Source organism: Rutidosis leptorrhynchoides, chromosome 11, assembly GCF_046630445.1.
Source record: "Rutidosis leptorrhynchoides isolate AG116_Rl617_1_P2 chromosome 11, CSIRO_AGI_Rlap_v1, whole genome shotgun sequence".
NCBI classification, from domain to species: Eukaryota; Viridiplantae; Streptophyta; class Magnoliopsida; order Asterales; family Asteraceae; genus Rutidosis; species Rutidosis leptorrhynchoides.
This window is the reverse complement of record NC_092343.1, coordinates 29,079,511-29,146,285: the sequence shown is the minus strand read 5'-3', so window position 1 is coordinate 29,146,285 and position 66,775 is coordinate 29,079,511. Positions and strand designations below refer to the sequence as shown.

The 66,775-nt window shown below is 32.5% G+C and overlaps 2 protein-coding genes across 2 annotated transcripts; one reads left to right on the top strand and one right to left on the bottom strand.

The window, feature by feature from the left end:
• Positions 1–19,316: 19,316 nt before the first annotated feature.
• On the bottom strand, positions 19,317–20,866 carry LOC139877321 (protein SOSEKI 5-like). The gene is made up of 3 exons (XM_071864732.1): positions 20,551–20,866; positions 20,402–20,471; positions 19,317–20,244 (listed from the first exon to the last, which is right to left on the bottom strand). The coding sequence occupies exons 1-3, from the start codon at positions 20,735–20,737 to the stop codon at positions 19,449–19,451; spliced, it is 1,053 nt and encodes a 350-aa protein (XP_071720833.1). The 5' UTR covers positions 20,738–20,866; the 3' UTR covers positions 19,317–19,448.
• Positions 20,867–34,110: 13,244 nt separating this feature from the next.
• On the top strand, positions 34,111–34,896 carry LOC139874420 (uncharacterized). Its single transcript, XM_071861854.1, has one exon. The coding sequence runs from the start codon at positions 34,111–34,113 to the stop codon at positions 34,894–34,896; it is 786 nt and encodes a 261-aa protein (XP_071717955.1).
• The last annotated feature ends 31,879 nt before the right edge of the window (positions 34,897–66,775 follow it).

The window sequence follows — 66,775 nt, the reverse complement described above, 5'->3', positions numbered from 1 at the left end:
TAACCTACAACTAGTTGTCCAACGTTAGATGTACAGAAAAAATTTGATATATATTATCTTGAATCAATCCACGACCCAGTGTATACACGTCTCAGGCTAGATCACAACTCAAAGTATATATATTTTTAGAATCAACCTCAACCCTGTTTAGCTAACTCCCACATTACTGCATATAGAGTGTCTATGGTTGTTCCGAATAATATATACACATGGGTCGATATGATATGTCAAAACATTTGCATACGTGTCTATGGTATCCCAAGATTACATAATATATTAGAATACATGTATAATACAATATAAGTTAGCTAGGATATGATTAATATAGATTTGTTACCAATTTTCACGTTGCTACAACAAGAAAAATTATCCAATCTTGTTTTAACCATAACTTCTTCATTTTAAATCCGTTTTGAGTGAATCAAATTGCTATGGTTTTATATTGAACTCTATTTTATGAATCTAAATAGAAAAAGTATAGGTTTATAGTCAGAAATAAAAGTTACAAGTCATTTTTGTAAAGGTAGTCATTTCAGTCGAAAGAACGACGTCTAGATGACCATTTTAGAAAACATACTTCCACTTTGAGTTTAACCATGATTTTTGGATATAGTTTCATGTTCATAAGAAAAATCATTTTCCCATAAGAACAACTTTTAAATCAAAGTTTATCATAGTTTTTAATTAACTAACCCAAAACAGCCCGCGGTGTTACTACGACGGCGTAAATCCAGTTTTACGGTGTTTTTCGTGTTTTCAGGTTTTAAATCATTAAGTTAGCATATAATATAGATATAGAACATGTGTTTAGTTGATTTTAAAAGTCAAGTTAGAAGGATTAACTTTTGTTTGCGAACAAGTTTAGAATTAACTAAACTATGTTCTAGTGATTACAAGTTTAAACCTTCGAATAAGATTGCTTTTTATGTATGAATCGAATGCTGTTATGAACATCATTACTACCTCAAGTTTTCTGGATAAAGCTACTGGAAATGAGAAAAATGGATCTAGCTTCAAAGGATCCTTGGATGGCTTGAAAGTTCTTGAAGCAGAATCATGACACGAAAACAGTTCAAGTAAGATTTTCACTCGAAATAAGATTGTTATAGTTATAGAAATTGAATCAAAGTTTGAATATGAGTATTACCTTGTATTAGAAAGATATATTACTGTAAATAAGAAAGATTTCTTGAGGTTGGATGATCACTCTACAAGATTGGAAGTAAGCTAGCAAACTTGGAAGTATTCTTGATTTTATGAAACTAGAACTTGTAGAATTTATGAAGAACACTTAGAACTTGAAGATAGAACTTGAGAGAGATCAATTAGATGAAGAAAATTTAAGAATGAAAGTGTTTGTAGGTGTTTTTGGTCGTTGGTGTATGGATTAGATATAAAGGATATGTAATTTTATTTTCATGTAAATAAGTCATGAATGATTACTCATATTTTTGTAATTTTATGAGATATTTCATGCTAGTTACCAAATGATGGTTCCCACATGTATTAGGTGACTCACATGGGCTGCTAAGAGCTGATAATTGGAGTGTATATACCAATAGTACATACATCTAAAAGCTGTGTATTGTACGAGTACGAATACGGGTGCATACGAGTAGAATTGTTGATGAAACTGAACGAGGATGTAATTGTAAGCATTTTTGTTAAGTAGAAGTATTTTGATAAGTGTCTTGAAGTCTTTCAAAAGTGTGTGAATACATATTAAAACACTACATGTATATACATTTTAACTGAGTCGTTAAGTCATTGTTAGTCGTTACATGTAAGTGTTGTTTTGAAACCTTTAGGTTAACGATCTTGTTAAATGTTGTTAATCCAATGTTTATAATATCAAATGAGATTTTAAATTAATATATTATCATGATATTATGATGTACGAATATCTCTTAATATGATTTATATATACATTAAATGTCGTTACAACGATAATCGTTACATATATGTCCCGTTTAAAAATCATTAAGTTAGTAGTCTTGTTTTTACATATGTAGTTCATTATTAATATACTTAATGATATGTTTACTTATCATAATATCATGTTAACTATATATAACCATATATATATGTCATCATATAGTTTTTACAAGTTTTAACGTTCGTGAATCACCGGTCAATTTGGGTGGTCAATTGTCTATATGAAACCTATTTCAATTAATCAAGTCTTAACAAGTTTGATTGCTTAATATGTTGGAAACACTTAATCATGTAAATAACAATTTCATTTAATATATATATAAACATAGAAAAGTTCGGGTCACTACATTTCAAAGACTGCATTCATTTTTAAAACAACCATAACATTTATTTTATCTATAAAGGTTTAAAAAGCATTACGTAGATTATCAAATAATGATAATCTAAAATATACCATTTACACACGACCATTACATAATGGTTTACAATAAGAATATATTACATGAAAAATAAGTTTCTTGAATGCAGTTTTTACATAATATCATACAAGCATGGACTCCAAATCTTGTCCTTATTTTAGTACGCAACAGCGGAAGCTCTTAATAATCACCTGAGAATAAACATGCTTAAAACGTCAACAAAAATGTTGGTGAGTTATAGATTTAACCTATATATTATCAAATCATAATAATAGACCACAAGATTTAATATTTCAATATACATCCCATACATAGAGATAAAATTCATTCATATGGTGAACACCTGGTAACCGACATTAATAAGATGCATATATAAGAATATCCCCATCATTCCGGGACACCCTTCGGATATGATATAAATTTCGAAGTACTAAAGCATCCGGTACTTTGGATGGGGTTTGTTAGGCCCAATAGATCTATCTTTAGGATTCGCGTCAATTAGGGTGTCTGTTCCCTAATTCTTAGATTACCAGACTTAATAAAAATGGGCATATTCGATTTCGATAATTCAACCATAGAATGTAGTTTCACGTACTTGTGTCTATTTTGTAAATCATTTATAAAACCTGCATGTATTCTCATCCCAAAAATATTAGATTTTAAAAGTTGGACTATAACTCACTTTCACAAATTTTTACTTCGTCGGGAAGTAAGACTTGGCCACTGGTCGATTCACGAACCTATAACAAATATGTACATATATATCAAAGTATATTCAAAATATATTTACAACACTTTTAATACATTTTGATGTTTTAAGTTTATTAAGTCAGTTATCCTCGTTAGTAACCTACAACTAGTTGTACAACGTTAGATGTACATAAAAAAATTGATATATATTATCTTGAATCAATCCACGACCCAGTGTATACACGTCTCAGGCTAGATCACAACTCAAAGTATATATATTTTTGGAATCAACCTCAACCCTGTATAGCTAATGTAGTGACCCGAACTTTTCCATGTTTATATATATTAATTGAGATTGATATTTACATGATTAAATGTTTCCAACATGTTAAGCAATCAAACTTGTTAAGACTTGATTAATTGAAATATGTTTCATATAGACAATTGACCACCCAAGTTGACCGGTGATTCACGAACGTTAAAACTTGTAAAAACTATATGATGACATATATATGGATATATATATAGTTAACATGATACTATGATAAGTAAACATATCATTAAGTATATTAACAATGAACTACATATGTAAAAACTAGACTACTAACTTAATGATTTTTAAACGAGACATATATGTAACGATTATCGTTGTAAAGACATTTAATGTATATATATATATATCATATTAAGAGATATTCATACATGATAATATCATGATAATATAATAATTTAAAATCTCATTTGATATTATAAATATTGGGTTAACAACATTTAACAAGATCGTTAACCTAAAGGTTTCAAAACAACACTTACATGTAATGACTAACGATGACTTAACGACTCAGTTAAAATGTATATACATGTAGTGTTTTAATATGTATTTATACACTTTTGAAAGACTTCAATACACTTATCAAAATACTTCTACTTAACAAAAATGCTTACAATTACATCCTCGTTCAGTTTCATCAACAATTCTACTCGTATGCACCCGTATTCGTACTCGTACAATACACAGCTTTTAGATGTATGTACTATTGGTATATACACTCCAATGATCAGCTCTTAGCAGCCCATGTGAGTCACCTAACACATGTGGAAACCATCATTTGGCAACTAGCATGAAATATCTCATAAAATTACAAAAATATGAGTAATCATTCATGACTTATTTACATGAAAACAAAATTACATATCCTTTATATCTAATCCATACACCAACGACCAAAAACACCTACAAACACTTTCATTCTTCAATTTTCTTCATCTAATTGATCTCTCTCAAGTTCTATCTTCAAGTTCTAAGTATTCTTCATATATTCTACAAGTTCTAGTTACATAAAATCAAGAATACTTTCAAGTTTGCTAGCTCACTTCCAATCTTGTAAGGTGATCATCCAACCTCAAGAAATATTTGTTTCTTACAGTAGGTTATCATTCTAATACAAGGTAATAATCATATTCAAACTTTGGTTCAATTTCTATAACTATAACAATCTTATTTCAAGTGATGATCTTACTTGAACTTGTTTTCGTGTCATGATTCTGCTTCAAGAACTTCGAGCCATCCAAGGATCCGTTGAAGCTAGATCCATTTTTCTATTTTCCAGTAGGTTTATCCAAGGAACTTAAGGTATTAATGATGTTCATAACATCATTCGATTCATACATATAAAGCTATCTTATTCGAAGGTTTAAACTTGTAATCACTAGAACATAGTTTAGTTAATTCTAAACTTGTTCGCAAATAAAAGTTAATCCTTCTAACTTGACTTTTAAAATCAACTAAACACATGTTCTATATCTATATGATATGCTAACTTAATGATTTAAAACCTGGAGACACGAAAAACACCGTAAAACCGGATTTACGCCGTCGTAGTAACACCGCGGGCTGTTTTGGGTTAGTTAATTAAAAACTATGATAAACTTTGATTTAAAAGTTGTTATTCTGAGAAAATGATTTTTATTATGAACATGAAACTATATCCAAAAATTATGGTTAAACTCAAAGTGGAAGTGTGTTTTCTAAAATGGTCATCTAGACGTCGTTCTTTCGACTGAAATGACTACCTTTAAAAAAACGACTTGTAACATATTTTTCCGACTATAAACCTATACTTTTTCTGTTTATATTCATAAAATAGAGTTCAATATGAAACCATAGCAATTTGATTCACTCAAAACGGATTTAAAATGAAGAAGTTATGGGTAAAACAAGATTGGATAATTTTTCGCATTTTAGCTACGTGAAAATTGGTAACAAATCTATTCCATCCATAACTTAATCAACTTGTATTGTATATTATGTAATCTTGAGATACCATAGACACGTATACAATGTTTCGACCTATCATGTCGACACATCTGTATATATTTCGGAACAACCATAGACACTCTATATGTGAATGTTGGAGTTAGCTATACAGGGTTGAGGTTGATTCCAAAATATATATAGTTTGAGTTGTGATCAATACTGAGATACATATACACTGGGTCGTGGATTGATTCAAGATAATATTTATCGATTTATTTCTGTACATCTAACTGTGGACAACTAGTTGTAGGTTACTAACGAGGACAGCTGACTTAATAAACTTAAAACATCAAAATATATTAAAAGTGTTGTAAATATATTTTGAACATACTTTGATATATATGTATATATTGTTATAGGTTCGTGAATCAACCAGTGGCCAAGTCTTACTTCCCGACGAAGTAAAAATCTGTGAAAGTGAGTTATAGTCCCACTTTTAAAATCTAATATTTTTGGGATGAGAATACATGCAGGTTTTATAAATGATTTACAAAATAGACACAAGTACGTGAAACTACATTCTATGGTTGAATTATCGAAATCGAATATGCCCCTTTTTATTAAGTCTGGTAATCTAAGAATTAGGGAACAGACACCCTAATTGACGCGAATCCTAAAGATAGATCTATTGGGCCTAACAAACCCCATCCAAAGTACTGGATGCTTTAGTACTTCGAAATTTATATCATATCCGAAGGGTGTCCCGGAATGATGGGGATATTCTTATATATGCATCTTGTTAATGTCGGTTACCAGGTGTTCACCATATGAATGATTTTTATCTCTATGTATGGGATGTGTATTGAAATATGAAATCTTGTGGTCTATTATTATGATTTGATATATTTAGGTTAAACCTATAACTCACCAACATTTTTGTTGACGTTTTAAGCATGTTTATTCTCAGGTGATTATTAAGAGCTTCCGCTGTCGCATACTTAAATAAGGACGAGATTTGGAGTCCATGCTTGTATGATATTGTGTAAAAACTGCATTCAAGAAACTTATTTTGTTGTAACATATTTGTATTGTAAACCATTATGTAATGGTCGTGTGTAAACGGGATATTTTAGATTATCATTATTTGATAATCTACGTAAACCTTTTTAAACCTTTATTGATGAAATAAAGGTTATGGTTTGTTTTAAAATGAATGCAGTCTTTGAAAAACGTCTCATATAGAGGTCAAAACCTCGCAACGAAATCAATTAATATGGAACGTTATTAATCAATAAGAACGGGACATTTCAGTTGGTATCCGAGCGTTGGTCTTAGAGAACCAGAATTTTGCATTAGTGTGTCTTATCGAGTTTGTTAGGATGCATTAGTGAGTCTGGACTTCGACCGTGTTTACTTGAAAAATGATTGCTTAACAAATTTTGTTGGAAACTATATATTTTTAACATGTGAATATTATGTGGTATATTAATCTCTTAACGCGTTTGATATTATGTGATAGATGTCTACCTCTAGAACAAGTCTCATTGACTTACCTAATAATAATGAAGAGTCAAATGTAAATTGGAATGATTCGTGGACTGATTCACAAGTTCCCGAAGAGGAACCGGAAGAAGAGTCGGAACCGGAAGAAGAATCGGAACCGGAAGAAGAGTCGGAACCGGAAGAAGAATCGGAATCGGAAGAAGAATCGGAACCGGATGAAGAAGTAGAACCGGTGGGGGAAATAATAAAACGGTTAAGTAAAAGAAAATCCTCAACCAACCGACCAAGGTTAATTATGGTCAATGGTGTTTCCGCCAAGGAAGCAAAATATTGGGAGGATTACAAATTCTCCGATGAATCGGATTCCGACGAGAATTCCGATGATGTTATAGAAATTACCCCAACTGAATTTAAAAAGGCAAAAGAAAATAATAAGGGAAAGGGCATAAAAATAGAGAAATCTAATTCCAACCCCGATGAACTTTATATGTATCGTCAACCCCCGAAGTCCTTAAGTTGTAACAATGACCCGGGAACCTCTAAACCACCAGGTTTTTCTAAACCGTTGTGGAAAACGACAGTTAGTATTAGGGGAACATCATATATCCCTAGAAACTTGGCAAAACAAACCAAAACCGAAGAAGAAGAAACGAGCGAGTCGGAATAAGATAGTTGTATTCGTGTGGTGTAATATATGTAATATAGTGTGCTTATGCTTTATGATATATGTAAAAATTGCTTGTATTAATAAGTATTTTTTTTATGAATCTAACTCTTGTCTATTTTACAGTTTAAAAACACAAAATGGATAGACAACCCAATATTTTAAGAGACCTACCTGGAGACATGATTGATGAAATCTTGTCTAGAGTTGGTCAGAATTCCTCGGCACAACTATTTAAGGCGAGATCAGTTTGTAAGACATTCGAAGAACGTTCCAAGAATGTCTTGGTTTATAAGAGACTTTCGTTTGAAAGATGGGGGATATCACATTGGGAAACCCATAAGTTACGATGTGTTTACTTTGACGCATATATTGCGGGGAACCCAAATGCTATTTTACGCAACGGGTTAAGAAATTATTTTGACTCAATATATCCGAATATTGGACTTCGTGATTTAGAAAAAGCGGCTAACATGCAACATAAAGAAGCATGTTATGCTTACGGATTAGTAATGTTCGCTTCTCACCAAAGTGAGAACAAGAACATCGGGCTACAACTATTAAGTAAAACGTTTCCACAAGTGACGGAGTCAGTAATTGGGGTAAGAAATGAGGTTTTTAGATTGTTACGGGACTGTTGGACATTACGTAACCCTCGTCCTTTTGACGACGTTACAACACGCTGTCTTATCAACGGCCATAACGGTTATGTTCCACAAGACCAAGGATGGGAAGTAATCCTAGTAAAACCAGAATGCATGACTTGTTTCTGGACGTATGAATTACGTGTCTTTATTGCCTTTGCTGAACGACTTGTGTACTAGCTAGAATTATCTTCACAACTATCTTGTATCAAAGTTATTGTGTGCTATATTTCATGCTTTATGTAAAATAAGCGGTATTGTAAGTTTGTAAAATATTGTATAAAAGTTTGAACGCGAAATATTATTATAATCAGTTTTTCATATAGAATTGTAGTAGTTGAATTGTATATTAGCTACTAAGTATGAACTTAACGGGTAGGTACTACCCGAATTTAAACTTATAAAACGCTAATATGAAGAAAAAGCTTTTATAAATGAGTTCATATTATGCTACGAAATACTATTAACTACTCTTAATATTCTGTATGATTAACTTGTTCCATTTGACTATTTTGAAGGAAATGGCACCGACTACTCGACACACTGTGAATATGAATGAAGAGGAATTCCGTACTTTTCTAGCTTCAAACATAGCCGCAGTACAGGCTGCGCTACATACCAACAATAACCTTGGATCTAGCAGTACAGGAAATCGTGTAGGATGCACCTACAAAGAATTCACTGCCTGTAAACCTTTGGAATTTGATGGAACCGAAGGACCGATCGGATTGAAACGGTGGACCGATCGGATTGAAACGGTGGACCGAGAAGGTCGAATCGGTGTTTTCCATAAGTAAGTGTACTGAAGAGGACAAAGTGAAGTACGCTACGCATACCTTCACAGGTTCTGCGTTAACATGGTGGAATACCTATCTAGAGCAAGTGGGACAAGACGATGCGTACGCACTACCGTGGTCAGCATTCAAGCACTTGATGAACGAGAAATACCGTCCCAGAACCGAGGTCAATAAGCTCAAGACAGAACTTAGAGGGTTACGAACCCAAGGATTTGATATTACCACGTACGAAAGACGATTCACAGAATTGTGCCTATTGTGTCCGGGAGCATTCGAAGATGAGGAAGAGAAGATCGGCACGTTTGTGAAAGGATTACCGGAAAGAATCCAAGAAGATATAAGTTCACACGAGCCCGCCTCCATACAACAGGCATGTAGAATGGCTCACAAACTAGTGAACCAGATTGAAGAAAGAATTAAAGAACAGACTGCTGAAGAGGCCAATGTGAAGCAAGTCAAAAAAAAGTGGGAGGAAAACGGTGATAAGAATCACCAATACAACAACAACAACAGCAATTACAACAATAATCGCAACAATTATCCCAACAATCGCAACATCAATCGCAACTACAACAAACGGCCCAACAACAACAACAACAATAGCAACTACAACAATCATCCCAACAACAATAATAACCGCAACAACAACAACAATCAGAAGCAGCTATGCCAAAGGTGTGAAAAGTATCACTCGGGGTTCTGCACCAAATTTTGCAACAAGTGTAAAAGAAATGGTCATAGCGCGGCGAAGTGTGAGGTCTACGGACCAGGGGTTAATAGAACGAAAGGAACAAATGGTGTCAGAACGAGTAATGGTGGAGCAAGTAGTGTCGGAGCAAGTTATGCCAATGTAGTTTGTTATAAATGTGGAAAACCGGGCCACATTATTAGAAATTGCCCGAACCAGGAGAACACGAATGGACAAGGCCGCGGAAGAGTTTTCAATATTAATGCGGCAGAGGCACAGGAAGACCCGGAGCTTGTTACGGGTACGTTTCTTATTGACAATAAATCTGCTTACGTTTTATTTGATTCGGGTGCGGATAGAAGCTATATGAGTAGAGATTTTTGTGCTAAATTAAGTTGTCCATTGACGCCTTTGGATAGTAAATTTTTACTCGAATTAGCAAATGGTAAATTAATTTCAGCAGATAATATATGTCGGAATCGAGAAATTAAACTGGTTAGCGAAACATTTAAGATTGATTTGATACCAGTAGAGTTAGGGAGTTTTGATGTGATAATCGGTATGGACTGGTTGAAAGAAGTGAAAGCAGAGATCGTCTGTTACAAAAATGCAATTCGCATTATACGAGAAAAAGGAAAACCCTTAATGGTGTACGGAGAAAAGGGCAACACGAAGCTACATCTTATTAGTAATTTGAAGGCACAAAAACTAATAAGAAAAGGTTGCTATGCTATTCTAGCACACGTCGAGAAAGTACAAACTGAAGAAAAAAGCATCAATGATGTTCCCATTGCAAAAGAATTTCCCGATGTATTTCCGAAAGAATTACCGGGATTACCCCCACATCGATCTGTTGAATTTCAAATAGATCTTGTACCAGGAGCTGCACCAATAGCTCGTGCTCCTTACAGACTCGCACCCAGCGAGATGAAAGAATTGCAAAGCCAATTACAAGAACTTTTAGAGCGTGGTTTCATTCGACCAAGCACATCACCGTGGGGAGCTCCTGTTTTATTTGTCAAGAAGAAAGATGGTACATTCAGGTTGTGTATCGACTACCGAGAGTTGAACAAACTTACCATCAAGAACCGCTACCCACTACCGAGAATCGACGACTTATTTGATCAACTACAAGACTCGTCTGTTTATTCAAAGATTGACTTACGTTCCGGGTATCATCAAATGCGGGTGAAAGAAGATGATATTCCAAAGACTGCTTTCAGAACACGTTACGGTCATTATGAGTTTATGGTCATGCCGTTTGGTTTAACTAATGCACCAGCTGTGTTCATGGACCTTATGAACCGAGTGTGTGGACCATACCTTGACAAGTTTGTCATTGTTTTCATTGATGACATACTTATTTACTCAAAGAATGACCAAGAACACGGTGAACATTTGAGAAAGGTGTTAGAAGTATTGAGGAAGGAAGAATTGTACGCTAAGTTTTCAAAGTGGGCATTTTGGTTGGAAGAAGTTCAATTCCTCGGTCACATAGTGAACAAAGAAGGTATTAAGGTAGATCCGGCAAAGATAGAAACTGTTGAAAAGTGGGAAACCCCGAAAACTCCGAAACACATACGCCAGTTTTTAGGACTAGCTGGTTACTACAGAAGGTTCATCCAAGATTTTTCCAGAATAGCAAAACCCTTGACTGCATTAACGCATAAAGGGAAGAAATTTGAATGGAATGATGAACAAGAGAAAGCGTTTCAGTTATTGAAGAAAAAGCTAACTACGGCACCTATATTGTCATTGCCTGAAGGGAATGATGATTTTGTGATTTATTGTGATGCATCAAAGCAAGGTCTCGGTTGTGTATTAATGCAACGAACGAAGGTGATTGCTTATGCGTCTAGACAATTGAAGATTCACGAACAAAATTATACGACGCATGATTTGGAATTAGGAGCGGTTGTTTTTGCATTAAAGACTTGGAGGCACTACTTATATGGGGTCAAAAGTATTATATATACCGACCACAAAAGTCTTCAACACATATTTAATCAGAAACAACTGAATATGAGGCAGCGTAGGTGGATTGAATTGTTGAATGATTACGACTTTGAGATTCGTTACCACCCGGGGAAGGCAAATGTGGTAGCCGATGCCTTGAGCAGGAAGGACAGAGAACCCATTCGAGTAAAATCTATGAATATAATGATTTATAATAACCTTACTACTCAAATAAAGGAGGCGCAACAAAGAGTTTTAAAAGAGGGAAATTTAAAGGATGAAATACCCAAAGGATCGGAGAAGCATCTTAATATTCAGGAAGACGGAACCCGGTATAGGGCTGAAAGGATTTGGGTACCAAAATTTGGAGATATAAGAGAAATGGTACTTAGAGAAGCTCATAAAACCAGATACTCAATACATCCTGGAACGGGGAAGATGTACAAGGATCTCCAGAAACATTTTTGGTGGCCGGTTATGAAAGCCGATGTTGCTAAATACGTAGGAGAATGTTTGACGTGTTCTAAGGTCAAAGCTGAGCATCAGAAACCATCAGGTCTACTTCAACAACCCGAAATCCCGGAATGGAAATGGGAAAACATTACCATGGATTTCATCACTAAATTGCCAAGGACTGCAAGTGGTTTTGATACTATTTGGGTAATAGTTGATCGTCTCACCAAATCAGCACACTTCCTGCCAATAAGAGAAGATGTCAAGATGGAGAAGTTAGCACGACTGTATTTGAAGGAAGTCGTCTCCAGACATGGAATACCAATCTCTATTATCTCTGATAGGGATGGCAGATTTATTTCAAGATTCTGGCAGACATTACAGCAAGCATTAGGAACTCGTCTAGACATGAGTACTGCCTATCATCCACAAACTGATGGGCAGAGCGAAAGGACGATACAAACGCTTGAGGAAATGCTACGAGCATGTGTTATTGATTTCGGAAACAGTTGGGATCGACATCTACCGTTAGCAGAATTTTTCTACAACAACAGCTACCATTCAAGCATTGAGATGGCGCCGTTTGAAGCACTTTATGGTAGAAAGTGCAGGTCTCCGATTTGTTGGAGTGAAGTGGGGGATAGACAGATTACGGGTCCGGAGATTATACAAGAAACTACCGAGAAGATCATATAAATTCAACAACGGTTGAAAACCGCCCAAAGTCGACAAAAGAGCTACGCTGACATTAAAAGAAAAGATATAGAATTTGAAATTGGAGAGATGGTCATGCTTAAAGTTGCACCTTGGAAAGGCGTTGTTCGATTTGGTAAACGAGGGAAATTAAATCCAAGGTATATTGGACCATTCAAGATTATTGATCGTGTCGGACCAGTAGCTTACCGACTTGAGTTACCTCAACAACTCGCGGCTGTACATAACACTTTCCGCGTCTCGAATTTGAAGAAATGTTTTGCTAAAGAAGATCTCACTATTCCGTTAGATGAAATCCAAATCAACGAAAAACTTCAATTCATCGAAGAACCCGTCGAAATAATGGACCGTGAGGTTAAAAGACTTAAGCAAAACAAGATACCAATTGTTAAGGTTCGATGGAATGCTCGTAGAGGACCCGAGTTCACCTGGGAGCATGAAGATCAGATGAAGAAGAAATACCCGCGTCTATTTCCAGAAGATTCGTCAACACCTTCAACAGCTTAAAATTTCGGGACGAAATTTATTTAACGGGTAGGTACTGTAGTGACCCGAACTTTTCCATGTTTATATATATTAATTGAGATTGATATTTACATGATTAAATGTTTCCAACATGTTAAGCAATCAAACTTGTTAAGACTTGATTAATTGAAATATGTTTCATATAGACAATTGACCACCCAAGTTGACCGGTGATTCACGAACGTTAAAACTTGTAAAAACTATATGATGACATATATATGGATATATATATAGTTAACATGATACTATGATAAGTAAACATATCATTAAGTATATTAACAATGAACTACATATGTAAAAACTAGACTACTAACTTAATGATTTTTAAACGAGACATATATGTAACGATTATCGTTGTAAAGACATTTAATGTATATATATATATATATCATATTAAGAGATATTCATACATGATAATATCATGATAATATAATAATTTAAAATCTCATTTGATATTATAAATATTGGGTTAACAACATTTAACAAGATCGTTAACCTAAAGGTTTCAAAACAACACTTACATGTAATGACTAACGATGACTTAACGACTCAGTTAAAATGTATATACATGTAGTGTTTTAATATGTATTTATACACTTTTGAAAGACTTCAATACACTTATCAAAATACTTCTACTTAACAAAAATGCTTACAATTACATCCTCGTTCAGTTTCATCAACAATTCTACTCGTATGCACCCGTATTCGTACTCATACAATACACAGCTTTTAGATGTATGTACTATTGGTATATACACTCCAATGATCAGCTCTTAGCAGCCCATGTGAGTCACCTAACACATGTGGAAACCATCATTTGGCAACTAGCATGAAATATCTCATAAAATTACAAAAATATGAGTAATCATTCATGACTTATTTACATGAAAACAAAATTACATATCCTTTATATCTAATCCATACACCAACGACCAAAAACACCTACAAACACTTTCATTCTTCAATTTTCTTCATCTAATTGATCTCTCTCAAGTTCTATCTTCAAGTTCTAAGTATTCTTCATATATTCTACAAGTTCTAGTTACATAAAATCAAGAATACTTTCAAGTTTGCTAGCTCACTTACAATCTTGTAAGGTGATCATCCAACCTCAAGAAATATTTGTTTCTTACAGTAGGTTATCATTCTAATACAAGGTAATAATCATATTCAAACTTTGGTTCAATTTCTATAACTATAACAATCTTATTTCAAGTGATGATCTTACTTGAACTTGTTTTCGTGTCATGATTCTGCTTCAAGAACTTCGAGCCATCCAAGGATCCGTTGAAGCTAGATCCATTTTTCTCTTTTCCAGTAGGTTTATCCAAGGAACTTAAGGTAGTAATGATGTTCATAACATCATTCGATTCATACATATAAAGCTATCTTATTCGAAGGTTTAAACTTGTAATCACTAGAACATAGTTTAGTTAATTCTAAACTTGTTCGCAAATAAAAGTTAATCCTTCTAAATTGACTTTTAAAATCAACTAAACACATGTTCTATATCTATATGATATGCTAACTTAATGATTTAAAACCTGGAGACACGAAAAATACCGTAAAACTGGATTTACGCCGTCGTAGTAACACCGCGGGCTGTTTTGGGTTAGTTAATTAAAAACTATGATAAACTTTGATTTAAAAGTTGTTATTCTGAGAAAATGATTTTTATTATGAACATGAAACTATATCCAAAAATTATGGTTAAACTCAAAGTGGAAGTGTGTTTTCTAAAATGGTCATCTAGACGTCGTTCTTTCGACTGAAATGACTACCTTTAAAAAAACGACTTGTAACATATTTTTCCGACTATAAACCTATAATTTTTCTGTTTATATTCATAAAATAGAGTTCAATATGAAACCATAGCAATTTGATTCACTCAAAACGGATTTAAAATGAAGAAGTTATGGGTAAAACAAGATTGGATAATTTTTCGCATTTTAGCTACGTGAAAATTGGTAACAAATCTATTCCAACCATAACTTAATCAACTTGTATTGTATATTATGTAATCTTGAGATACCATAGACACGTATATAATGTTTCGACCTATCATGTCGACACATCTATATATATTTCGGAACAACCATAGACACTCTATATGTGAATGTTGGAGTTAGCTATACAGGGTTGAGGTTGATTCCAAAATATATATAGTTTGAGTTGTGATCAATACTGAGATACATATACACTGGGTCGTGGATTGATTCAAGATAATATTTATCGATTTATTTCTGTACATCTAACTGTGGACAACTAGTTGTAGGTTACTAACGAGGACAGCTGACTTAATAAACTTAAAACATCAAAATATATTAAAAGTGTTGTAAATATATTTTGAACATACTTTGATATATATGTATATATTGTTATAGGTTAGTGAATTAACCAGTGGCCAAGTCTTACTTCCCGACGAAGTAAAAATCTGTGAAAGTGAGTTATAGTCCCACTTTTAAAATCTAATATTTTTGGGATGAGAATACATGCAGGTTTTATAAATGATTTACAAAATAGACACAAGTACGTGAAACTACATTCTATGGTTGAATTATCGAAATCGAATATGCCCCTTTTTATTAAGTCTGGTAATCTAAGAATTAGGGAACAGACACCCTAATTGACGCGAATCCTAAAGATAGATCTTTTGGGCCTAACAAACCCCATCCAAAGTACTGGATGCTTTAGTACTTCGAAATTTATATCATATCCGAAGGGTGTCCCGGAATGATGGGGATATTCTTATATATGCATCTTGTTAATGTCGGTTACCAGGTGTTCACCATATGAATGATTTTTATCTCTATGTATGGGATGTGTATTGAAATATGAAATCTTGTGGTCTATTATTATGATTTGATATATATAGGTTAAACCTATAACTCACCAACATTTTTGTTGACGTTTTAAGCATGTTTATTCTCAGGTGATTATTAAGAGCTTCCGCTGTCGCATACTTAAATAAGGACGAGATTTGGAGTCCATGCTTGTATGATATTGTGTAAAAACTGCATTCAAGAAACTTATTTTGTTGTAACATATTTGTATTGTAAACCATTATGTAATGGTCGTGTGTAAACGGGATATTTTAGATTATCATTATTTGATAATCTACGTAAAGCTTTTTAAACCTTTATTGATGAAATAAAGGTTATGGTTTGTTTTAAAATGAATGCAGTCTTTGAAAAACGTCTCATATAGAGGTCAAAACCTCGCAACGAAATCAATTAATATGGAACGTTATTAATCAATAAGAACGGGACATTTCAGCTAACTCCCTCATTACTGCATATAGAGTGTCTATGGTTGTTCCAAATAATATATACACATGGGTCGATATGATATGTCAAAACATTTGCATACGTGTCTATGGTATCCCAAGATTACATAATATATTAGAATACATGTATAATACAATATAAGTTAGCTTGGATATGATTAATATAGATTTGTTACCAATTTTCACGTTGCTACAACAAGAAAAATTATTCAATCTTGTTTTACCCATAACTTCTTCATTTTAAATCCGTTTTGAGTGAATCAAATTGCTATGGTTTCATATTGAACTCTTTTTATGAATCTAAACAGAAAAAGTATAGATTTATAGTCGAAAATATAAGTTACAAGTCATTTTTGTAAAGGTAGTCATTTCAGTCGAAAGAACGACGTCTAGATGACCATTTTAGAAAACATACTTCCACTTTGAGTTTAACCATGATTTTTGGATATAGTTTCATGTTCATAAGAAAAATCATTTTTCCAGAAGAACAACTTTTAAATCAAAGTTTATCATAGTTTTTAATTAACTAACCCAAAACAGCCCGCGGTGTTACTACGACGACGTATGTCCGGTTTTACAGTGTTCTTCGTGTTTCCAGGTTTTAAATCATTAAGTTAGCATATCATATAGATATAGAACATGTGTTTAGTTGATTTTAAAATTCAAGTTAGAAGGATTAACTTTTGTTTGCGAACAAGTTTAGAATTAACTAAACTATGTTCTAGTGATTACAAGTTTAAACCTTCGAATAAGATAGCTTTATATGTATGAATCGAATGATGTTATGAACATCATTACTACCTCAAGTTTTCTGGATAAAGCTACTGGAAATGAGAAAAATGGATCTAGCTTCAAAGGATCCTTGGATGGCTTGAAAGTTCTTGAAGCAGAATCATGACACGAAAAACAAGTTCAAGTAAGATTTTCACTCGAAATAAGATTGTTATAGTTATAGAAATTGAATCAAAGTTTGAATATGAGTATTACCTTGTATTAGAAAGATATCTTACTGTAAATAAGAAAGATATCTTGAGGTTGGATGATCACTCTACAAGATTGGAAGTAAGCTAGCAAACTTGGAAGTATTCTTGATTTTATGAAACTAGAACATGTAGAATTTATGAAAAACACTTAGAACTTGAAGATAGAACTTGAGAGAGATCAATTAGATGAAGAAAATTGAAGAATGAAAGTGTTTGTAGGTGTTTTTGATCGTTGGTGTATGGATTAGATATAAAGGATATGTAATTTTGTTTTCATGTAAATAAGTCATGAATGATTACTCATATTTTTGTAATTTTATGAGATATTTCATGCTAGTTGCCAAATGATGGTTCCCACATGTGTTAGGTGACTCACATGGGCTGCTAAGAGCTGATTATTGGAGTGTATATACCAATAGTACATACATCTAAAAGCTGTGTATTGTACGAGTACGAATACGAGTGCATACGAGTAGAATTGTTGATGAAACTGAACGAGGATGTAATTGTAAGCATTTTTGTTAAGTAGAATTATTTTGATAAGTGTCTTGAAGTCTTTCAAAAGTGTATGAATACATATTAAAACACTACATGTATATACATTTTAACTGAGTCGTTAAGTCATCGTTAGTCGTTAAATGTAAGTGTTGTTTTGAAACCTTTAGGTTAACGATCTTGTTAAATGTTGTTAACCCAATGTTTATAATATCAAATGAGATTTTAAATTATTATATTATCATGATAATATGATGTATGAATATCTCTTAATATGATATATATACATTAAATGTCGTTACAACGATAATCGTTACATATATGTCTCGTTTCAAAATCATTAAGTTAGTAGTCTTGCTTTTACATATGTAGTTCATTGTTAATATACTTAATGATATGTTTACTTATCATAATATCATGTTAACTATATATATATCCATATATATGTCATCATATAGTTTTTACAAGTTTTAACGTTCGTGAATCACCGGTCAACTTGGGTGGTCAATTGTCTATATGAAACCTATTTCAGTTAATCAAGTCTTAACAAGTTTGATTGCTTAACATGTTGGAAACACTTAATCATGTAAATAACAATTTCATTTAATATATATAAACATTAAAAAGTTCGGGTCACTACATTGCAATCGGAGGCTTGAGTAACCGGGATACCAACAATTTGATCCAAGCAAATCTAAAAAAGCTACTAGCAAGATCCTTAAAGGGTGATTTATAAAAAAGCTACTAGTAATTTATAATATTTGAAGGAACCAAAAGATTTGTTGTAATTCTGTTGACTGCGAGGCAAAAACTAGATTCCTATGCAAAAGAATCAGTCACAGCACTATTTTATGAACCTCGAATCTTAAGTACAAATTGTACAAAAAAGTGAGACAAAAAATTCAAACTACGGAGTATCATAAAGCAATATTTCTATTCGTAGGGTATGACTTTTTCTACTTTTATCGAGTGAAAACTTACTTTTTCTAGGTTAGGGGAGTGATATGTACGTAAATGACTCTCTATATATTACTGTAACTCTTCATTTCGTGAGATTTTGTAATATCGTGGTACAGAAAACTAAAACATGAGTATGATATCTCAATCCTAGGATACTTCATGAATTTTTTATTCTTAAGGCTAAATTTTTTAGTTTTCATGTCATCTAAATATATGACAAATACTCTTATTATGATGTACAATATCTAATCCGAATATCTTGTAATTATTTTTGATTTTTTAATGACTTTAAAATGTGATGCTAATAAAGTTTGAACTTTGAAAAATGAAACATCCTATGATACTATGATAGTTATTGAGCTAAACCAATCACGCTAACTTTCAATACAACTTGCAATAATAACATAACGTTCCAAATTAACAAAAATAAAAAGAAAAATAAAAATTATTTATATATTAGCTAAAAACCTATAATTCTTTTACCCATTTGCATTAAACGAGTTAGACCGCTTCAAAGCTGGAAATTCGTCCTTTTCTCTCTCTATTATACTCCCGCTGAAATATTTTTTATCCTCTACTGCAACCTTTTTACTACTCATATCTTTACTTCCCAAAACGACAACGTTTTCTCCTGTTCGTATATCATCACCTACTTCCTCGCCACGTGGCACCATCTTAGACCTACAACTCGAAATGCCCGGGTTTTCTTTACCAAAAGAACCCGGTCCACAATCACGAAACGAAACCGAGCCGCACGTGATCAGCTGCATCAAAACCGAAGATGCTTTTAATTTATTTCCAGGCGTTGAATTATCATCTGTTTCTGACCGTACGATTAACTGTCCATCTGATTTCATCAACGACTCTAGGGTTTCAGGACTTGAATCGGACGGCGGTGGTGAAATCTCATTTCTACTCAGTACGGAACTCATGTTTTCCTCTTCGTCTTCAAATTCGTTAATCATCACTCGCCGGCGCCTGCGAGTTTCATCGGTTTGAGTTGCGGCGTTTGCGGTGATTCTTCCGGACGATAATTCGCCGGAGTAATTTTTGTACTCGTGTAAATCAAACTCGTCGATTGATTTTACAGATGATGATTTTTTTGAATGAGCTTCGTTGAATTTTGAGCTGAACGATGCGCCGGCGCCGGAGCCGGCGCCTGTTCCAGCCACGTTAAATAGCTCCGATCCTTTCAAAATGTACTCGTGACCGTGTGCCGGATATATGAAATCGTTATCCGATAAATCATGCCATACGAATCCGTTTTTGTAACTCCTATTACACAATAGAAATTGAATCAATTACAATTTCGTAAACAATTTGAATTGTTCTCGCGCTCGGGGGCTTATTACCAGAGGCTCATACTGTTTCCTCGCTTACCCAAAAAAAAAAAAAAAAAAATTGAATTGTAAATTCAAACACAAATGCTAACCGTTTTGAAGACCAGGAGTATAGTGCAGCCATTCCGTTACCACGAAGTGAATTTAGACGATCGATTACATCTATAATTCAAACATATTATCGAATAATCAATCACACTTTAAATGATTAAGTTAACTATAGTTATTTAATGAAATTTACCTCGAAGATAAAGTCCGTCGGGGGATGAGAGGGGAACTTCAACGAAATGAGGATGTTCGAGTTGGCCGTTACGACAAAGGTAATAAACAACGTGAACACGACGTTGTTTAAACGGTTCGATCCAAACTTTGGTGCGTTCGGGACTACGTTGATGGTTCCATTTCTTAGACATGTGATGAAGTTCCATTTGGTTGTGAATTTGGGGGGAATTGAAGGGATGATTTATTCAAAATGTGATGCTCAAGACAATGTAGAAACAAACAAGTATGTTGTTTGTTTATGTATTGTTACTTAAAAATCATAGGCCATATGGTGGGTGTTTTATGTAGGTGGCTAAGGGGATTTGAATTTAATTGGTTGACATGTGAATATAATTTATTTTTACAGCAATTTTTTATGTGGACTTTTTAGTGTTGTATTGATTGATTTAATATCATTGCATTGGTATATACATTGGTTGTTTTCAAAAAGTTACTTTTACCCTTGGATAAAAAGTGGATTATACAAAAAGTTTTCTCTGTGTGTTTTAACATTTTGTCATTATATGTCTACTTATATGATAAAGATGATGTACCTGGAGACTTTGGAGGCGTAACAAGAAAAACTTGTTCACGATTGAAGTGTACCCTTTTCAACCTTGAATTATGTTCTAAGCATTTTTAGGCCTAAAGTAAAAAATGCACTTAGTGTAGTAATAATGGAATTATTTAAAGGGTTAGCGGCTTTAAGTATGTAGCATTCACTGTGTTTAACCAGTTTCAAGAGATGCGACAACGGAAGGGTGGTTAAAGGCTAATCGACGACTGATCGAGACGGAGTCAATCGTGGCTTTGGGCAAAATATCGTAGACGGATGTAGGTAAAAATCCTAGATGACCATGAGAGATCGTAGTTACCATACAGAGGCGAGGCGTTTGTAAGGTACCTTTTGTGTAGGGAGAGATATCTATATATTTTTAGGGAATGACCTAGGGTTAAGGGAAAATTAGGGTTTATAGCTCATGGTTCAAGCTCAAATGGAACTATAAATAACCGTACCCAAATAAGTCCTCCCAGTTCGGTATGATGTTTTTTGCTAAGTATCATATCGAATTCTCCATTGCAATACGTTAAGAACAGGTGTGCGAAACAGCTACGCGGATAGATATGCATACAACTATACGAAAAACCAATTCCGCGTGAAGCTGTGCAAAAGGCTGTACGGACAGCTATGCCAAAAATTTCGTAGATGGCCATGCAAAAAGTTACTCTACATGAGTAGATGTGCGCAAAACCAATTCTGCGAAAAGCTTTGCAAAAGACAACTCAGATAGTTGTGCATAACATTATCTTAAACCGCTTACATATAGATAATTCAGTCAGCAAAAACAAACCTTCTTAGACCAAATGTGTGATGAAAGGAATACGACATATTATGTCGCGCATTTCTCAAATGACACCAGATGTCCAATTATATTTTCATAGTTAAGTCAAAAATAAACGTGTGTGCAGTAATAATGAGTTTTTTTTAGAGGTTAACAACTTTAACTCTCTGGTAATTACCTTGTTAACCCAGTTTCGAGAGAGGCGATGACATAAGGGTGGTTAAATGCTAATCGCCGATCGATCGAGACAGAGTTGATTGTCCTGTGGGCAAAAACCCTACGTGAAAAAATGTACTCAGACCCATGATGCCGATGTGTCTGATGGGCCTGTAAGCCCAAAATGTGGTTCGCCTAAACAGGCCTATTGCAACATTGATCCGGTGAGCCCAAAACACATCAATTGTGATGACCCGAAAATTTCCGATCAAATTTGAACTTTAATCTTTAAATGTTTCCGACACGATAAGCAAAATCTGTAATGTTGAGTCTAGAAAAGTTTTGAAATCTATATTCATGTAATCATTTACCCTTTGACCATGCTTGACGATTCACTAACAATTAATTCCAAATAAATATGTAAATATATATGTATATATTATAACTTGAATACATTATTTAGGAATATCCGTTTAATTAATAAAGATAATAATGGGAATTTATATATGAACAATGGAAGTTAATATATGTAATGTATATAATTTCTATACATAAATAGTTAAATGAATATTGAAATATAAATAGATGTGTAAATACTAAATACTAAATACTTAATATATGTTATTAGTAAATATGATATAATTAATAAACTGTAACATAAATATATTAAATGTAACTACAAGTTGAAAATATATTTGTATAATATTATGATTACTTTTATTATTATTAACATTAATATCTATATCAGTATTATTAATATCATTATTCTAAAAAAAAAATGGAATACATGTAACTTGTTATATCTTTTATATCACTTGTATTATTAGATATTGTTATTATTAAGAATTATTAATTAATATTATTAGGAGGGACTAATACCTTTTATTATTATTAATACTATTATTATTATTATCATTATCATTAATTAGTATTAAATTTATTTAAAATTATTATTACTAGTAGTATTAATAACATCACATTATTATTATTATTACTAATAATATTATTATTACTAACAAAATTATTATTACTATCATTTACTATTATTATTATTATCATTAATATTTATCATTATTATTATTAGGATTATTATTATTATTATACTTAAATAATTATTAATATGAATCCTATTATATGAATTATAAAAAAATCAGCTTTATTTAAATGGAATCTGTTTCTGGTCACAATCATAAGGTACTGGTTTTGTTTTCGTGTCTACAGATCGAATAATATCACAGCAAACCAACAAATTTTGTTAAAAGTTATTATCAACTTTTTAATTTAATTATTATTATTATTTTTGCTCCTGTCCTTGATTTAACTGTGAAAAATCGAATTTGCTATAACATCCAATCAATTCCAGTTGTAGTTGGACCAGTCGACCTTATTCTATCATTTATCAATCACACTTATCTTTAACAGCTTTCAAATTATTGAGTTAAACAAAAAGGAGTTTAAGAAAAACAGTATCGTCCCTGTCCTAGCTCCATTTTTCTAAAACCTCGATTTCAAAATGCATTTCAAATTCTATTAATGCAGTCTTGTTGTAATTCTCTTACTTAAATTATCTGCAAAAGCTCACCCTTCAATTCTTATTATCGAGTTCCAATTTAAAGGTCAAAGTTTCAAATCTAAAAGTCAAACGAGGTGTTTATAGCAAAATTCGTGTTTGTTTTGATGTTTCAGGACCAATTGATGACATCTGAAGGTTCCATGAACGATTTATAATCTTTTTCGTTTAGAGGTCACTACCTATAACGATCTAAATTTTGAAAATTGCATTTGAGTTCATCGTGGTATTTCGAGAACTGCTGCAGTTCTTATTTTTTTTTTCTTTCTGTTTGTTAAATAAATTCGAATACACCCTATTGGGTTATGTTCGATTCTTATTTTAGTTAAAACTGATTGATAACTAGTATTAGTTATTAAATGCCTGGTTAATTTTAATGGTGAAGAAGAAGAAGAATAGGAGCAGAAACGAATACGGGGTAATTAAAATTAAGTTAGAGTTCTAATCAGAAAAACATAAACAGCGTGATGGTGTTGGGTGTTTGCGGGTTAGCGAGGGGTCTCGGGTTCGAGTCCCTGGAGTGACAGAATATCCTTTTTTGGCGATTCCTTGGAAGAAGGTAGTTTCATTCTTTATTTGTATACTTATTATTATTATTATTATTATTATTATTATTATTATTATTATTATTATTATTATTATTATTATTATTATTATTATTATTATTATTATTATTATTATTATTATTATTATTATTATTATTATTATTATGATTATTATTGTGAAATGTTTATATTATTATGATTGTTGTAATTAAGATTAGGATCATATTATGAGGAATACAATTTTCAAGATACTAAGAATTATATTAATAAGAAAAATGTTAAAGATATGATCTTTGTAAAGTTATTATGATATTAGATTATTAAGACTATTAGTATTACATTTTATTAAAATTAATAATATTATTAAAATTATTATTTTTATTAATATTATCATTATTGCTATTAACATTACTATTAGAATTATTATGAATATTATTATCATTAATATAAATATTATTATCATTATAATAGTTATTATTATTTGTATTATCATTAAGTATTAGTAATATTGTTATTATCATTATTATTAATTTTATCAGAGTATTACTAAAATTATTATTTTAACAAACGAATGATATATATACATATATAAAAATATACTTAATACATATAACATAATAACATTACTAGTTTTATACACAAAATGAATATATGAGACGTATATATATATTTAATATAAAAATGATATAAGTAATAAATTTATATATATAATTGTTCAATTACGATTATGTATATTAATAAATATACAAATGATATAGGTTCGTGAATCCGAAGCCAACCATACTTTTGTTCATTGCCGTCATGTGTATTTTTACTACAAAATACATTAGGTGAGTTTCATTTGAATCCCTTTTACTCTTTATATTTTTGGGCTGAGAATACATGCACAATTTTTATAAATGTTTTACGAAATAGACACAAGTAATTGAAACTACATTATATGGTTGAATGATCGAAATTGAATATGCCCCTTTTCATATAGTCTGGTAATCTAAGAATTAGGGAACAGACACCCTAATTGACGCGAACTCTAAAGATAGATCTATCGGGCCCAACAAGCCCCATCCAAAGTACCGGATGCTTTAGTACTTCGAAATTTATATCATGTCCGAAGGAGGATCCCGGAATGATGGGGATATTCTTATATGCATATTGTGAATGTCGGTTACCAGGTGTTCAATCCATATGAATGATATTTTGTCTCTATGCATGGGACGTATGTTTATGATAAATGGAAATATGAAATCTTGTGGTCTATTAAATTTATGAAATGATTATTTATGTTAAACTAATAAACTCACCAACCTTTTGGTTGACACTTGAAAGCATGTTTATTCTCAGGTATGAAAGAAATCTTCCGCTGTGCATTTGCTCATTTTAAGGATATTATATGGAGTCATTCATGACATATTTCAAAAGACGTTGCATTCGAGTCATCGAGTTCATCAAGATTATTATTAAGTTAATTATAGTTAGATATATTATGAAATGGTATGCATGCCATCAACTTTCAATGTAAGGAAAGATTGTCTTTTCAAAAACGAATGCAATGTTTGTAAAATGTATCATATAGAGGTCAAGTACCTCGCGATGTAATCAACTATTGTGAATCGTTTTTAATCGATATGGACTTCGTCCAGATGGATTAGGACGGGTCCTTTCAGTTGGTATCAGAGCGGTGGTCTTAGCGAACCAGGTCTTGCATTAGTATGTCTAACTGATAGTTGTTTAGATGCATTAGTGAGTCTGGACTTCAACCGTGTCTGCATGCCAAAAGTTTTGCTTATCATTTTTGTCGGAAATCATCTGTTTATCATCCTTAGGAAATTACCTGCTTATCATTCTTAGTCTAGACACATATTACTGTAATGATTGCATGAATGGTGTATAGACAAAATTCGTATCTTAGTGCATCTGCTAATTCATATCTTAGTATATCTGTTACTGTAGACCTTGCCTGACAACTTCCGTAGATTCCTTTGTAACTTATGGGATTTTAGTATTATATATACATATGTAAATTATGTATTGCAGGGTACTAATCTATATCCTATAATCTATTTCTTATCGAAAATCCTTCATCTAATCGTACGAGATGAATCCATCAACAAGTTCGAGTCCCTCAGATTTCGATAGCTATTCCGATAGTTATTCCGACAGTTATTCCGAATGGATAGTCATCTAACCTCAGGAAGCAATGTCAGTAGAATGAATCAACCAATCATCCATCCTCAATTCATATGATGGGTTCGTAGTCGACTTAATCCATGGAAACGTGAAGAAGGCGATCCTTTCCATCGACCGAATTCACCTCTTGTCGATGAACCTGAAGCACTTACCGACGAACCTATTCGAAACACCATTTTCTCTCTCATTTCTAAAGTATTTTGTCACGATTAAATACTATCTCAAATTCTAAACCTTATTCATCTGCTCGTTTCTATCAACAATCATCCCAGAGAAATGAGTCAACGAGCTTCGCGTTCGAGTTGTAGCTTTGGAACATATGGTGCAAAACGTACCAGCTTCAGCAACAGCACCAGCAACATCAATACCATCAACAATCCATGACTCAACATCTCATCCTATACCTCGTGTATAAACATCGTTCTACGTATCATTCTACAACAATTATCTTCGTTCTTCATGGCGATTATGTAATCTCTAATGTTTTAGAGATTATGTATTCTAGTTCGGACGTTAAACCAAATGAGATTAATATTATATTATCTCATTAAATCCACAATTACATCTGAAGAAAATGTATATATGTAAGTATATTTTCATAAAGATTGTAATTTAAAATTCTTTTGTACAAAATGTTAATTGTGAAAATATTTTTAACGGGTAGGTAATACCCGAGGAATATTTAAATTTCACATTAATAAGTAACATTGTACGTTCTTCGAATCTGTTTCAACAGTCATATACTATCCTACTTACATCCACCGATATACAAATCCGTTCACCACAGAATAACCATATTCATCCAATTTCATATTTAGATTTTGATTTATCAGAATCCAACAAGTGGCATAATGAAGAAAATATTTGACAAAATAAAATTTGTTAGAAACAAACAAATTAACTATGAGAAATTTTGTTAAGAATCCACGCTAACTGTTCCTAGCTAATTGTTCCTAGCTAACTGATTACATTTTATTTATCGCAATTTACATTCTCGCAATTTTATTTATCGTCATTTAATTTATTTTATTTACTTTACGCACTTTAATTATCGTCATTTAATTTCTGTTATTTATTTTTCGCACCTTAAATATCGGGACACGTATACAAGGTTTTGACATATCATATCGACGCATTTATATATATTATTTGGAATAACCATAGACACTCTATATGCAGTAATGATTGAGTTCTCTATACAGGGTTGAGGTTGATTCTACAATAATATATATAATTTGAGTTGTGATCGAGTCTGAGACGTATACGGGTCACGACACGTATTAATTAATTCGAATATTATATATGAATTATTGAAATGCTAACTGTGGACTAGTAACTGTGGACTATCAACATTGGACAATTAAAATGAATTAAAATATTGATTATAACATATGAAACTAAATAATTCTTCAAGTTTGCCACTTGATTTCGTCTTAAACCTCATTTGTATCTTCACGATTACATTATGCGTTCAAACCTTTCATGATTCTTGAAAACACCTCAATCGATAGGATGAATCAACCGCACTTCATCTACGGAAGGAAAGATTTATGCATATAGTTATGCACCTGAGAAACTCTCGGCAATTGAGTAAAAGTTCAACACGTAGCCGCGTCAGATCCTTTGGCATTTATTAACAAAAACAACTTTGCGATCCCTTTTCAAAATTAGCCAATTTTGTCACAGCTCCAACAAGTCAACTTCGACTTTTCGTACGAAACAACCTTATTATAACGTTTATATATACGCGTGCTCTTTTATTGTTACCAGGTAACCTTTCATATTCCATCGTATTACCATCAGCGTTTAATCATTTAAAAACACAATCCTCCTGAAACCACCTCGGATTAATATCCGATGATTCAGATATCATAGCATTAAATGCAGAGGAAACAGAAAAATGGTAGATGGTCTAAACGGACAAAAGTTTGATGATAAAGAAAGGAGTGTTAGGAACGCTCGATAGAAAATTGGGTATTGAAAAACAGATTGAGTTACCCATGAAGGAGACCAAGGACAAATACAAGGACCAAATCCTATATTCAAAGGATTCAGGTAATTCTGGATCCGTTGAAATCTTTAGAGAATATCTTGCTCCGAAGTCATGTTAAAATCTTGCGGAAAATCTTTCTCTATCAACCGTCGAACTTAGAAATTCCAAAATATCATCATCAATATCTTTGATATTTCTGAGGATATTTTCATAAATATTCTCGTCCAAAATTATATACCTCTTCGTGCTTCCTGTGTATAAGTATATTGGAAACATTCAATAGAAAATATAGTACCGAAAAGCAGATTATGCGAAACTATGAAGAAAGCCGTGGATAAATCACAAAGAATAAGTTTGACTTCAAAGAATCCAAATGATTCTGTTTCTGATGAAATCTTTAGCGAATACCTTGCTTCCGAATCTAAACCCTTATGGATAAATCTTCCTCATCATCCATCGATATTAGAAATTCCAAGATATCATCGTATCTTTCATTATAAATATCCTTCATATTTCTGAAGATATTTTCATAACTATTCTTATCTGAAATCATTAATCTCTTCGTGCTATCAGTGTTATATCATATAAAAACTGTTAGTTTCTATATTCTGTAAACTTTCGAGCTTAAAATATGAATGTTATTGAAGTAGTGTTGGGAACTGATGCATGAGTTAGTATAATATAATGACACTTGATCAACGTGATTATATTACAGTAAGTCATGCTGAGTTCTAATGAAACGTGATGATGGTTCACAGTAGATCATACCATCATCATGTGTCATGTTACATAACTCTTTCATTTTACTTAACTTCTGAACATATCAAGAAAATGTATTCTTGATGAATCTACCTTCCGTGATGTTGATAAATTTGAAAATCAAATCGTGCTATCACGTTCTTTCCTGCTTAGGACATTATAATCATTCAAAACTCTATGCCTACGAATTCTGGACCATTATTCGCTTGATTTAAAGTCGGGAAGAGAAAACAAAAGAATGAATCTCCGAAATAGAGATGGGGGGTATAAATCACAGCAAATAGGAGAGAGCATTAACTGTTGGAATGACAATGATTATAGAAAACAGAAACAAGGACTTCAAAGTATAAGAGAAGATATAAAGCCGATAACAACACATAAATTACAAACCGTGTATATCAATGTTTATAGAAACATAAAGACACGGGAGGATTAAAAGCACTATAACCCCAAGAGCGAAGTAGAACAAAACAGATTCCTCTGGTGGAAGTTGAAAAAGTAGAATGATTGTTGCGATAATAAGGATAAGGACAAGGATCAGAACTGGATTAAGCATTTTCAGAATCTTTTAGATGTATGAAATAGGAAGGAAAGTATAGGAAGGGTGAGAATAATGGAACGGAAGAGTTTAATTTATAATAGAAATATCAGACAGAGTAATCAAAGCAGATCACTGCATTTAATTCGAGAGATCTTAATTTCATTATTCGCCGAAGAATCAAATCTTTTTGATTTCGAAGATTTTCTTTAAATCCCTTAAATTCCGGAATTCAACTAAGATGACGTCAAAAGTTAAGACGCACCTTATTTTCTAAATTCAACCCTGACTCTATCAAAAGTTAAGATAAATCTTTACTTTCCTATTTCACTCTTTGGTAATAACTTCACTCGTACTCTTCGAATAATCGAATTATTTTTATCCATATTACTCGATGATGATAAAACTCAATTTATCGACTCATATTTGTCATGAAAACATGTTTATTGTTAACCATGACCACCTCACTCAAATTTCGGGACGAAATTTCTTTAACGGGTAGGTACTGTGATGACCCGAAAATTTCCGATCAAATTTAAACTTTAATCTTTAAATGTTTCCGACACGATAAGCAAAATCTGTAATGTTGAGTCTAGAAAAGTTTTGAAATCTATATTCATGTAATCATTTACCCTTTGACCATGCTTGACGATTCACGAACAATTAATTCCAAATAAATATGTAAATATATATGTATATATTATAACTTGAATACATTATTTAGGAATATCCGTTTAATTAATAAAGATAATAATGGGAATTTATATATGAACAATGGAAGTTAATATATGTAATGTATATAATTTCTATACATAAATAGTTAAATGAATATTGAAATATAAATAGATGTGTAAATACTAAATACTAAATACTTAATATATGTTATTAGTAAATATGATATAATTAATAAACTGTAACATAAATATATTAAATGTAACTACAAGTTGAAAATATATTTGTATAATATTATGATTACTTTTATTATTATTAACATTAATATCTATATCAGTATTATTAATATCATTATTCTAAAAAAAAAAATGGAATACATGTAACTTGTTATATCTTTTATATCACTTGTATTATTAGATATTGTTATTATTATTAAGAATTATTAATTAATATTATTAGGAGGGACTAATACCTTTTATTATTATTAACACTATTATTATTATTATCATTATCATTAATTAGTATTAAATTTATTTAAAATTATTATTACTAGTAGTATTAATAACATCACATTATTATTATTATTACTAATAATATTATTATCACTAACAAAATTATTATTACTATCATTTACTATTATTATTATTATCATTAATATTTATCATTATTATTATTAGGATTATTATTATTATTATACTTAAATAATTATTATTATGAATCCTATTATATGAATTATAAAAAAATCAGCTTTATTTAAATGGAATCTGTTTCTGGTCACAATCATAAGGTGCTGGTTTTGTTTTCGTGTCTACAGATCGAATAATATCACAGCAAACCAACAAATTTTGTTAAAAGTTATTATCAACTTTTTAATTTAATTATTATTATTATTTTTGCTCCTGTCCTTGATTTAACTGTGAAAAAATCGAATTTGCTATAACATCCAATCAATTCCAGTTGTAGTTGGACCAGTCGACCTTATTCTATCATTTATCAATCACACTTATCTTTAACAGCTTTCAAATTATTGAGTTAAACAAAAAGGAGTTTAAGAAAAACAGTTTCGTCCCTGTCCTAGCTCCATTTTTCTAAAACCTCGATTTCAAAATGCATTTCAAATTCTATTAATGCAGTCTTGTTGTAATTCTCTTACTTAAATTATCTGCAAAAGCTCACCCTTCAATTCTTATTATCGAGTTCCAATTTAAAGGTCAAAGTTTCAAATATAAAAGTCAAACGAGGTGTTCATAGCAAAATTCGTGTTTGTTTTGATGTTTCAGGACCAATTGATGACATCTGAAGGTTCCATGAACGATTTATAATCTTTTTCGTTTAGAGGTCACTACCTATAACGATCTAAATTTTGAAAATTGCATTTGAGTTCATCGTGGTATTTCGAGAACTGCTGCAGTTCTTATTTTTTTTTTCTTTCTGTTTGTTAAATAAATTCGAATACACCCTATTGGGTTATGTTCGATTCTTATTTTAGTTAAAACTGATTGATAACTAGTATTAGTTATTAAATGCCTGGTTAATTTTAATGGTGAAGAAGAAGAAGAATAGGAGCAGAAACGAATATGGGGTAATTAAAATTAAGTTAGAGTTCTAATCAGAAAAACATAAACAGCGTGATGGTGTTGGGTGTTTGCGGGTTAGCGAGGGGTCTCGGGTTCGAGTCCCTGGAGTGACAGAATATCCTTTTTTGGCGATTCCTTGGAAGAAGGTAGTTTCATTCTTTATTTGTATACTTATTATTATTATTATTATTATTATTATTATTATTATTATTATTATTATTATTATTATTATTATTATTATTATTATTATTATTATTATTATTATTATTATTATTATTATTATTATTATTATTATTATTATTATTATTATTATTATTATGATTATTATTGTGAAATGTTTATATTATTATGATTGTTGTAATTAAGATTAGGATCATATTATGAGGAATACAATTTTCAAGATACTAAGAATTATATTAATAAGAAAAATGTTAAAGATATGATCTTTGTAAAGTTATTATGATATTAGATTATTAAGACTATTAGTATTACATTTTATTAAAATTAATAATATTATTAAAATTATTATTTTTATTAATATTATCATTATTGCTATTAACATTACTATTAGAATTATTATGAATATTATTATCATTAATATAAATATTATTATCATTATAATAGTTATTATTATTTGTATTATCATTAAGTATTAGTAATATTGTTATTATCATTATTATTAATTTTATCAGAGTATTACTAAAATTATTATTTTAACAAACGAATGATATATATACATATATATAAATATACTTAATACATATAACATAATAACATTACTAGTTTTATACACAAAATGAATATATGAGACGTATATATATATATTTAATATAAAAATGATATAAGTAATAAATTTATATATATAATTGTTCAATTACGATTATGTATATTAATAAATATACAAATGATATAGGTTCGTGAATCCGAAGCCAACCATACTTTTGTTCATTGTCGTCATGTGTATTTTTACTACAAAATACATTAGGTGAGTTTCATTTGAATCCCTTTTACTCTTTATATTTTTGGGCTGAGAATACATGCGCAATTTTTATAAATGTTTTACGAAATAGACACAAGTAATTGAAACTACATTATATGGTTGAATGATCGAAATTGAATATGCCCCTTTTCATATAGTCTGGTAATCTAAGAATTAGGGAACAGACACCCTAATTGACGCGAACTCTAAAGATAGATCTATCGGGCCCAACAAGCCCCATCCAAAGTACCGGATGCTTTAGTACTTCGAAATTTATATCATGTCCGAAGGAGGATCCCGGAATGATGGGGATATTCTTATATGCATATTGTGAATGTCGGTTACCAGGTGTTCAATCCATATGAATGATATTTTGTCTCTATGCATGGGACGTATGTTTATGAGAAATGGAAATATGAAATCTTGTGGTCTATTAAATTTATGAAATGATTATTTATGTTAAACTAATGAACTCACCAACCTTTTGGTTGACACTTGAAAGCATGTTTATTCTCAGGTATGAAAGAAATCTTCCGCTGTGCATTTGCTCATTTTAAGGATATTATATGGAGTCATTCATGACATATTTCAAAAGACGTTGCATTCGAGTCGTCTAGTTCATCAAGATTATTATTAAGTTAATTATAGTTAGATATATTATGAAATGGTATGCATGCCGTCAACTTTCAATGTAAGGAAAGATAGTCTTTTAAAAAACGAATGCAATGTTTGTAAAATGTATCATATAGAGGTCAAGTACCTCGCGATGTAATCAACTATTGTGAATCATTTTTAATCGATATAGACTTCGTCCAGATGGATTAGGACGGGTCCTTTCATCAATAAACACCGGAAGCCCCCTTCAACTGGTTCAAAACCTAAAAATAAGGGAACTTCGAAACAGGTTCATCGATCCAAGAGACCAGATGGAGAAAAGAAGGATTGTTGCTGGGAAAAAATCAGAACCTGGAGTGCTTCGTCCAGATTCATGAATGCGAAGAATTCGGCTAGGAAAATCAAACCAAACTCGAGTCAATTACGATCAAAGTGTAAGGCATGTGCTAGTCATTCTTACCCAATTGAGAATCATAGCAGCGAATCCTTCTGCTCTGTCAACTCGGATGGTGTGAAAGAATACGGCACATGAATTGGGCTGAAGTGGGTGGAAAAACCCTCCACTTTGTAAGTCTTCTCCTTCTTCTTCGACTCTTCTATCTAATTATGAAGATTCTATCACTTAACATTAGGGGTTTCGGGATTGGGAGTGGTGAGAATAAGTTGTCGTGGGCAAAAGAATTGCTTTTTAAAGAAAAACCCATCTTCGTAGCGTTTCAAGAAACTAAACTTAATTTGGTTAACCGACAGTGGGTTCAAAGGCTTTGGGGGAATAATAACTGTGATTTTCTACAAAAAGAGAAAATTGGGAAGTCGGGCGGGCAACTTCTCATCTGGGACACTTCTTATTTTGCTGCCACTAATGCAATTGTCTTTGATCGTGTCATTGGCATTCGAGGTATTTGGAAATCTAGTGGAGATGAACTTAATGTGTTAAATGTGTACGGGCCGCATGACGATTCTAGAAAAAAGTTACTATGGGAAACTTTATCAAAGACCATCAATGATGACCTGTGGGTATTGTGCGGGGATTTTAATGAGGTTCGGTATCCGGAAGAGAGACTTAATTGTGACTTCATTGTGAATCGGGCAAGTATGTTTAACAACTTTATCGAGGCAAATAAATTAATTGACATCCCTCTTGGCGGAAGATGTTTCACTAGAGTTAGTGATGATGGGGTTAAATTCAGCAAGCTCGATCGGTACCTTGTATCGGAAATTTTTTTAAACTCGTGGGGTGACATTTCGGTAGTTGCACTAGAGCGTAAACATTCGGATCACTGCCCCATTATTTTAAAAAGTGAAGAAAAGAACTTTGGTCCCAAACCCTTCAAGTTCTTCGATGCGTGGTTAGACAATAAAGAGGTGGACCAGGTTGTGTTGGAAGCTTGACAGGCTTGTACTCAGAATAGTAATGCTAAGGATAAGGTTTTTTGTAATAAGTTAAGATGTGTCAAAAGTGCTTTGAAAGCCTGGAGTATGCAATGCTTTGGAAAATTGGATTTAGAAATCGAACATGCTAAAAAAGCGGCAATGGATTTTGAGGTAAAGGCTGAGCAACAAAATCTTTCGGAGGGAAGAATGGCTTTTGTATCGAAAAACTTTGCTCAAAAAAGAAAAAATCAAAACAAGTATGTTGAAGCAGAAAGCGAGAATTAAATGGGTATTAGACGGTGATGAAAACACGAGATATTTTCACTCGGTAATACGCGGTAACTACAATAAGAGGAACATTCGCGAGATTAACATCAATGGTGTATGGAACGAAAACCCATCGGACATTAAGAAAAGCGATACAACACTTTAAAAGTTTGTTCAAAAACCACGGTGGAGAGAGACCATGTTTTGATGAGCTGTCATACCCGTCAATATCAGTAGAGGCGTCCAAGGAATTAAAGGATGTATTTTCGGAAGAAGAGATACTCTCCGCTATACGTGATTGTAGAAACAATAAAGCACCCGGCCCCGATGGTTTTAACATTAAATTTTTCAAAAAATTTTGGTATGTGCTAAAAAGTGATCTCATTGAGGCATTAAATTGGTTTTGGGGCAATGCAGAGATATTGAGAGGATGCAATTCATCGTTTGTTACTCTAATACCAAAAAAAACCGGATCCTTTAACTTTTAGCGATTATAGGCCTATTAGTTTGATAAATAGTTACTATAAAATAGTAGCTAAAATTCTCTCTAATAGGCTAAGACGCGTCATTCCTGGTTTAATTGGTGTAGAACAAAGTGCGTTCCTAAAAGGTAGGTTCATCTTGGACGGGGCATTAATAGCAAATGAAACAGTCGGGTTCTTGAGAAAAAATGGAACGAAAAGCTTCGTCTTCAAAGTCGACTTCGAGAAAGTTTTCGATAGCTTGAACTGGGACTTCTTAGTGGATACAATGCGATCAATGGGCTTCGGTGCTCGTTGGATTAAGTGGATATCCGCTTGTGTAAAGTCGGCTCGCATCTCTATCCTAATAAATGGTTCGCCATCAAATGAATTCTCAATTGGTCATGGAATCCGTCAAGGTGATCCCTTATCCCCGTTTCTTTTTATCTTAGCGGCGGAAGGTCTCAATATTCTCGCGAAATCTGCGGTGGACAATGGGATGTTTAATGGTGTTGAGGTAGGAAACGATAACGTTGTATTCTCGCATCTACAATATGCGGATCACACAATCTTCTTCGGTAATTGGTCTCGTGCAAATCTTTCCAACCTAATGAAATTACTTAAGTGTTTCGAGATGGCGTCGGGGTTAAAAGTCAACTTCCATAAAAGCTCATTGTTTGGAATAGGCGTTTCTCAATCAGAGCTTAATGATGCTGCTTCTAGATTTGGTTATCAATTGGGTACTTTTCCGTTTACTTACTTAGGTATCCCGATTGGTGCTAAGATGAATAAGGTGAAATCATGGCAACCGGTTATCGACAAGTTAAAGGGTAAACTTTCGGAATGGAGAATGCTTTCGAGGTCATTTGGGGGGAAGACTAGTCTTGTTGAAATCGGTTATATCGAGTTTACCGTTGTACTTTTTCTCACTTTTCCGTGCTCCATCGAGTGTTCTCTGTATCCTTGAAAATTTGAGACGTTTATTTTTGTGGGACGGGTCGGGGTCGGGCAATAATAAAATGGCCTGGGTTAAATGGGATTTTGTTTTGTCAACTTATGCGGGAGGGGGGTTAAATATTGGGTCGCTTACAAGCAAAAACCTTTCTTTGCTCGGAAAGTGGTGGTGGAGGTTTTTAACCGAAACCAACACTCTTTGGGTAAACGTTATTCGAAGTATTTACGGTGCTCATGGGGGTCTTGCCCTCGATCCTGGTAGTTCTTTTTCTTCAGGTGGTGCAGGCACTTGGCAAAATATAATTAACGTTGGAAACAAACTCGATCAGCTCCAAGTCCCTTTTTGGGACACGTTCGTCAAAAAGATTGGAAATGGCTCCTCATGTCTGTTTTGGGAAGAAGATTGGTTAGGTTGTGGAAGGTTCTGTCAGCTTTTCCTACGTCTTTACAGGTTAGAAGCATTCAAGTCAGCCACTGTCTTTGACCGTCTCAAAGGATATGAAAGAAATTGGTGTTGGACTCGTGAACCTGCTGGTAGAACACAAACTGAATTCGAGTAGCTTAAGGTGTTAACAGAACCTGTTAGGCTCGACGACAACAAGTTAGATTCGTGGCGATGGAGTTTGGCTACTGATGGGATATACTCGGTCAAGGTTATGTCGCAAAAATAGATGATTTGTTCCTACAATGTAGCGGAAATGTGCAGGATGTAGTGACCCGAACTTTTCCATGTTTATATATATTAATTGAGATTGATATTTACATGATTAAATGTTTCCAACATGTTAAGCAATCAAACTTGTTAAGACTTGATTAATTGAAATATGTTTCATATAGATAATTGACCACCCAAGTTGACCGGTGATTCACGAACATTAAAACTTGTAAAAACTATATGATGACATATATATGGATATATATATAGTTAACATGATACTATGATAAGTAAACATATCATTAAGTATATTAACAATGAACTACATATGTAAAAACAAGACTACTAACTTAATGATTTTTAAACGAGACATATATGTAACGATTATCGTTGTAAAGACATTTAATGTATATATATCATATTAAGAGATATTCATACATGATAATATCATGATAATATAATAATTTAAAATCTCATTTGATATTATAAACATTGGGTTAACAACATTTAACAAGATCGTTAACCTAAAGGTTTCAAAACAACACTTACATGTAACGACTAACGATGACTTAACGACTCAGTTAAAATGTATATACATGTAGTGTTTTAATATGTATTTATACACTTTTGAAAGACTTCAATACACTTATCAAAATACTTCTACTTAACAAAAATGCTTACAATTACATCCTCGTTCAGTTTCATCAACAATTCTACTCGTATGCACCCGTATTCGTACTCGTACAATACACAGCTTTTAGATGTATGTACTATTGGTATATATACTCCAATGATAAGCTCTTAGCAGCCCATGTGAGTCACCTAACACATGTGGGAACCATCATTTGTCAACTAGCATGAAATATCTCATAAAATTACAAAAATATGAGTAATTATTCATGACTTATTTACATGAAAACAAAATTACATATCCTTTATATCTAATCCATACACCAACGACCAAAAACACCTACAAACACTTTAATTCTTCAATTTTCTTCATCTAATTGATCTCTCTCAAGTTCTATCTTCAAGTTCTAAGTGTTCTTCATATATTCTACAAGTTCTAGTTACATAAAATCAAGAATACTTTCAAGTTTGCTAGCTCACTTCCAATCTTGTAAGGTGATCATCCAACCTCAAGAAATCTTTGTTTCTTACAGTAGGTTATCATTCTAATACAAGGTAATAATCATATTCAAACTTTGGTTCAATTTCTATAACTATAACAATCTTATTTCAAGTGATGATCTTACTTGAACTTGTTTTCGTGTCATGATTCTGCTTCAAGAACTTCGAGCCATCCAAGGATCCGTTAAAGCTAGATGAATTTTTCTCTTTCCCAGTAGGTTTATCCAAGGAACTCAAGGTAGTAATGATGTTCATAACATCATTCGATTCATACATATAAAGCTATCTTATTCGAAGGTTTAAACTTGTAATCACTAGAACATGGTTTAGTTAATTCTAAACTTGTTCGCAAACAAAAGTTAATCCTTATAAATTGACTTTTAAAATCAACTAAACACATGTGCTATATCTATATGATATGCTAACTTAATGATTTAAAACCTGGAAACACGAAAAACACCGTAAAACCGGATTTACGCCGTCGTAGTAACACCGCGGGCTGTTTTGGGTTAGTTAATTAAAAACTATGATAAACTTTGATTTAAAAGTTGTTATTCTGAGAAAATGATTTTTATTAAGAACATGAAACTATATCCAAAAATTATGGTTAAACTCAAAGTGGAAGTATGTTTTCTAAAATGGTCATCTAGACGTCGTTCTTTCGACTGAAATGACTACCTTTACAAAAACGACTTGTAACTTATTTTTACGACTATAAACTTATACTTTTTCTGTTTAGATTCATAAAATAGAGTTCAATATGAAACCATAGCAATTTGATTCACTCAAAACGGATTTAAAATGAAGAAGTTATGGGTAAAACAAGATTGGATAATTTTTCTCATTTTAGCTACGTGAAAATTGGTAACAAATCTATTCCAACCATAACTTAATCAACTTGTATTGTATATTATGTAATCTTGAGATACCATAGACACGTATACAATGTTTCGACCTATCATGTCGACACATCTATATATATTTCGGAACAACCATAGACACTCTATATGTGAATGTTGGAGTTAGCTATACAGGGTTGAGGTTGATTCCAAAATATATATAGTTTGAGTTGTGATCAATACTGAGATACGTATACACTGGGTCGTGGATTGATTCAAGATAATATTTATCGATTTATTTCTGTACATCTAACTGTGGACAACTAGTTGTAGGTTACTAACGAGGACAGCTGACTTAATAAACTTAAAACATCAAAATATATTAAAAGTATTGTAAATATATTTTGAACATACTTTGATATATATGTATATATTGTTATAGGTTCGTGAATCAACCAGTGGCCAAGTCTTACTTCCCGACGAAGTAAAAATCTGTGAAAGTGAGTTATAGTCCCACTTTTAAAATCTAATATTTTTGGGATGAGAATACATGCAGGTTTTATAAATGATTTACAAAATAGACACAAGTACGTGAAACTACATTCTATGGTTGAATTATCGAAATCGAATATGCCCCTTTTTATTAAGTCTGGTAATCTAAGAATTAGGGAACAGACACCCTAATTGACGCGAATCCTAAAGATAGATCTATTGGGCCTAACAAACCCCATCCAAAGTACTGGATGCTTTAGTACTTCAAAATTTATATCATATCCGAAGGGTGTCCCGGAATGATGGGGATATTCTTATATATGCATCTTGTTAATGTCGGTTACCAGATGTTCACCATATGAATGATTTTTATCTCTATGTATAGGATGTGTATTGAAATATGAAATCTTGTGGTCTATTATTATGATTTGATATATATAGGTTAAACCTATAACTCACCAACATTTTTGTTGACGTTTTAAGCATGTTTATTCTCAGGTGATTATTAAGAGCTTCCGCTGTCGCATACTTAAATAAGGACGAGATTTGGAGTCCATGCTTGTATGATATTGTGTAAAAACTGCATTCAAGAAACTTATTTTGTTGTAACATATTTGTATTGTAAACCATTATGTAATGGTCGTGTGTAAACAAGATATTTTAGATTATCATTATTTGATAATCTAAGTAAAGCTTTTTAAACCTTTATTGATGACATAAAGGTTATGGTTTGTTTTAAAAAGAATGCAGTCTTTGAAAAACGTCTCATATAGAGGTCAAAACCTCGCAACGAAATCAATTAATATAGAACGTTTTTAATCAATAAGAACGGGACATTTCAGTTGGTATCCGAGCGTTGGTCTTAGAGAACCATAAATTTGCATTAGTGTGTCTTATCGAGTTTGTTAGGATGCATTAGTGAGTCTGGACTTCGACCATGTTTACTTGAAAAATGATTGCTTAACAAATTTTGTTGGAAACTATATATTTTTAACATGTGAATATTATGTGATATATTAATCTCTTAACGCGTTTGATATTATGTGATAGATGTCTACCTCTAGAACAAGTCCCATTGACTCACCTAATAATAATGAAGAGTCAAATGTAAATTGGAATGATTCGTGAACTGATTCACAAGTTCCCGAAGAGGAACCGGAAGAAGAGTCGGAACCGGAAGAAGAATCGGAACCGGAAGAAGAATCGGAACCGGATGAAGAAATAGAACCGGTGGGGGAAATAATAAAACGGTTAAGTAAAAGAAAATCCTCAACCAACCGACCAAGGTTAATTATGGTCAATGATGTTTCCGCCAAGGAAGCAAAATATTGGGAGGATTACCAATTCTCCGATGAATCGGATTCCGACGAGAATTCCGATGATGTTATAGAAATTACCCCAACTGAATTTAAAAAGGCAAAAGAAAATAATAAGGGAAAGGGCATAAAAATAGAGGAATCTAATTTCAACCCCGACGAACTTTATATGTATCGTCAACCCCCGAAGTCCTTAAGTTGTAACAATGACCCGGGAACCTCTAAACCACCAGGTTTTTCTAAACCAATGTGGAAAATGACGGCTCGTATTCGGGGAACATCATATATCCCTAGAAACTTGGCAAAACGAACCAAAACCGAAGAAGAAGAAACAAGCAAGTCGGAAAAAGATAGTTGTATTCGTGTGGTGTAATATATGTAATATAGTGTGCTTATGCTTTATGATATATGTAAAAATTGCTTGTATTAATAAGTATTTTTTTTGAATCTAACCCTTGTCTATTTTACAGTATAAAAACACAAAATTGATAGACAACCCAATATTTTAAGAGACCTACCCGGAGACATGATTGATGAAATCTTGTCTAGAGTCGGTCAGAATTCTTCAGCACAACTATTTAAGGCGAGATCAGTTTGTAAGACATTCGAAGAACGTTCCAAGAATGCCTTGGTTTATAAAAGGCTTTCGTTCGAAAGATGGGGGATATCACATTGGGAAATCCATAAGTTACGATGTGTTTACTTTGACGCATATATTGCGGGTAACCCAAATGCTATTTTACGCAATGGGTTAAGAAATTATTTTGACTCAATATATCTGAATATTGGACTTCGTGATTTAGAAAAAGCGGCTAACATGCAACATAAAGAAGCATGTTATGCTTACGGATTAGTAATGTTCGCTTCTCACCAAAGTGAGAACAAGAACATTGGGCTACAACTATTAAACAAAACGTTCCCACAAGTGACGGAGTTGGTAATTGGGGTAAGAAATGAGGTTTTTAGATTGTTACGGGACTGTTGGACATTACGTAACCCTCGTCCCTTTGACGACGTTACAACACGATGTCTTATCAACGGCCATAACGGTTATGTTCCACAAGACCAAGGATGGGAAGTAATCCTAGTAAAACCAGAATGCATGACTTGTTTCTGGACGTACGAATTACGTGTCTTTATTGCCTTTGCTGAACGACTTGTGTACTAGCTAGAATTATCTTCACAACCATCTTGTATCAAATTTATTGTGTGCTATATTTCATGCTATATGTAAAATAAGCGGTATTGTAAGTTTGTAAAATATTGTGTAAAAGTTTGAACGCGAAATATTATTATAATCAGTTTTTCATATAGAATTGTAGTAGTTGAATTGTATATTAGCTACTAAGTATGAACTTAACGGGTAGGTACTACCCGAATTTAAACTTATAAAACGCTAATATGAAGAAAAAGCTTTTATAAATGAGTTCATATTATGCTACAAAATACTATTAACTTGTAACGACCCGGATTTTTCCGATCGTTTTATACTTATGAGATTAATATTTACATAAAATAAACCTTACCAACATGATAAGCAATCCAAACTGTTGAGACTTATGTTTTTGAAACGAGTTTCACACAACGTTTGACCATCCAATTTGACCGATGATATCACGAACTATATAACACACGATAATTATACGATTATGTATATGTACATATCTATACATATTTAACATGATTTAAGGATGGTTTAACATTTCATTGTGAACTAACAACAATAAGTTATAAGTATACTTTGAGACCACTAACTTAAGTTTTCAAAACGATAACTATATGTAACGTTCTTTGACATATATACTTACAATCTATAATGTGTTGGTGATCTATGTCACCAATATGATTTAAGTGTAACGGGATTAATTTGTAACCAAAATAATCTTAATAAATATCGATCAAGTTTGGGGAAGTGTGGAGTGCACACTTGTTTGAACTTATCTTGATTATGACGGGGGTTCGGGGGCAGCGCCCCCGATAAGCGGGGTCCAAGGGGTGGCAACCCCTGGCGGGGTCCAAGGGGCAGAGCCCCTGGCTGGGGTCGATGGAGAAGTTAGCACGACTGTATTTGAAGGAAGTCGTCTCCAGACATGGAATACCAATCTCTATTATCTCTGATAGGGATGGCAGATTTATTTCAAGATTCTGGCAGACATTACAGCAAGCATTGGGAACTCGTATAGACATGAGTACTGCCTATCATCCACAAACTGATGGGCAGAGCGAAAAGATGATACAAACGCTTGAAGACATGCTACGAGCTTGTGTTATTGATTTCAGAAACAGTTGGGATCGACATCTACCGTTAGCAGAATTTTCCTACAACTACAGCTACCATTCAAGCATTGAGATGGCGCCGTTTGAAGCACTTTATGGTAGAAAGTGCAGGTCTCCGATTTGTTGGAGTGAAGTGGGGGATAGACAGATTACGGGTCCGGAAATAATACAAGAAACTACCGAGAAAATCATCCAAATTCAACAAAGATTGAAAACCGCCCAGAGTCGACAAAAGAGCTACGCGGACAGTAAAAGAAAAGATATAGAGTTTGAAATTGGAGAAATGGTCATGTTTAAGGTTTCACCTTGGAAAGGCGTTGTTCGATTTGGTAAACAGGGGAAACTAAATCCAAGGTACATTGGACCATTCAAGATTATAGATCGTGTCGGACCAGTAGCTTACCAACTGGAGCTACCTCAACAAATCGTGGCTGTACATAACACTTTCCACGTCTCAAATTTGAAGAAATGTTTTGCTAAAGAAGATCTCACTATTTCGTTGGACGAAATCCAAATCAATGAAAAACTTCAATTCATTGAAGAACCCGTCGAAATAATGGATCGTGAGGTTAAGAGACTTAAACAAAATAAGATACCGATTGTTAAGGTTCGATGGAATGCTCGTAGAGGACCCGAGTTCACCTGGGAGTGTGAAGATCAGATGAAGAAGAAATACCCGCTTTTATTTCCAGAAGATACGTCAACACCTCCAACTGCTTAAAATTTAGGGACGAAATTTATTTAACGGGTAGGTACTGTAGTGACCCGAACTTTTCCATGTTTATATATATATTAAATGAAATTGTTATTTACATGATTAAGTGTTTCCAACATGTTAAGCAATCAAACTTGTTAAGACTTGATTAATTGAAATAGGTTTCATATAGACAATTGACCACCCAAGTTGACCGGCGATTCACGAACGTTAAAACTTGTAAAAACTATACGATGACATATATATGGTTATATATATAGTTAACATGATTTTATTATAAGTATGTATCTCATTAGGTATTTTAACAATGAGTTATATACATAAAAATGAGACTATTAATTTAAGAAACTCGAAAACGATATATATAACGATTATCGTTATAACAACGTCTTACTAGGTACATATGAATCATATTAAGATATTGATACACTTGGTTAATTATGTTAAATGATAAGTAAATATATTATTAAGTGTATTAACAATGAAATACATATGCAAAAATAAGACTACTAACTTAATGATTTCGAAACGAGACATATATGTAACGATTATCGTTGTAACGATATTTAACTGTATATATATCATACTAAGATATATTATATATCATAATATCATGATAATATAACAATTTAACATCTCATTTGTTATAATAAACAATGGATTAACAACATTCAACAAGATCGTTAACCTAAAGGTTTCAAAACAACATTTACATGTAACGACTAACGATGACTTAACGACTCAGTTAAAATGTATATACATGTAGTATTTTAATATGTATTCATACACCTTTGAAAGACTTCAAGACACTTATCAAAATACTTCTACTTAACAAAAATGCTTACAATTACATCCTCGTTCAGTTTCATCAACAATTCTACTCGTATGCACCCGTATTCGTACTCGTACAATACACAGCTTTTAGATGTATGTACTATTGGTATATACACTCCAATGATTAGCTCTTAGCAGCCCATGTGAGTCATCTAACACATGTGAGAACCATCATTTGGCAACTAGCATGAAATATCTCATAAAATTACAAAAATATGAGTAATCATTCATGACTTATTTACACGAAAACAAAATTACATATCCTTTATATCTAATCCATACACCAACGACCAAAAACACCTACAAACACTTTCATTCTTCAATTTTCTTCATCTAATTGATCTCTCTCAAGTTCTATCTTCAAGTTCTAAGTGTTCTTCATAAATTCCAAAAGTTCTAGTCTCATAAAATCAAGAATACTTCCAAGATTGCAAGTTTACTTCCAAGTTTTCTAAATCCATTCCAAGTAATCATCCAAGATCAAGAAACCTTTGTTACTTACAGTAGGTTATCTTTCTAATACAAGGTAATAATCATATTCAAACTTTAATTCAATTTCTATAACTATAACAATCTTATTTCGAGTGGAAATCTTACTTGAAATTGTTTTCGTGTCATGATTCTGCTTCAAGAACTTTCAAGCCATCCAAGGATCCTTTTGAAACGTCCGCAACTAATCCATCCGGATGACGTCTTCAACAGTTGGTCCCATTACGATGATCGACTCCAAGTAATGTCCTTAATATGAGATAATGCACAGCGGAAGACTTAATTCGTACCTGAGAATAAACATGCTTTAAAATGTCAACATAAAGTTGGTGAGATATATAGGTTTGATGCTAGCAGCGTTATAACTATGGACCACAAGATTTCATATACATACATAATACACTCGCAAGTGTATGGAAAAGTCGTTGAGCACTTGGTAACCATACTTAACATTTAAATCACAGCAGCATATTCTTAAATAAACCCTACACCGTACCAAGTGTAGTAACGAAACGAAGTACTGTGCAACCGTTTAAAACTGGTCGTCCAGCCCGGTTGGGGTTGTCAGGCCCGATAGATCTATCAACAGGATTCGCGTTTACGCTCCTCACGTAAATATTAGCTACCAAGTATAAAGAAATATGCCATGGTACAACTCAACGTAGATTTTATTTTTTGATCACTTGTGTTCATAACGTAAATCATTTATAAAAGTAGCGCATGTATTCTCAGCCCAAAAATATTTAGAGTTTAAAAGGGGACTATATACTCACCATACAGTATTTTGTAGTAAAAATACATATAACATCATTTAACATATGCAAGGTTGGCCTTCGATTCACGAACCTATATTATTTATATATATATATATATTAACACACATATAATTGAAGTCGAACAATTTATGTATTATTGTTAAAATAATTGTTATTGTTATTTTAGAAATTCATGTGTAAATATATTTGTTTAATATACTTTAAATAATTATTCTAAAGTAAAATTTTGTTAATTATATTTTATGTAGCTAATTTTTATGGCAATAAAAATATTAATGTTAGCATTGATAATATTAATAATTTAGTCATATTGGTGAAAATAATAATAACGATAGTAATAATATTAGTATTGATAATAATAATAAGAAAAATAATACTTTTAATATTAATGATAAAAATGATAGTTTTAATAAAATTGATTCTTTTAAAAAAAATTAGTTTTAATGATAACAAATACTTTTAATAATAATACTAATACTTATGGTAATAATAATAATAATAATAATAATAATAATAATAATAATAATAATAATAATAATAATAATAATAATAATAATAATAATAATAATAATAATAATAATAATAATAATAATAGATATTATTAAGTAACTACCTTAAAATCTGTCCAAAAATATAGGGACCAGGCCAAGATTCGAACTCAGCACCCCTTGCTTACCCGACACTCTCCCTAACCATTCCTCTATTTTATCTTTTCAGTTTTAAAACCCGGTTTAATGTATATAACCTGTGTTCTGTTTTTCCCCTTACTCCTTCTTCCTCAGATAGTAATCGAACCAGGGTTATTTACCTTAACAGTTCTATTTTCATTAATTTACAGTTTGATATATATATATATAGAAAACATTATTAAATAACTAAATTAATTTAAGACATTCAAAAAAAATTTAGATAATAAAAAGCTGGAACAGAAAAATAAATAAAAAGAAAAAAAACGTGCGACTCTACTACTGATTTTGGATTTAAGAAAGTTTTAAGCTTCGATTATAAAACGAAAAAGGTCCTAAATTGTTCCAGTAAACTATCTGAGTCATATATTTAACCTAAAACCTCAAAACCAAGTCGAATTTTACTATGAACGATACGTTTGTCTTTTTAAAGTTTACATTTGACTCCAAAAATTCGTATTCAATTTTGAAGATTAATACCCGAGATTTTGCAGATATATTTAGTAAAAAGATCCTAACAAGACTGCGTTATTACTTTTTGAAATTAAATTCGAATTCGTGGTTTGAGGAAAAATGAAACACGAACAGAGTGTGGTCTGAGTTCTTGCCCCTTTTCTGTTAAATATTATTTTGATACAGAGATTTTAATTAATAGTTGATACAGATATTGAGAGAACTGGATGGGTTTTTTTTATCAATAACGTTTCATAACTCACCTGTTTTATAGACCACTGGTTCGTTTGTTTATTTTTTTTTAATATCAGTAATAGGAAAAAAAAATCACAGGTGTAGCACGATTTTTACAGAATTGGCTTCTTGTGATTTGTTTGGAATAAACTTGTACTGATTTTAAACAAAATTCAACATTATCTACAGTATGATAAAGATTGCAAACTTATCCCCTTCCCAAATCTGTTATACGTATAAGATATTTATATCTATGTATATATGATGTATATGTTTATATAAATCAGTATATGTGTTTAATAAATATATAACTGTATTTATCCACATAATATTTCTGTATTTGTATATATCGATTATATACCTGTATGTGTATATCTAAATCTTATTATTATTATTATTATTATTATTATTTTTTAAATAAATTAGTATTAATATTAATAATACAACTATTAATATTATTAATAATAATTTTATTAATAAAGACTAGTAATGATAAATAAAAATTTTATTAGTCAACTTATATATATAAATATATATATTTTTATAGTGATAATAATAATACAACTTATATCTGTCAAATTTTATATATACATATTTATATCTCGTATTAGAGTTAATAATAATACAAATACTAATATTAATATTAATGAAAGTAATATTGATATATCATTTACATTTTAGTTTGTAATTTCAAATAATATAATTAACTATACATCTTACTACTTATATTCTATAAAACAACATATTAAAATATTTAATATTTGTATATATTATATATATTATTCATATAATATTATTTGTGTACATATTTCATATACATATATTTCTATTTATAATTATTTGTTCGTGAATCGTCAGGCTTGGTCAAAAGGTAACTGATTATCTGAATATAGTTTTGAAACTTTCTAGACTCAACATTATAGATTTTGCTTATCGTGTCGGAAACATATAAAGTTTAAAGTTTAAATTTGGTCGGAAATTTCCGGGTCGTTACAGTACCCACCCGTTAAAGAAATTTCGTCCCCGAAATTTGGTAGAGGTTGTCATAAATAACAATAGGAATGTTTTCATGACAAATATGAGGTAATAATAGAGTTTTATCATTATTCAAAGATATAGATAAAACAATTCGATCATGTGAAGCGCACGAGTGAAGCTATCACAAAAGAATGAAATGAGTGAATATGGAATTGTTTTAACCTATGACGTGATTAGGATTGATTTCCAGAATTTAAGGGATTTAAAGAAAATCTTATGTAACAAGATTTGGCTCTTTTGAGATCAGAATCTTCTTTGATTTAATGTGGCAATCTGTTTTGATTTCTCTGTCGGATATTTCACTATAAATCTACCTCCTCCGTTTCCTTATTCTCCACACCTTCTATTCTTTCTTCCTCTACTTATTCCTTAATATGCTTCATCCAATCCTGATTCTTATTATACTTCTAACTTTCATATCTTTCATTCTTCTCTTTCATCTGCCGCCAGAAGAATCTATTCACTTTTATGATTTTTCTTGGAATTATAATGTTTCTAATTCTCCCGTGCCTTTACGTTGCAATACGTATTGATATACACGGTTTGTAATTTCTGAGTGGTTGTTGAGTTTGATATCTTCCCTTATACTTCGATGTTCCTGCTTCTGTCTTCTATAATCATTGTCATCCATAGTTAATACTCTCTTCTATTTGCTGCGATTTATACTCCAATTTCTATTTCGGGACTTTGTCCCTTCGTTTCTTCTTCCCGTCCTCAAGTCAAGCGAGTAATGATCCGAAATTCGTAGGTATAGCTAATGCTCTTAAAAAAATGGTAATTGCACGATTTTGATTTGTCCAACTACCAGAATATCCTGGAAAAGATCGAACTATCAAGACGATATGTTCCTAATACGTTTGGGGATTAGATAGAATGTAAGAGCCGTGTAACATGGCACATGATGATGGTACTGTGAATCATCACATTCCATTAGGAACTTAACATGACTTACTGTAATATAATGAAGTTGATCAAGTTTCATTATATTATACTAATTCATGCATCAGTTCCCAACACTGCTTCAGAACATTCCTATTTTAAACTCGAAGGATTTAGAAACTATCACAGTTTCTTTTATATTGTAACGCAGATATTACGGAGAGATAAATGATTTCAGATAAGGATAGTTGTGAAAATATCTTCAGAAATATTGAGGATATTTAGAATGAAAGATATGATAATATCTTGGAATTTCTAATGTCGAGGGATGATGATGAAGATTGACCCATAAGGGTTTAGATTCAGAAGCAAGGTGTTTGCTACAGAATCGTCATGATTCTTTATGTACAAGTTTAGTCCTTGTAACTTGTTCAGAGTCTCCTTCACGGTTTGCTCAATCCGGTTTTCAGTACCAAATTTTCTATCGAGCGTTCCTAACACTTCCTTCTTTTATCATCAACTTTTGGTCATTAAGACCATCTACAACATGCTGCTTCGTCAGCATTTTCAAAGTTATCGGATCTGGGTCATCGGTTATCAAACCAAGATAGTTTCAGGAGAATTGTATTTTTAGATGATTAAACGCTGATGGTAATATGATGGGATATAAAAGGTTCTCCAGTAACAATGGCGAAAGAACAACGTATATATATCGAGGTTATACTAAGAGCAATCTTACTGAGAAATCGAAGTGGAGCTGTGACAAAATTGACTACTTTGGAGAGGAACTGCAAAGTTATTTTTGATAATAACAGCGCCAAAGGAACTAACACAGATATGGGTTAAACGTTTACTCAGTTTTCGAGAGTTTTCAGGTGCATAAATTTTATGCAACGATCTTTTCTTCCAGAGATAAGGTGCGGTTGGTTCAACCTCTCGATCAAGATATTTTCAAGAATCATGAAAAGATTTGAATGCGAATTGTAATCGTCAAGATACGAATGAGGGTTACGATAGAATCAAGTGGCAAACTTGAAGAATTGTTTAGTTTCATATGTTATAATCAGCATTTTAACTCATTTTAATTGTCCAAAGTTAGCAGTCCAATAGTCCGATAGTCCAATAGTCCAATGAATTCATATATAAATTAAATATATAATATTCGAATTAATTAATACGTATCGTGACCCGTGTACCGGTCTCAGTGTCGATCACAGCTCAAAGTATATATATATTTTGGAATCCACCTCAACTCTGTATAACCAACTATAGAGTGTCTATGGTCATTCCGAAATATATATATAGATGGGTCGATATGATAGGTCGAAACCTTGTATACATGTCCCGTTATTTAAAGTGCGTAAAATAAATAGATATATATCATGACCCATTATACAACGTGTTGTCTCAGAATTAATCCGACGTATTGTTGTACATGTGTCCCGACGGTATGTAAAGTGCAGAAATTAAATAACAATAAATAAAATTGCGAGAATGTAAATTGTGATAAATTAAATGTTAATCAGTTAGCTGGGAACAGTTAGCCGGAACAGTTAGCGTGGGATCCTTAACAGATTTTTAATTAGTTAATTCGTGTGTTTCTAACAATTTTTAATTGGTCCAATATTTCATCTTTATGCCACTTGTTGGATTCGGGTAGGTAAAATCCAAATATGAAATTTAAATGAAAATGATGAATCTAGAATGAACGGATACGTATATCGGTGATTGCAAGTAGGATAGCAAATGACCGTTGAATCAGATTCGAAAAATGTACAGTGTAACTTATTAATGTGAAATCCAAATATTCCTCGGGTACTACCCACCCGTTAAAATATTTTCATCATTAACAGTTTGTACGAGAGAATTTTTAATTACAATCTTTATGAAAATATACTTGTATATATATTTTCATCGGATGTAATCTTGGATTTAATGAGTCAATAAGATATTAAACTCATTTGTTTTATCGTTAATACTGGATTACATGATCTCTATAACATTAGAGATTTCATAATCACCATGTCGAACGAAGATATCTGAGGTAGAACGTTACGTAAAGCGAAGGTAATCGATGTAAAACAATATGTAGAACGGGGATTATAGTTGAAGTACAAATGATGATATTGAGGCGTGTGATGTTGATATCCGAGGTACAGATCGTGATGTTGAGATTTACGACGTGATTGTGGTTGGGGTGTTAAGAGTATTGTCGGCGTTGATGATGATGATATGGATTATGCTGCTGGTGCTGCTGCTGGTGTTTATAACCTCCGCACCAGATTCTCCAAAGCCATTACTCGAGCACATAGTTCGTTGACTTTTTATATTATGTCGGAATGATTGACGATTGAAACGAGCGGGTGAGTAAGATTCAAATATAGGATAATATATAATCGTGACGGGATACTCTAGAAATGAGAGGGTAAATGGTTTTTCGAACAGGTTCGCCGGTAAGTGCTTTCAGGTTCATCGCCAAGAGGGCAATTTGAGAATGATCTTTGATGTGAAATGATTTTCGAATATAGGATGATATTCTAACTTCATAGAATATCTATAATACTAAAGATTTCGTAGCCTACAGAGGAACTTACGGCATATGACAAGCAAGTCTACAGATGCGCTAAGATATGAATTTTTGTCTATACACTATCGATGCACTAAATGCAGTAAGACGTGTCTAGACTAAAGAATGATAAGCAGATGGTTTCCGACTAGAAATGATAAGCAAAACTTTTTGACAGGCAGACACGGTCAAAGTCCAGACTCACTAATGTATCCTAACAACTACCAGTTAGACACACTAATGCAAGGCCTGGTTCACTAAGACCACCGCTCTGATACCAACTGAAACGTCCGCAACTAATCCATCCGGACGACGTCTTCAACAGTTGGTCCCATTACGATGATCGACTCCAAGTAATGTCCTTAATATGAGATAATGCACAGCGGAAGACTTAATTCGTACCTGAGAATAAACATGCTTTAAAATGTCAACATAAAGTTGGTGAGATATATAGGTTTGATGCTAGCAGCGTTATAACTATGGACCACAAGATTTCATATACATACATAATACACTCGCAAGTGTATGGAAAAGTCGTTGAGCACTTGGTAACCATACTTAACATTTAAATCACAGCAGCATATTCTTAAATAAACCCTACACCGTACCAAGTGTAGTAACGAAACGAAGTACTGTGCAACCGTTTAAAACTGGTCGTCCAGCCCGGTTGGGGTTGTCAGGCCCGATAGATCTATCAACAGGATTCGCGTTTACGCTCCTCACATAAATATTAGCTACCAAGTATAAAGAAATATGCCATGGTACAACTCAACGTAGATTTTATTTTTTGATCACTTGTGTCCATAACGTAAATCATTTATAAAAGTAGCGCATGTATTCTCAGCCCAAAAATATTTAGAGTTTAAAAGGGGACTATATACTCACCATACAGTATTTTGTAGTAAAAATACATATAACATCATTTAACATATGCAAGGTTGGCCTTCGATTCACGAACCTATATCATTTATATATATATATATATATTAACACACATATAATTGAAGTCGAACAATCTATGTATTATTGTTAAAATAATTGTTATTGTTATTTTAGAAATTCATGTGTAAATATATTTGTTTAATATACTTTAAATAATTATTCTAAAGTAAAATTTTGTTAATTATATTTTATGTAGCTAATTTTTATGGCAATAAAAATATTAATGTTAGCATTGATAATATTAATAATTTAGTCATATTGGTGAAAATAATAATAACGATAGTAATAATATTAGTATTGATAATAATAATAAGAAAAATAATACTTTTAATATTAATGATAAAAATGATAGTTTTAATAAAATTGATTCTTTTAAAAAAAATTAGTTTTAATGATAACAAATACTTTTAATAATAATACTAATACTTATGGTAATAATAATAATAATAATAATAATAATAATAATAATAATAATAATAATAATAATAATAATAATAATAATAATAATAATAATAATAATAATAATAATAATAATAATAGATATTATTAAGTAACTACCTTAAAATCTGTCCAAAAATATAGGGACCAGGCCAAGATTCGAACTCAACACCCCTTGCTTACCCGACACTCTCCCTAACCATTCCTCCATTCTATCTTTTCTGTTTTAAAACCCGGTTTAATGTATATAACCTGTGTTCTGTTTTTCCCCTTACTCCTTCTTCCTCAGATAGTAATCGAACCAGGGTTATTTACCTTAACAGTTCTATTTTCATTAATTTACAGTTTGATATATATATATAGAAAACATTATTAAATAACTAAATTAATTTAAGACATTCAAAAAAAATTTAGATAATAAAAAGCTGGAACAGAAAAATAAATAAAAAGAAAAAAAACGTGCGACTCTACTACTGATTTTGGATTTAAGAAAGTTTTAAGCTTCGATTATAAAACGAAAAAGGTCCTAAATTGTTCCAGTAAACTATCTGAGTCATATATTTAACCTAAAACCTCAAAACCAAGTCGAATTTTACTATGAACGATACGTTTGTCTTTTTAAAGTTTACATTTGACTCCAAAAATTCGTATTCAATTTTGAAGATTAATACCCGAGATTTTGCAGATATATTTAGTAAAAAGATCCTAACAAGACTGCGTTATTACTTTTTGAAATTAAATTCGAATTCGTGGTTTGAGGAAAAATGAAACACGAACAGAGTGTGGTCTGAGTTCTTGCCCCTTTTCTGTTAAAAATTATTTTGATACAGAGATTTTAATTAATAGTTGATACAGATATTGAGAGAACTGGATGGGTTTTTTTTATCAATAACGTTTCATAACTCACCTGTTTTATAGACCACTGGTTCGTTTGTTTATTTTTTTTTAATATCAGTAATAGGAAAAAAAATCACAGGTGTAGCACGATTTTTACAGAATTGGCTTCTTGTGATTTGTTTGGAATAAACTTGTACTGATTTTAAACAAAATTCAACATTATCTACAGTATGATAAAGATTGCAAACTTATCCCCTTCCCAAATCTGTTATACGTATAAGATATTTATATCTATGTATATATGATGTATATGTTTATATAAATCAGTATATGTGTTTAATAAATATATAACTATATTTATCCACATAATATTTCTGTATTTGTATATATCGATTATATACCTGTATGTGTATATCTAAATCTTATTATTATTATTATTATTATTATTTTTAAATAAATTAGTATTAATATTAATAATACAACTATTAATATTATTAATAATAATTTTATTAATAAAGACTAGTAATGATAAATAAAAATTTTATTAGTCAACTTATATATATAAATATATATATTTTTATAGTGATAATAATAATACAACTTATATCTGTCAAATTTTATATATACATATTTATATCTCGTATTAGAGTTAATAATAATACAAATACTAATATTAATATTAATGAAAGTAATATTGATATATCATTTACATTTTAGTTTGTAATTTCAAATAATATAATTAACTATACATCTTACTACTTATATTCTATAAAACAACATATTAAAATATTTAATATTTGTATATATTATATATATTATTCATATAATATTATTTGTGCACATATTTCATATACATATATTTCTATTTATAATTATTTGTTCGTGAATCATCAGGCTTGGTCAAAAGGTAACTGATTATCCGAATATAGTTTTGAAACTTTCTAGACTCAACATTATAGATTTTGCTTATCGTGTCGGAAACATATAAAGTTTAAAGTTTAAATTTGGTCGGAAATTTCCGGGTCGTTACACCTTTGAAGCTAGATCCATTTTTCTCTTTTCCAGTAGGTTTATCCAAGGAACTCAAGGTAGTAATAATGTTCATAACATCATTCGATTCATACATATAAAGCTATCTTATTCGAAGGTTTAAACTTGTAATCACTAGAACATGGTTTAGTTAATTCTAAACTTGTTCGCAAACAAAAGTTAATCCTTATAAATTGACTTTTAAAATCAACTAAACACATGTTCTATATCTATATGATATGCTAACTTAATGATTTAAAACCTGGAAACACAAAAAACACCGTAAAACTGGATTTACGCCGTCGTAGTAACACCGCGGGCTGTTTTGGGTTAGTTAATTAAAAACTATGATAAACTTTGATTTAAAAGTTGTTATTCTAAGAAAATGAATTATGAACATGAAACTATATCCAAAAATTATGGTTAAACTCAAAGTGGAAGTATGTTTTCTAAAATGGTCATCTAGACGTCGTTCTTTCGACTGAAATGACTACCTTTACAAAAATGACTTGTAACTTATTTTTCTGACTATAAACCTATACTTTTTCTGTTTATATTCATAAAATAGAGTTCAATATGAAACCATAGCAATTTGATTCACTCAAAACGGATTTAAAATGAAGAAGTTATGGGTAAAACAAGATTGGATAATTTTTCTCATTTTAGCTACGTGAAAATTGGTAACAAATCTATTCCAACCATAACTTGATCAACTTGTATTGTATATTATGTAATCTTGAGATACCATAGACACGTATACAATGTTTTGACCTATCATTTCGACACATCTATATATATTTCGGAACAACCATAGACACTCTATATGTGAATGTTGGAGTTAGCTATACAGGGTTGAGGTTGATTCCAAAATATATATAGTTTGAGTTGTGATCAATACTGAGATACGTATACACTGGGTCGTGGATTGATTCAAGATAATATTTATCGATTTATTTCTGTACATCTAACTGTGGACAACTAGTTGTAGGTTACTAACGAGGACAGCTGACTTAATAAACTTAAAACATCAAAATATATTAAAAGTGTTGTAAATATATTTTGAACATACTTTGATATATATGTATATATTGTTATAGGTTCATGAATCAACCAGTGGCCAAGTCTTACTTCCCGACGAAGTAAAAATATGTGAAAGTGAGTTATAGTCCCACTTTTAAAATCTAATATTTTTGGGATGAGAATACATGCAGGTTTTATAAATGATTTACAAAATAGACACAAGTACGTGAAACTACATTCTATGGTTGAATTATCGAAATCGAATATGCCCCTTTTTATTAAGTCTGGTAATCTAAGAATTAGGGAACAGACATCCTAATTGACGCGAATCCTAAAGATAGATCTATTGGGCCTAACAAACCCCATCCAAAGTACCGGATGCTTTAGTACTTCGAAATTTATATCATATCCGAAGGGTGTCCCGGAATGATGGGGATATTCTTATATATGCATCTTGTTAATGTCGGTTACCAGGTGTTCACCATATGAATGATTTTTATCTCTATGTATGGGATGTGTATTGAAATATGAAATCTTGTGGTCTATTATTATGATTTGATATATATAGGTTAAACCTATAACTCACCAACATTTTTGTTGACGTTTTAAGCATGTTTATTCTCAGGTGATTATTAAGAGCTTCCGCAGTCGCATACTTAAATAAGGACGAGATTTGGAGTCCATGCTTGTATGATATTGTGTAAAAACTGCATTCAAGAAACTTATTTTGTTGTAACATATTTGTATTGTAAACCATTATGTAATGGTCGTGTGTAAACAAGATATTTTAGATTATCATTATTTGATAATCTAAGTAAAGCTTTTTAAACCTTTATTGATGAAATAAAGGTTATGGTTTGTTTTAAAATGAATGCAGTCTTTGAAAAACGTCTCATATAGAGGTCAAAACCTCGCAACGAAATCAATTAATATAGAACGTTTTTAATCAATAAGAACGGGACATTTCACAGGAAACATTAATGAACAAATTGATTCCTAAAAAGGTGGATATTTTTATTTGGAGGGCGCAAAAAAATAGAATTCCGGCAAGAGTTGAACTCGATAAAAGAGGAATTGATTTACACACTGTTCGATGCCCAAATTGTGACGACGGCCTAGAATCGGTTGACCACACTCTCCTTTCGTGTAAACATGTTCGGGAACTTTGGAAAAATGTGTTTGTAACGACCCAACCCGTTATCCAACCGAATACGCGAAATAAATTTTTTTTTATTCAGTAAGGGTGCGCGGCGCACAACCCTCCTAGTGCGCGGCGCGCAAAAGGCCATTCCAGCTTCTGTCTGGATTTTACGTTTTTGCGTTAAAGATCTATCACTTCCCGACACTTTTAGACGAAACGGTTTTCACAACATTTAATATTAGTTAAAACTAACACGTTCCAATAAAAAAATGAATTTTACGACACCGGTGAAATGTCCCGTTCTTATTGATTAAAAACGTTCCATATTAATTGATTTCGTTGCGAGGTTTTGACCTCTATATGAGACGTTTTTCAAAGACTGCATTCATTTTAAAACAAACCATAACCTTTATTTCATCAATAAAGGTTTAAAAAGCTTTACGTAGATTATCAAATAATGATAATCTAAAATATCCTGTTTACACACGACCATTACATAATGGTTTACAATACAAATATGTTACAACAAAATAAGTTTCTTGAATGCAGTTTTTACACAATATCATACAAGCATGGACTCCAAATCTCGTCCTTATTTAAGTATGCGACAGCGGAAGCTCTTAATAATCACCTGAGAATAAACATGCTTAAAACGTCAACAAAAATGTTGGTGAGTTATAGGTTTAACCTATATATATCAAATCATAATAATAGACCACAAGATTTCATATTTCAATACACATCCCATACATAGAGATAAAAATCATTCATATGGTGAACACCTGGTAACCGACATTAACAAGATGCATATATATAAGAATATCCCCATCATTCCGGGACACCCTTCGGATATGATATAAATTTCGAAGTACTAAAGCATCCGGTACTTTGGATGGGGTTTGTTAGGCCCAATAGATCTATCTTTAGGATTCACGTCAATTAGGGTGTTTGTTCCCTAATTCTTAGATTACCAGACTTAATAAAAAGGGGCATATTCGATTTTGATAATTCAACCATAGAATGTAGTTTCACGTACTTGTGTCTATTTTGTAAATCATTTATAAAACCTGCATGTATTCTCATCCCAAAAATATTAGATTTTAAAAGTGGGACTATAACTCACTTTCACAGATTTTTACTTCGTCGGGAAGTAAGACTTGGCCACTGGCTGATTCACGAACCTATAACAATATATACATATATATCAAAGTATGTTCAAAATATATTTACAACACTTTTAATATATTTTGATGTTTTAAGTTTATTAAGTCAGCTGTCCTCGTTAGTAACCTACAACTAGTTGTCCACAGTTAGATGTACAGAAATAAATCGATAAATATTATCTTGAATCGATCCACGACCCAGTGTATACGTATCTCAGTATTGATCACAACTCAAACTATATATATTTTGGAATCAACCTCAACCCTGTATAGCTAACTCCAACATTCACATATAGAGTGTCTATAATTGTTCCGAAATATATATAGATGTGTCGACATGATAGGTCGAAATATTGTATACGTGTCTATGGTATCTCAAGATTACATAATATACAATACAAGTTGATTAAGTTATGGTTGGAATAGATTTGTTACCAATTTTCACGTAGCTAAAATGAGAAAAATTATCCAATTTTGTTTTACCCATAACTTCTTCATTTTAAATCCGTTTTGAGTGAATCAAATTGCTATGGTTTTATATTGAACTCTATTTTATGAATCTACACAGAAAAAGTATAGGTTTATAGTCGGAAAAATAAGTTACAAGTCGTTTTTGTAAAGGTAGTCATTTCAGTCGAAAGAACGACGTCTAGATGACCATTTTAGAAAACATACTTCCACTTTGAATTTAACCATAATTTTTGGATATAGTTTCATGTTCATAATAACAATCATTTTCTCAGAATAACAACTTTTAAATCAAAGTTTATCATAGTTTTTAATTAACTAACCCAAAACAGCCCGCGGTGTTACTACGACGGTGTAAATTCGGTTTTACGGTGTTTTTCGTGTTTCCAGGTTTTAAATCATTAAGTTAGCATATCATATAGATATAGAACATGTGTTTAGTTGATTTTAAAAGTCAAGTTAGAAGGATTAACTTTTGTTTGCGAACAAGTTTAGAATTAACTAAACTATGTTCTAGTGATTACAAGTTTAAACCTTCGAATAAGATAGCTTTATATGTATGAATCGAATGATGTTATGAACATAATTACTACCTTAAGTTCCTTGGATAAATATACTGGAAAAGAGAAAAGTAGATCTAGCTTCAACGGATCCTTGGATGGCTCGAAGTTCTTGAAGCAGAATCATGACACGAAAACAAGTTCAAGTAAGATCATCACTTGAAATAAGATTGTTATAGTTATAGAAATTGAACCAAAGTTTGAATATGATTATTACCTTGTATTAGAATGATAACCTACTGTAAGAAAAAAAGATTTCTTAAGGTTGGATGATCACCTTACAAGATTGGAAGTGAGCTAGCAAACTTGAAAGTATTCTTGATTTTATGTAACTAGAACTTGTAGAATTTATGAAGAACACTTAGAACTTGAAGATAGAACTTGAGAGAGATAAATTAGATGAAAAAAATTGAAGAATAAAAGTGTTTGTAGGTGTTTTTGGTCGTTGGTGTATGGATTAGATATAAAGGATATGTAATTTTGTTTTCATGTAAATAAGTCATGAATGATTACTCATATTTTTGTAATTTTATGAGATATTTCATGCTAGTTGCCAAATGATGGTTCCCACATGTGTTAGGTGACTCACATGGGCTGCTAAGAGCTGATCATTGGAGTGTATATACCAATAGTACATACATCTAAAAGCTGTGTATTGTACGAGTACGAATACGGGTGCATACGAGTAGAATTGTTGATGAAACTGAACGAGGATGTAATTGTAAGCATTTTTGTTAAGTAGAAGTATTTTGATAAGTGTATTGAAGTCTTTAAAAAGTGTATAAATACATATTAAAACACTACATGTATATACATTTTAACTGAGTCGTTAAGTCATCGTTAGTCGTTACATGTAAGTGTTGTTTTGAAACCTTTAGGTTAACGATCTTGTTAAATGTTGTTAACCCAATGTTTATAATACCAAATGAGATTTTAAATTATTATATTATCATGATATTATCATGTATGAATATCTCTTAATATGATATATATACATTAAATGTCTTTACAACGATAATCGTTACATATATGTCTCGTTTAAAAATCATTAAGTTAGTAGTCTTGTTTTTACATATGTAGTTCATTGTTAATATACTTAATGATATGTTTACTTATCATAGTATCATGTTAACTATATATATATCCATATATATGTCATCGTATAGTTTTTACAAGTTTTAACGTTCGTGAATCACCGGTCAACTTGGGTGGTCAATTGTCTATATGAAACATATTTCAATTAATCAAGTCTTAACAAGTTTGATTGCTTAACATGTTGGAAACATTTAATCATGTAAATATCAATCTCAATTAATATATATAAACATGGAAAAGTTCGGGTCACTACAGTACCTACCCGTTAAATAAATTTCGTCCCGAAATTTTAAGCTGTTGAAGGTGTTGACGAATCTTCTGGAAATTGATGCGGGTATTTCTTCTTCATCTGATCTTCACGCTCCCAGGTGAACTCGGGTCCTCTACGAGCATTCCATCGAACCTTAACAATTGGTATCTTGTTTTGCTTAAGTCTTTTAACCTCACGATCCATTATTTCGACGGGTTCTTCGATGAATTGAAGTTTTTCGTTGATTTGGATTTCATCTAACGGAATAGTGAGATCTTCTTTAGCAAAACATTTCTTCAAATTCGAGACGTGGAAAGTGTTATGTACAGCCGTGAGTTGTTGAGGTAACTCAAGTCGGTAAGCTACTGGTCCGACACGATCAATAATCTTGAATGGCCCAATATACCTTGGATTTAATTTCCCTCGTTTACCAAATCGAACAACGCCTTTCCAAGGTGCAACTTTAAGCATGACCATCTCTCCAATTTCAAATTCTATATCTTTTCTTTTAATGTCAGCGTAGCTCTTTTGTCGACTTTGGGCGGTTTTCAACCGTTGTTGAATTTGGATGATCTTCTCGGTAGTTTCTTGTATAATCTCCGGACCCGTAATCTGTCTATCCCCCACTTCAATCCAACAAATCGGAGACCTGCACTTTCTACCATAAAGTGCTTCAAACGGCGCCATCTCAATGCTTGAATGGTAGCTGTTGTTGTAGGAAAATTCTGCTAACGGTAGATGTCGATCCCAACTGTTTCCGAAATCAATAACACATGCTCGTAGCATGTCTTCAAGTGTTTGTATCGTCCTTTCGCTCTGCCCATCAGTTTGTGGATGATAGGCAGTACTCATGTCTAGACGAGTTCCTAATGCTTGTTGTAATGTCTGCCAGAATCTTGAAATAAATCTGCCATCCCTATCAGAGATAATAGAGATTGGTATTCCATGTCTGGAGACGACTTCCTTCAAATACAGTCGTGCTAACTTCTCCATCTTGTCATCTTCTCTTATTGGCAGGAAGTGTGCTGATTTGGTGAGACGATTAACTATTACCCAAATAGTATCAAAACCACTTGCAGTCCTTGGCAATTTAGTGATGAAATCCATGGTAATGTTTTCCCATTTCCATTCCGGGATTTCGGGTTGTTGAAGTAGACCTGATGGTTTCTGATGCTCAGCTTTGACCTTAGAATACGTCAAACATTCTCCTACGTATTTAGCAACATCGGCTTTCATACCCGGCCACCAAAAATGTTTCTTGAGATCCTTGTACATCTTCCCCGTTCCAGGATGTATTGAGTATCTGGTTTTATGAGCTTCTCCAAGTACCATTTCTCTCATATCTCCAAATTTTGGTACCCAAATCCTTTCAGCCCTATACCGGGTTCCGTCTTCCCGAATATTAAGATGCTTCTCCGATCCTTTGGGTATTTCATCCTTTAAATTTCCCTCTTTTAAAACTCCTTGTTGCGCCTCCTTTATTTGAGTAGTAAGGTTATTATGAATCATTATATTCATAGATTTTACTCGAATGGGTTCTCTGTCCTTCCTGCTCAAGCCATCGGCTACCACATTTGCCTTCCCCGGGTGGTAACGAATCTCAAAGTCGTAATCATTCAATAATTCAATCAACCTACGCTGCCTCATATTCAGTTGTTTCTGATTAAATATGTGTTGAAGACTTTTGTGGTCGGTATATATAATACTTTTGACCCCATATAAGTAGTGCCTCCAAGTCTTTAATGCAAAAACAACCGCGCCTAATTCCAAATCATGCGTCGTATAATTTTGTTCGTGAATCTTCAATTGTCTAGACGCATAAGCAATCACCTTTGTTCGTTGCATTAATACACAACCGAGACCTTGCTTTGATGCGTCACAATAAATCACAAAATTATCATTCCCTTCAGGCAATGACAATATAGGTGCCGTAGTTAGCTTTTTTTCAATAACTGAAACACTTTCTCTTGTTCATCATTCCATTCAAATTTCTTCCCTTTATGCGTTAATGCAGTCAAGGGTTTTGCTATTCTGAAAAAGTCTTGGATGAACCTTCTGTAGTAACCAGCTAGTCCTAAAAACTGGCGTATGTGTTTCGGAGTTTTCGGGGTTTCCCACTTTTCAACAGTTTCTATCTTTGTCGGATCCACCTTAATACCTTCTTTGTTCATTATGTGACCGAGGAATTGAACTTCTTCCAACCAAAATGCACACTTTGAAAACTTAGCGTACAATTCTTCCTTCCTCAATACTTCTAACACCTTTCTCAAATGTTCACCGTGTTCCTGGTCATTCTTTGAGTAAATAAGTATGTCATCAATGAAAACAATGACAAACTTGTCAAGGTATGGTCCACAGACTCGGTTCATAAGGTCCATGAACACAGCTGGTGCATTAGTTAAACCAAACGGCATGACCATAAACTCGTAATGACCGTAACGTGTTCTGAAAGCAGTCTTTGGAATATCATCTTCTTTCACCCGCATTTGATGATACCCGGAACGTAAGTCAATCTTTGAATAAACAGACAAGCCTTGTAGTTGATCAAATAAGTCGTTGATTCTCGGTAGTGGGTAGCGGTTCTTGATGGTAAGTTTGTTCAACTCTCGGTAGTCGATACACAACCTGAATGTACCATCTTTCTTCTTGACAAACAAAACAGGAGCTCCCCACGGTGATGTGCTTGGTCGAATGAAACCACGCTCTAAAAGTTCTTGTAATTGGCTTTGCAATTCTTTCATCTCGCTGGGTGCGAGTCTGTAAGGAGCACGAGCTATTGGTGCAGCTCCTGGTACAAGATCTATTTGAAATTCAACGGATCAATGTGGGGGTAATCCCGGTAATTCTTTCGGAAATACATCGGGAAATTCTTTTGCAATGGGAACATCATTGATGCTCTTTTCTTCAGTTTGTACTTTCTCGACGTGTGCTAGAACAGCATAGCAACCTTTTCTTATTAGTTTTTGTGCCTTCAAATTACTAATAAGATGTAGCTTCGTGTTGCCCTTTTCTCCGTACACCATTAAGGGTTTTCCTTTTTCTCGTATAATGCGAATTGCATTTTTGTAACAAGCAATCTCTGCTTTCACTTCTTTCAACCAGTCCATACCGATTATCACATCAAAACTCCCTAACTCTACTGGTATCAAATTAATCTTAAATGTTTTGCTAACCAGTTTAATTTCTCGACTCCGACATATATTATCTGCTGAAATTAATTTACCATTTGCTAATTCGAGTAAAAAATTTACTATCCAAAGGCGTCAATGGACAACTTAATTTAGCACAAAAATCTCTACTAATATAGCTTCTATCCGCACCCGAATCAAATAAAACATAAGCAGATTTATTGTCAATAAGAAACGTACCCGTAACAAGCTCCGGGTCTTCCTGTGCCTCTGCCGCATTAATATTGAAAACTCTTCCGCGGCCTTGTCCATTCGTGTTCTCCTGGTTTGGGCAATTTCTAATAATGTGGCCCGGTTTTCCACATTTATAACAAACTACATTGGCATAACTTGCTCCGACACTACTTGCTCCGCCATTACTCGTTCTGACACCATTTGTTCCTTTCGTTCTATTAACCCCTGGTCCGTAGACCTCACACTTCGCCGCGCTATGACCATTTCTTTTACACTTGTTGCAAAATTTGGTGCAGAACCCCGAGTGATGCTTTTCACACCTTTGGCATAGCTGCTTCTGATTGTTGTTGTTGTTGCGGTTATTATTGTTGTTGGGATGATTGTTGTAGTTGTTGTTGTTGTTGTTGTTGTTATTGTTGTTGTTGTTGGACCGTTTGTTGTAGTTGCGATTGATGTTGCGATTGTTGGGATAATTGTTGCGATTATTGTTGTAATTGCTGTTGTTGCTGTATTGGTGATTCTTATCACCGTTTTCCTCCCACTTTCTTTTGACTTGCTTCACATTGGCCTCTTCAACAGTCTGTTCTTTAATTCTTTCTTCAATCTGGTTCACTAGTTTGTGAACCATTCTACATGCCTGTTGTATGGAGGCGGGCTCGTGTGAACTTATATCTTCTTGGATTCTTTCCGGTAATCCTTTCACAAACGCGTCGATCTTCTCTTCCTCATCTTCGAACGCTCCCGGACACAATAGGCACAATTCTGTGAATCGTCTTTTGTATGTGGTAATATCAAATCCTTGGGTTCGTAACCCTCTAAGTTCTGTCTTGAGCTTATTGACCTCGGTTCTGGGACGGTACTTCTCGTTCATTAAGTGCTTGAATGCTGACCACGGTAGTGCGTACGCATCGTCTTGTCCCACTTGCTCTAGATAGGTATTCCACCATGTTAACGCAGAACCTGTGAAGGTATGCGTAGCGTACTTCACTTTGTCCTCTTCAGTACACTTACTTATGGCAAACACCGATTCGACCTTCTCGGTCCACCGTTTCAATCCGATCGGTCCTTCGGTTCCATCAAATTCCAAAGGTTTACAGGCAGTGAATTCTTTGTAGGTGCATCCTACACGATTTCCTGTACTGCTAGATCCAATGTTATTGTTGGTATGTAGCGCAGACTGTACTGCGGCTATGTTTGAAGCTAGAAAAGTGCGGAATTCCTCTTCATTCATATTCACGGTGTGTCGAGTAGTCGGTGCCATTTCCTTCAAAATAGTCAAATGGAACAAGTTAATCATACAGAATATTAAGAGTAGTTAATAGTATTTCGTAGCATAATATGAACTCATTTATAAAAGCTTTTTCTTCATATTAGCGTTTTATAAGTTTAAATTCGGGTAGTACCTACCCGTTAAGTTCATACTTAGTAGCTAATATACAATTCAACTACTACAATTCTATATGAAAAACTGATTATAATAATATTTCGCGTTCAAACTTTTATACAATATTTTACAAACTTACAATACCGCTTATTTTACATAAAGCATGAAATATAGCACACAATAACTTTGATACAAGATAGTTGTGAAGATAATTCTAGCTAGTACACAAGTCGTTCAGCAAAGGCAATAAAGACACGTAATTCATACGTCCAGAAACAAGTCATGCATTCTGGTTTTACTAGGACTACTTCCCATCCTTGGTCTTGTGGAACATAACCGTTATGGCCGTTGATAAGACAGCGTGTTGTAACGTCGTCAAAGGGACGAGGGTTACGTAATGTCCAACAGTCCCGTAACAATCTAAAAACCTCATTTCTTACCCCAATTACCGACTCCGTCACTTGTGGGAAAATTTTGTTTAATAGCTGTAGCCCGATGTTCTTTTTCTCACTTTGGTGAGAAGCGAACATTACTAACCCGTAAGCATAGCATGCTTCTTTATGTTGCATGTTAGCCGCTTTTTCTAAATCATGAAGTCCTATATTCGGATACATTGAGTCAAAATAATTTCTTAACCCGTTGCGTAAAATAGCATTTGGGTTCCCCGCAATATATGCGTCAAAGTAAACACATCGTAACTTATGGGTTTCCCAATGTGATATCCCCCATCTTTCAAACGAAAGTCTCTTATAAACCAAGACATTCTTGGAACGTTCTTCGAATGTCTTACAAACTGATCTCGCCTTAAATAGTTGTGCTGAGGAATTCTGACCGACTCTAGACAAGATTTCATCAATCATGTCTCCGGGTAGGTCTCTTAAAATATTGGGTTGTCTATCCATTTTGTGTTTTTAAACTGTAAAATAGACAAGAGTTAGATTCATAAAAAATACTTATTAATACAAGCAATTTTTACATATATCATAAAGCATAAGCACAATATATTACATATATTACACCACACGAATACAACTATCTTATTCCGACTCGCTCGTTTCTTCTCCTTCGGTTTTGGTTCGTTTTGCCAAGTTTCTAGGGATATATGATGTTCCCCTAATACTAGCTGTCGTTTTCCACAACGGTTTA

Bases quoted from the DNA above. Each gene is read 5' to 3' on its own strand.
- LOC139877321 (XM_071864732.1), bottom strand. From the start codon at position 20,737: ATGGAACTTCATCACATGTCTAAGAAATGGAACCATCAACGTAGTCCC. The intron at 20,472-20,550 runs GTAAATTTCATT...TTTGAATTATAG, and splicing joins CGACGGACTTTATCTTCGAG to ATGTAATCGATCGTCTAAAT. The intron at 20,245-20,401 runs GTTAGCATTTGT...ATTGTGTAATAG, and splicing joins TACTCCTGGTCTTCAAAACG to GAGTTACAAAAACGGATTCG.
- LOC139874420 (XM_071861854.1), top strand. From the start codon at position 34,111: ATGAAGATTCTATCACTTAACATTAGGGGTTTCGGGATTGGGAGTGGT.